General features: G+C 39.6%; 3 protein-coding genes, 1 long non-coding RNA gene and 1 pseudogene across 10 annotated transcripts; 4 read left to right on the top strand and 1 right to left on the bottom strand.

Moving 5' to 3' along the window:
- Positions 1–647: 647 nt before the first annotated feature.
- Positions 648–1,819, top strand: LOC125315461. The gene is made up of 2 exons (XR_007198733.1): positions 648–1,100; positions 1,248–1,819. It is a non-coding gene; the product is annotated as an uncharacterized LOC125315461 (long non-coding RNA).
- A 6,284-nt stretch (positions 1,820–8,103) lies between these two features.
- Positions 8,104–13,583, top strand: LOC115749378 (protein LAX PANICLE 2-like). Of its 2 annotated transcripts, none has more exons than XM_030686169.2 (4): positions 8,104–9,021; positions 9,170–9,220; positions 9,342–9,414; positions 13,210–13,583. In XM_030686169.2, exons 1-4 carry the CDS (start codon positions 8,321–8,323, stop codon positions 13,366–13,368), a joined length of 984 nt encoding a protein of 327 aa, XP_030542029.1. In that variant the 5' UTR covers positions 8,104–8,320; the 3' UTR covers positions 13,369–13,583. The 2 variants fall into 2 exon arrangements, with proteins under 2 accessions (XP_030542029.1, XP_030542028.1); XM_030686168.2 differs by having other exon boundaries at positions 13,207–13,583.
- A 19,127-nt stretch (positions 13,584–32,710) lies between these two features.
- On the top strand, positions 32,711–38,701 carry LOC115749340 (serine carboxypeptidase-like 45). The gene is made up of 11 exons (XM_030686103.2): positions 32,711–32,883; positions 35,605–36,146; positions 36,253–36,354; positions 36,477–36,572; positions 37,053–37,145; positions 37,245–37,324; positions 37,419–37,700; positions 37,819–37,943; positions 38,036–38,128; positions 38,213–38,330; positions 38,439–38,701. The coding sequence occupies exons 1-11, from the start codon at positions 32,711–32,713 to the stop codon at positions 38,586–38,588; spliced, it is 1,854 nt and encodes a 617-aa protein (XP_030541963.2). The 3' UTR covers positions 38,589–38,701.
- A 324-nt stretch (positions 38,702–39,025) lies between these two features.
- Positions 39,026–45,211, bottom strand: LOC115749341 (protein NEOXANTHIN-DEFICIENT 1). Of its 6 annotated transcripts, none has more exons than XM_048280606.1 (11): positions 44,797–45,211; positions 43,775–43,863; positions 43,606–43,689; positions 43,438–43,501; positions 43,187–43,233; positions 42,444–42,498; positions 41,997–42,035; positions 41,248–41,410; positions 40,148–40,211; positions 40,016–40,072; positions 39,026–39,571 (listed from the first exon to the last, which is right to left on the bottom strand). In XM_048280606.1, the coding sequence occupies exons 2-11, from the start codon at positions 43,837–43,839 to the stop codon at positions 39,340–39,342; spliced, it is 870 nt and encodes a 289-aa protein (XP_048136563.1). In that variant the 5' UTR covers positions 43,840–43,863; positions 44,797–45,211; the 3' UTR covers positions 39,026–39,339. The 6 variants fall into 6 exon arrangements, with proteins under 6 accessions (XP_048136563.1, XP_030541964.1, XP_048136566.1 ...); XM_030686104.2 differs by having other exon boundaries at positions 43,775–43,867; positions 44,797–45,210; XM_048280609.1 differs by lacking the exon at positions 44,797–45,211 and adding an exon at positions 44,716–44,740 and having other exon boundaries at positions 43,775–43,867.
- An 8,522-nt stretch (positions 45,212–53,733) lies between these two features.
- Positions 53,734–60,426, top strand: LOC125315606 (annotated as a pseudogene).
- Positions 60,427–72,089: the final 11,663 nt, after the last annotated feature.

Genomic DNA, 72,089 nt, shown 5'->3' with positions numbered 1-72,089 from the left:
CAAGTTGAGCATTTGGCTTTTTAATGTGGACATATCGTGTAGATTGCTGTGAATGGCTTTTAGTGGTTAGAAAAGGATACTGTGATGGAAACAAATAGATTTCCCCAAGAACTCTGCTAAATTTTGTGAATACGTCATGCCTTTGAAGCATGCATTACCAAAATCAGTATACTAAATGACTGAAGATAACCATTTCTTTCATGTGTGGCAATATTGGGTGCCACTTTTGACTTAAACAGGCAGAGGTCTGTACTCCCTCTCATAGGCAGTATGTTAAATACCTCTGCAATTGTGAAAGATCTGGCAAATTTTCATTGAATAAGTATTCTGAAGAGCTTAATTGTGGAAATTGGATTTACATTGTAAATGAGTAATCAAATTAATTAGTCTGTGTTGGTAAATTTATGATATCTTAAGTCAATGATAGGTGCAGTAGATGATGAAAAAGAGAATTGATTTTCTTGCCCATTATGGTCGGATTTTCCCTGACGATGTGACAAAGATGTTTGGTTTGCTTTTCTTTTCCGCTTGGTATCGTGGCTTTAGGTCAAAGCGAAGAATTATATTCTTATAATGGATATTACAAGTCTGTTTTAGGTGTGATTTTGACGTGTATGAGATAAGATGAAAAGGATGGGAATTGGAGGCTGAAAATGATATTTTCAATTTGCTTGGGATTGATGGTCTGCAGAATGTATAATCTTCAGGAGCCTGCTTTTACTTGGATTACACATCGGATATGTTCAACTCAAGACAGTTTTTATTGTTTCTTGTGCCTTTCATGTTTGTACTCATCAAATTCTCCGGAAGAATGAGCAGTGAATAAATGCTTGCGGAATAAAAAAGGAGAGATTTGAGTCCCTATCAATTGCTTAGATCATTTGGATTACACTTTTCAGTTCTGAGAAAGCTACAGTTCATCTTTCTAGTATTTTCTATTGGTAAGATTATGCCTCATGACAATGGATAACCAACTAAATTTGTGCCTCCATGGTCATCCCAACATCTCCAATGCGTTGGACCATACCAATTTTTGTCTCTCTAAGATGTAATTTTAGCTTCATCAGTCCAAATATGGAGCAACAGCTTATGGAAGATTAGTAAGCACATATTTGGAAATGTCTGTCTTGTCCTTCTAGAGACATCATGAAAGTGGGTCAAGCAACCTCGCCGGTGCTTTGAGAATGCGCAAGAATGTCCTAACATGTGCGCGGATTGTCATTTGTTACTTCAATATGCTCTTGTAGGGTTTCAGCCTCCGACTTATTCATACAAGCCAATAAGGGAAACTTGGGAGACAAAATACTCATGAAAAATGAAAAATTGTTGTTAATGTACGTCTTTCCTTGTGTGTGCATGTCTGGAGCAACCATTTTCCTTGCAATCAGGAAGGTGAACTTTTTAATAGGAACATGCCAGGGTTTCCATTCCAGTGCATGTTAGGGTTTGGTGCCTTGGAGAGACATTACTGTCATATTCTGAGACCAGAATCTGATAAAGATGCAAAGATATACTTGGCATGACGATGGAGGATTCTCTGTTGGTGTGACATAATCTGTGTTCCAGTTCACCACCAATTAAGGTATGCGATAATGGTTCAAGCTAGCCATCTGAACCAAATTAACACCACTTGCTGCATAGAATGTGTCGAGTTCCTCCCGCCAATGGTGGTGTCTTCAAGCTGAGAACTAGGGATCTTCTTACGAGTTGCTGCGATCGCAGCAGCAACAAGACACAGATCTCACTGTAAAGTGAAATACATGTGACATTTCTCAAGTGTGATCCAGAGTGTCAATGCTGCTTTCGCGGTTTTGTGTTTCAGATGAAGATAGTTTCTGATTTCCTAGCGATCCACGATCAAATTCTCCCCCCTCGAACTGATTTCCTCGACTTTTTCCTCAGTTGTAGCTACTGAGTGGTATCTTGGCCAACTTATATCTTGCAGAAGATTGAATACAGTCTGCAGTTCTCGTTAAAGGAAAGTCGTCGACTTTTTCTTGTTGGAAACTACCGCATCCGAACTTAACTTTGAAAGGACGACAAGATACCAAAAACAGGGCTGGAGACTCGATCTCCTCGGCGGAACTCATCAACATCAACGTTTGTCTGAATCTATTTTGCGATGACTTCACTTTGGAAAAATATTGAAAAGTCATAAATTATTACAATTGTGTCAATTTAGTCATAATATTTTTCAATCAATTTAATCTTAAATCTTTTGTATTTGTGTCAATTCAATTCATTTAGTCGGCCGGTGTTGACGTTATCAATTTTTAATAATATTTTAATGTTTTTTTTGAAAATTTTTTTTTTCTTCTTTCTTCCTCCCAATTGATCGTTGAGCTCGATGACCGGCAAGAGGCAGAGGCCGGCAAGGTCATGCTTCTACGACCTCTGCCTTTGGCCGATCACCTGGCTTGGCGGTTTGGTTGGAGGAATAAGGAAGGAAAAGAAAGAAAAAAAATAAAAGCAAAAAAGAAACAATAAAAAAATGAAAAAATTAAAATATTAGTATAAATTGGGCATGTGAGAGCCGATTGGTCAAATAGACTGAATTGACACAATCAAAATAGATTTAGTACTTTTTAGTAACTTTCCCCTTCAATTTAAAGGGAGGGCTCGTCGACACTCGATCTTCTCCAAGCGTTCAGGACTCTTTCGAGCCTCATTATCATCTATGTGACTTTGGGGCTTCTTAGTTCTTATGATATTTTTGGAAAGACAATTTGGTATGCACAATGTACTCCTGATTATCAAAGAAGGAAAAGTTCTTATCGAGTTAACAAGAAACTGTTCAATAATCAAGCTCTAATTGCGGTATTAAGGAGAGAATTTCATTTGAAGGACCCACAAAGTGATGCGACTGTGATTCAGGCACGCAATTAAAGCAAAACGATGGATGATGATGGCGATCAAGAAAACGAAAGATATGTGTGGAAAAAGGCAGAGTCGGCCCCCGGTAAAGTAGTGCTTCCACAAGTCTGGGCCTGCGCATCCGTGGAGCGCAGTCGAGCTCACTTCATCCCGGCCATCGTATCATGTGCATCTCATGTGAGGCCTATGCTGATCAATGGTTAAGACGAAGCGGGTTCATGCAAGGATTTTTCGCACGCGCGATAGCAAGATGTGTCCCGCAAACATTTTTCTAAACTTTTTAACGATTTGCCAATTTAGTCATTATAGCTAATTTTAGTAAGAAATTACTAATATGACGATTTAGTCAGCGTAGGCCGTCCTACGTGACACGGGACAGCTAGTGTGGACAATTTTTGCAATTTTTTTGGATTTTTTTTATTTTTTTCCTTTCGTTTTCTTTTTGCCCTTGTTCCCTCCATTGGCCATTGCTGACATGTAATTGCCAACATGTAGGACATTCGATGCTGACTAGATCTCTGCATCATAAATTTCCTGCCAAAATTAGCTAGAATGAATAAATTGGTAAAATCATCAAAAGGTTTAGAACTATATTGGCACAATTGAAAGGTTTATGATCAAATTGGCCAAATCGAAAGGTTTATGACTGAACCGGTATAAGTGCAATAGGTTCAAGACTTTTTTTGATAATTTTTACTAAATTCTTTCATAAATGTAATTACATCCATAACCAAGTTCACTATACGGATTTAGTGTATAGCTGAGGCATCACACACATCTTAGAGTCCCACAAACCCTAAGGCAAAAAAGGTTAAAAGTTTACAAAGTCAACATGGGACTGATTGCAATAGTACAGCTCGTTGCTGATAAAAGTAATTATCGACACGTAAATGTCAACAATGATATCACGAAGGAAACAAAGTGGGCGGTGGGTCTTGTAAAAGAAAACAAATCCTGATGATAATCGATGATAGCCCGTCGGCCCTTCTCCAAATAAAAGGAAAAAAGGAAAGAAAAAGCAAAGGAGGACATCGGACAACATGGAACAAAGCTAAAAAAACATGGGAGACGAGATTGGGAATGATGAGGTTTTTGTAATAATCATGGCGAGTGGGAAACAGTGAAGCATTAAAAAAAGGAGTTGAAGAATATTGAGGAGTATCTTTTTATTTTATTTTGTTTTTGGTCTAAATTTTTTTTTAATGGTTTTTATGGGGGCATGCAAGGAAAGGGTTTTCGATTCCTATGCAAGAAGCGTGCCTGTTCTTGCTGATGAGCTTTGCCAATGGATGGTGTCGTCTGTCGTGTAGGAAATAGGTAGGCAAGTCCTTTTCCTTTGTCCGAACCACGTATATAAAGGATCGTGGTAGGTAGATAGATAATAGTGTTGATTAGTGAAGAATTTATCTTAGGAAATATTGCTCAAAAAGTTCTTGGACGGCAGCCAATTTAGTTTTAAACCTTTAAATTGTATCATTTTAGCCTAACCTTTTAACGATTTGTCAATTTAGTTCGAAAGATTTTTTTGGGGAAATTTTTTAAAAAACGTCATAGACCTATTATAATTGTGCTAATTCAGTTCATCCGGAGAATTTTGGCTTGTTGTCGCCGACATGGACACCGATCGTCGGACCTCTAGCCGGTCGTCAAACTAGTCAATCCGACGATTTTTTTTTTGAATTTTTTATTTTATTTTTCCTTTTTTTCTTTGCATTCCCTCTTCTTCCTCCAGCCGGTTGTCGAACCTTGGCGACCGACAAGAGGGACGGCCGATCTAACCAGCCCAGATTCGGCGAGTTCCGGAACCACCGAGCCTTGCTCATCGACGGCGAGATCAAGCCTTACCATCGCTAGATCTGAGATAGCGAGGCTCGGCCTCACCCAATGAGCGTCGCTAGCCGTCCCTCTAGCTGTTCGCTAAGGTCTAGCGATCTGTTGGAGGAAGAAGAGGGAAGGGGAAGAAAAAAAAAAAAAAAAAGAAGGAAAAAGGAAATTAAATAATAAAATAATTTATAAAATATGAAAATATTATGTCGCCGGCTATTAAAAGTTACTGGATGAACTGAATTGGCATAATTACAAAAGGTTTAGGATCGAATTGACAAAAAAAAAGTTTATGACTGAATTAGCACAATTGCAATGAGTTTAGGACTTTTTTTTTGGTAATTTTTTCAATTTTAATGATTTGTCAATTTAGTCATTTTTGATAATTTGCCAAACCCTTTTGACAATTTATCAATTTAATTATGAACCTTTTGATGATTTATCAATTTAGGTTTTTTTATCAATTTTGATTGGAAATCGTTGACGTGATTGTTTTGTCGGCGTTAGCCAACCTACGTGGCACGACCGCATGATGTGACAAAATTTTTCTTTTTTTAGCATTTTTTCTTCGTCTTTTTCCTTCTTCCTCCGCTAGTTGCTGAGGGCGCAAATGATAACCATTCTGTTTTTGGAAGCTATTTTTGGCCAGAAATATATTTTTATATTTCTATTACCTAGAAAAGTTTCCGAGCAAAGAAATGCATTTGATAATGACACAAAATTTCTGGTCCCAGAGTAGAAATTCGTTTGTTAACAGCATGAAATTTCAATTGTTTATTGGCCATCGGGCCTTGACCGGCGATCGACGATAGTTGGCGACCAACCACAGCAAAGCGCTAGCGAGGCTCGACCTTGTAGGATCTAGTGACTTCAGGCTTTCTAGCCTCGTCGGTGATTGGCGGAGGAAGAAGGGGGGAAAATCAAATAAATCAGAGGAAAGAAAAAGAAAATTAAAATATTTCAAAAAATATTTTTAAAAAATATAAAATGTTGTCCATATCGGTATCGATCATGCCACATAAGATGGCCCACCTTTGGCACATTTTCAAAATTAGTAGTATCAGGCACGTTTCGACGTATTTCAGTATTTTTGGGCAAAAAAACAAAAAAAAAAAAAAAAAAAAACGCCCACACACTTTCCATTTTAGGAATTAATGAGATCCCATGCACATGCTAATGTTTGCCTATATAGAGGCATCATTCGACTTCCCTCTATTAATCTCTTGCACATGTAATCAAGTTGGAAACTCTAGAAAATGCCAAGCTTGCATGAGAGGTGATTTTTGCAGTGTATTTGTTTCACGAAAAATGAACGATTTTGATAATATTTTCCTGAAAATGATTGCTTATATTACTTACAAAAATGAACGAACAAAAAATATTTCCATCGTTTATGAAAATGTTTAGACATAAGTTGTTGTTGATAATAAAAACGTTTTTCACCAACTTAACTACTTCAAGTGATATAAGCTATTATTTTAAAGAAAATATTTCCCAAACTATTCATTTTTCAGATTGTTTCGCAAAAAATGAATGATTTTAGAAAATATTTTTCAAAACATGATCGTTCGAATCACTTACAAAAAACTTATGGACAAAAAATATTTTCATCATCCGCGAAATGGTTTAGATATAAATTGTTACCGATAATAAAAAAACTATTCATCGGCTGATAATTTGAAATGATACAAGCTCCAAAAATTTTAAAGATGTATATATTTTTCGCGAAACAAGCGAGTCTTTGATAGCCGAGGTGAGCAATCGTTAGCACCAATTGCCAAATCCAATGCACGTGAATGGCTCATATAGGACCACACAAGGCAATTCACCATCTGTAGAATAAACCTAACTTAGGTCATCTTCAATGACTTTGACTTCAGATTTATGGTTTTTTCCATTCTTGCTCGGACACCATTTTTAGCAGCTTGCGATTCTACCACTGATCTGCTCCAATTCCTTTTTTTTTTTCCCCAATTTGCACGCCTCCAAATTTAGTGGGCCGCATATGTCGAACGTCGTCCAATACTAATTGTTAATGATTCATCGTGATCATAAATTTGCATAATGGTTCCATCACACGTGAAGTTCCGTTCACAGATCGGTCAATCATCAGCTATCTCCGCACTGGGCACAAAAGGCCAAAGGTGTCAAAAAGCTTTTTGAGGGGTTGCTTCAATTGTAATACTAGTTGATTGCCGTTCATTGCGTGATCAGATACCGCTCGATATTCTTTCTTCTTTTTCACTGTGAACAGCAAAACTCAAGCAAACTCACGTTCGATCTGGTCAAGAAAAAACGAAAGAGATTATCATCAGTGACTCACTAGTCTGACATGTAGACTGGAACGGCGGAAAAACATTCGTGGAGGAAAGAGTTTGAATAAACTGGGGGAAAGAGAACTCGCCTAGGCGAGGGCGAAAGCCGACGATAGCTACCCTCTGGTTTGGGCAAGGGCGAGGGCTGGCCTTGTTGAGCTTCACATGGGCGAGGGTCAACCTCACCAGATTTGGCAAGGGGGGCCTCGTCGACGCTCGCCCTCACCAGCCATTGCTCTTGGCCGTCAGCCGGCGATGCGAAAAGATCGGCGTCGGCCGTGCCACATAGAATGACTGTCATCCACATTACTCATTTCATTCAAAAATTGACTGAATGGACTATATTGACATATCGTCAAAATGTATGATCCAATTGGCCAAATTAAAAGGTTTAGGACTGAATTTGCACAAATGCAATAAGTCGATCACCTTCTTGATAAATACCTTTAAGATATGTATACTGTCACTTTCATTAGAAAATCCAGCATTTCCATTAGACGCTTCTCAAAATGAAATATTGAAAATTGAGGTGCTAACATTAAGCACGTGCCAAAGTGGGTACTCACATTTGCACATTACATGTGCATCGCCCCAAATTGTCTCCTCGGGTACTAACAAACATATAAATATAGAAAATCACCGCTATAAGTTTAGATTATGGTCCTATTCCTTTAAAAGCATTATTATTCCCTGAAACAGTTTTAATAGTATACACAGTTACATAATTAAACAACGGCATTACGCTGAGGCTTTATTTGAATCAATATCATCTGCGACAATTAAAACTATCTAAGATTACTTATATATACTTCTACATATAAATTCTACGCAAAGGTGAGTAAAATGGCATGATTAAAATAATTTTCAAATCATTGAAAGCGGAAACGTAAGTTACATTTAAAAAATAACGACGTTAATAGAATAAAATGGTCACAAAAATAATAGTCAAAACTCGTTGATGCATTCTTTGAATCTCGAGAATGGAATGAATTCTGGGAAAAGCCTAAGGGGAATGATTGTTGGGGGCTCTTTAAACTATAAGGAGGAAGAGGAACATATACTATTTCATTAATCATGTGACTGCCTCTCTCTCTTTCTCCCAAAACTACTTCTCCACAAGCGTCCAAACAAAGAGAATTTGATGGAAAGGGAGATTTGCTCTTTGCAAGATTCATTCTCGTTGTTTCTTCCTTCCGTAAATTAAACCAGTCCCGCCATGAACAAGCCAGTAAGGTCTCACGGCGAATCAACACCCATCCCTCTCGTCGCCACAACGGGCAGGTCGGGTTTCGGGTTCCTGCGACGCGATGATGGTTCTTCCTCAAGATCGGCTTCCCGGAAAACGGCGTTGTAATCCGGTTGCTCCTGCGTGTGCCGCATCTGATCTAGCAGTTGGTCTTGATCTTGGTCAGATGGCTGAAGATGAATCAAGAACTAACAGTATCGATGGGGAGGCCTCGTCAAGCTCAAAGGATGTTGGAGATCAGGCAGAGAAGGATGAGGCGTGGCTACAACTAAGCATATGTAGCCATACTAGAGCGAACAACAGCGACGGAAAGTGTGATCGGATTGAGCCAACGGGTCAAGGAATTAGCCGCGGAGTATCGGTTGAGCTCGATCTATTACCGAGCGGATGTTCATGGCACTCGACACCGCCCCCAACCCCAATCTTCGACGTGCCTAATCTTAGAGCTTCTAGGCCAATTACCAATTTTGCTAGCGGTAGAAGTACTAATCATAGCTTATCGTATCTCTTTCAACACCCTACAGGTAGTTCAACTTTTCCCACTCATGGGTTCGATTGGCCCAATTTCTCGTTGTCGTCGTCGGTGCAGTGTTCTTCGCCATCTTCTTCTCTAATGCCGCCGCGGCCGAACCTTCCCCCTCCCTTTCAACTTCAACTACAAGTAGATGGAGCATCAGGGTCAAGCATGGATTTTAGGGTCATCGACGCTCCGAAGAGACCTTACCCTGGAGTTTGGTTCGTGTTACGAGCATCGCAGAATCAGTGAGTGAAAAAGAGGCAACGCATGAACGAAGATCATTAGTCCCCACTCGTTTCTTTTTCACCATCATTATTGTGCAAAGCCACTTTACATTAGACATTCATCATGCTCTCACTAATGTTTTTGCTTCTTTTTGTCTCTTGAATGCAGAGATAAAGAACCATTCTTGCCCCAAATACCCAAGATTTACCTCAGAGTCAAGTAATGCATAGTTATAAACTTTTTTTTTATTTGGGTTTTTATGCTTTCAGTGGCTTCATTGGGAGATAGTTTTCTTTCAGGTTTTCTGAGATTTTTTCCTCTTATTTTTCATGACATTCAGGGACGGAAGGATGACGGTCCTACTTGTGATGAAGTACTTGGTTAAGAAGTTGAGACTGGATAGCGAATCAGAGGTACGTACAACGGCCTTTGCGTTTTGCATTTAGCCCGCGATTTAACGAGGATAGAGAGAGTAGCTAGCTAATCAACTTCGCTAATTTCCTCACGGTATGATAGAATACTAAGCTAATTTGCCTTCGACCAAGATTAGGCGGCTTCATAAGCGAACAACCTATTTCGTCGATGATCGGTTATGTCCACGCATGGACACTGTTGGCATTTGGAAGCATGATAGAAACAGCAGATCTGGAAGTTGTTTTCTCGTCTAGCTTATTCCTTGTGAAATCATCATATTTAGGTAGAGAGTACATGTCAGCTGCAGTTGTCTGTCTCTTTAGATGGAGCTTGCCTTCAGTTCAGTTTATGTCCCATCTTTTTCCTTAGGGAAATGAGACAAGATCTTTGTCTTATCAGGTAAGAACTTGTCCTAATTTGATCAGTTTGGTTTTCTATTGCTATAGGTCTTTCTAAGTTAAAAAGATTGCAGCGAAGTGCTTGAGGAGAGATGTTAGATCATAATGTATACCTCCTACCTACCACCTCTCTCATGACTCGAAAAGAAAAAAAAATTTACACACAAGAAAAGGGAAATGAATCAAGGAAAAATGAAGAAATTGATTCTGCCATTTAAAGCAATAATTAAAACCCTCACATTGTTTAGTACTAAAAGCAGAAATTAAAACCATGTTCTATCGATGTAATTGGAGAAAAAACATAAACAGAATACACAGGAACACCCTGTAGATATGATGTCCCCTTAGTATAGGAGAATAGAAAGCAGTATTTAAGAGGTCCACTGGGTTAATGAGAAGGATTAAGCTTAATCATATTCAAAAGATAGAATGGAGATATCGACTACATTACATGCTGCGTTCCCTCTAGATTTAGAAACATCGAGTCGATGCACAAAAGAACATCCGAACTGTATAGGAGTGCGTGTGCTGCATGCTCGCCAGGACATGCAAAAAAAAAAGTAAATATATTTCTTCGGGGATCAAAAGGGCACTGTTCTAGGGTTTTCACTCTTCCAATTAGCATGAATCGAAATAATTAGTACCAAAAATACTTGTTCATCTATATCTCTTCTCAATTGATGATAGTACATGCATCGACGAGAATTTCATGAAGAGATTTTAGCTCGATCGCCAAGCAATAAAAGGGTGTGGATCATGAACTTGATGGAGGTAAGGCGATAACCAAGCCTCCTTGATAAGTATCAGATCCAAGAATTCACAAAAAAACAATACAAAAATCTTGGTCAACTACAGATATCCTTAGCTTTGTGTTGCTTGTTTCTTCTGTGACAAGAAGATGACTTAATTTAGCTTGTTGATATGAACTATATCCAGTTCTCGTTGGCTCTACAAAAACTTGCGTACGTCAACGCCCTATTGCTGTCTTTTTTTTTCTCTCTCTTCTCTCTCTTATGCTTTCGTTCCGAGAAGTTAGGACATTACGCCATCAACAATCCAAATGTATTTCGCCAACCATTGTCTAAGCCAAACAGCTGTATTAAACTGCCAAAACCTACTACACGTCGTACTTTATTGATTGATTATTCATGCGAAAGTAGTGTTGGAGTACATTGCACTTAAAGTTCTCTTTGCCTTTTGATTCCTTATAAAGTTTTCATGTTCTTTATTGGATTGGGTCAACCACGAACCGGCATTGGTTTGGCAATTTCAGAATGGTTTGCATGTCCTTCATGTACTCTATCTAGAGACTATGCTATCTATTGATTCTTAAGCTTCCACACTAGTTTCCTGAATGATTTGGTGTTTGATTCGACTATATACATTAGGTACCATATTTAACCATAAATTTTCTCACTTAAAACAACTTTGAGTGCCACACCCATCACCTTGCAGGTCAAATCTTAGCAGATGTACGTGGATGGAGCAATTTGTGTGTATCACTAATTATAACTATTTAGTCGAAAGATTAGGGTATCTCTCATTATCAAAAAAGACACTTCATCTAGCCCGTAGATTGAATTTCCATATGTCCATCTGCATATCTAGAAATAGCTTATTAATGACTTGAAAGACCTGAATATATCATGTTATAGTTTTTAGACTTGGCACATATAAACACGCCTCAGACTTATCTCCTTGTCTTAGGGAAAGATTATGCTTCTTCCTGGTTAACTAGAACACGAAAAAATTCCACCTTAACCCGACTCTATTACTCTCCCAGTGCCTTAGTTGCAATAGCCCCAGTCTTTCGTTGCTGCCCCACTGCCCCACCAGTCGCCACTGCTTATAGCCCCGCCAAATGTCGCTGAAACCACGCTGCCATCGTGCCACCACCTCCACTGCCTAGACTGTGGCTAAGATGACGTGGGGCGATTCATAGATTCGTAAATGCTCTTCACTTGTCCAGCAGTAGCGTAGCGTAAACTTATATCTGCTTTCTCTATCCTTGGAGCCATCGCTGGAAACCCTAGAAGTATTTCTTTTTTCTTAACTTTGCCCTAAATCTTTGTTTCCCAATCCTCTCGTAATGCCATTCGCCTCCCAATGATTTACGTCGAAGAAAAGCATTTCCTAGGAAACGAATCGCACAACAGGATCATTCGACTACCAAGTTGCTGAAAGGGACTTCTATAGGTAAAGCATGTACAAGTACAAGACACACCCCATAGTTGAACCATTGATTTTGATACCCTATGCTTACCTTGTTCATTTTTTTTCCCCTTCTTCTTTTTCTTTTTTCTTTTAGCATGTAGTAGGTAGGTGAAATAGGCTCGAACATTAGACGATCCATCAATGATTGCTATGAAGTACCACCTTTCCAGCTTCTTAAGGATTACATTATACTCCAATAGAAAAATATAGATTTATGGTGGGGTGGTTAGTTCGTGGAGGAGCATATATGACCCTTCAAGCTAGGAGATAGAGTTTTGATGGCAACGTGAAGGAAGACGTGCATGAAACGAGGCTGACATGTAGAACTAGAATGGCTTTGATTTTAGAGAAATGATTATGTAACCGTCCTTAATTCATTGTTAAATTAGCAGTCTGTCTTAGGCCACAAAAAAATAAATAACAAATAATTAGAAATTATTGTAGGGTTCACTTTTTCAAGAATTTGTGGTGCACAATATGTTGCTACTCTCACGATCACCCTAAAGCAAAGCCCATGATCTTATTGCTCTTTTTCTGGGATAAGCTTGAAATTCCAACGACTTTTGGGAAGCTACCTAATAATAATATATCGCGCGTATGTTTTTTATCGTGTTCTTAAATCATTCAAATTACCCTTTTTTTTTTCCAAGTTGTTAATGTGATGTGCTTGTTTATATTATTTGCTTGTGGAGACGAGGGAATGCATTGACTCTAATGGAATACAAGTCTAAAGGGTGGTGATTGCATACCTTACGAGCTAGAGAATTGGTGGACCTAATGAAAAGATTCATCTAACATGTTGCTTGAATGTGCATACTAAAACTATGGTGTATGTGTCCATATATGAATTCCAGTCGCGGGGCACATTTTGATTTTTTATTTAATTTTAATTTGTTAAGTTCACCCCGCTCGTGTAAAAAGAGAAAATATTTACACATAATAGGTTGGATGAGTGGCGTGTATTTTGGGTTAGGTTTTCAAATTTTAACTGAACTCTTGCGCTTGTCACCAATCCATTGGTAAGCATATAATCTATTTCTTACATCGAAGTGGATGAGAATAAGTTTTAGTTTTTAATATTTAGATTATGATAGCTGCCTCTGTGATAATATGCACGTGTTATATTAAGTCTATGCGCAATTAACCCTAGTTTATCTTGTTTTGCTTGATGAAAACCAGCAGATTGAGATAACATGCAGAGGCCAAAAGCTGCTGCCTTTCTTAACGTTGCAGCAAGTGAGAGATAACATCTGGAGTCCAAATGAGGTGGTGACTTTGCTTCGTGAGTCCGCAACGACGTCGGATCACATCATGGTACTTCACTACGGTAGGGTCGCCTGAGAAATTTGTATCTTAGTACTTCACAAATCGCGACACTGTATTTATTCTCAAGCAATGCTATCTAATTTATTAACTGGACCCTATTTTTTTTATATTAGGGTTATTTAGTTTCCTGATCATACATATACTTTCTTCTGTGATACTATTGGTGTTTGCTTTTCATTTTCAGGTTATGTGTAAAGGAATTAGCTAGGTATTTTCATATGCTTTTTGAACGTATTTTTTGCGCTTTTTCCCCTCGTCAATTTCAACTAGATCTGCTTGGTTAAAGAGTGGATGTCATTCACTAGAACAGTGGGAAAGAATTATCTGCTTTCCAATGTCAAGAGTCCAAAAGATGAACCAACAGATATTTTGAAAAGAGAAGACTAAAATTTTGTTGGCTGCTTGGAAAAACTTGGGCAGAATTATATAATTTCATATATAAAAGTACGCCAACAAGCATTCGGCCTTGTTGGTAAAGGGATTGGGCGGATGGGGCTGGCGAGTACTAGGTTAGGGGTTCAATTTCTAGGTAAATTTCGATAAGTATTGGTAAATATAGAAAAAAATGTCGATAAAAGAAATAGCCGTGATCTTTTTTGTCCAGATATATTGGTGGACCAACACGTTTATGAAATTACCAATTTTTTCATTGTTTGCAAATTAGGAATTTGCACTAACTAAGCATAACTTGCTAAATTTACTAACTCTTCTGTTTATCTACAAACCTAATTTAAAGTGACTGACCAACTTTCGTCAGATTAATCTATCGGCTCTCATCATTTCAATTACTTACCCACATTTAATTCTTCTTCTTATATTTTACCAACTTCTCCATTGAGTTATCAACCTTTGCTTACCTTGGTTAATAATTTAGTAACTCTTTCCAGAGATTACAAACCTATATTAATATGACTCATCAATTTTTCTTCCATTAAACAAGCACGTATTATTGGGTGATTGTTGGGAGCACGCAACGTAAGTCCGATATCTTCACCGAGGAGATCGCCAAGATGAAACCTAAGTCCGAGCCCGTTAACATATCCAGTTGGATCCACCTTCACTCAAAAGCTCAAGCCAATGAATTATGGGCCAACTAAGATATATTAACCGCTCAACACCACATTAATTATCTGATGTGGGACTTCTCTAACACAACTCAATGTGAGTTTCAGTGTTAAGTTTGCTCCTCATTAATTCAAGTATCCTTCTGTATCAATATATCTCAACTTGAATCTCCATCGGTGCTCATCAGGCTTGCATTGCTATACCATGATGCCCGCCAGCCCGAAAAACCGCGTTGGCTCTGATACCATTTGTTAGGAGCACGCAAGAGAAGTTCGATATCTTTACCGGGGAGATCGCCAAGAGGGAGCCTAAGTCCGAGCCCATTAACATATCCAGTTGGACCCATCTTCACTAAAAAAGCTTAAGTCAATGAGTTATGGGCCAACTAGGATATATTAACCGCTCTACACTACATCAATTATTCGATGTTGGACTTCTCTAACATAACTTACATGTGTATCCTAACAGTGATTAGTCATCATTTGAGTTACTTACCAACGTTTAGTTATTTTTTAATTTGTGAAATTTTCTTATCGTTTACAACCATTTTGATGCATTACTTTTTTGTACTAACATTTTGATTAAGTTATCAGCTAATGATGTGTTATAAACCTCTCTTAGTATAAGCTAACTTGATTAAAGCATATATACTTTCCATGATATGTGTCAAGCTATTTGGTAAATCGTTAATCAAGCATAAGGACAACCATACATATGAGATTATGGCACATGGGAATTATCTTTCACGAGTCCCTTGCCATTATTACTTTATTTGTCGATTGTTTGATAAGCTTAACTGTTGAGTTGCGTAGCGTGTTTCGATACCACTTATTGAGTGAGACTTGTAATGTTATTTTCCAAAATAGAAAAATTCATTCACTATTTATAAAAGGGCAGTGCTTTTTCCACTCCCACTATAGTTAAAACACTCCCACTTACAGTATTTTGACTATATTAACCCTTATGGGTCCATCCTTTTTTAAGCATCTTTTTGTTTGGTTATGACATCTCATTTGTTTTCTTCTATCTTTTCTCGTTTGTCCCATTTTTCTCCTTTCTTTTTATTTCTCTCTATCCCTCCTAATCCGATCATGGTTCAAACCTTAGTGGTTCTGTCCAAAAAAAAAAAAAAAAAAAGAACACTCTCCTTTGTGATCTGCCTCTATCACTTGTCATCCAGGTTACGTCTCACTCATTGGTTTTTCAATCTTTAATTGGAGTTTGATACCTAGGAACACAATTGACGTAATGGGTATTGCATTGAACTTCTTAATGGCGATCAGAGCATGGAGATTCAAACAATTGACGGACAACGAAGCCTCCTCAAGGGCTTGGACATGAGGATCGAGTTAGCAATCACCTCGTCAGCCCTCTTGATTGCTTGCGATGGTTGCTCGATGACCAAGATTGGCGTATAAGAAGGAGAGACCGCAGGGGCGAGGATGGCCAAATCCTTGCCGGTCTAGAGGATTATTGTTCTTGAAGGTGGCATTTATAGTTTGCGTAAACAACTTAGTGAGAGTCGGGGCGAATTCCAGCCATGAATTTGGAGGTGGGTAGGTAATGGCAAATCGACGATGACGGTGACTAATGAGCTTGATGAGGAATTGGGTGAGCAGTTCAACTCCTGGATTCGAATCTTCAATGGAGTTTTTTTTTTTCCTTTTCTTTTCTATTGTCGAATCCGACATCGAACGTTGGGGAGTCAAGAACTTGTCTATTATTGGCATCATAGGGGTGTTTTAGAGAGAGAGAGAGAGAGAGCAAAGAAATAAATGATAAGAAAGAAAGTGGCATAAAAAAGAAAAAGAAGAAAAGCAAATGAAGAATGCTCAAAAAGCGTGAAACCCACAAAGATTAATAGTGTCAAAATAATGTGCTAAGGAGTGTTTTAGCCATAGTGGGAGTGGAAAAAGCGCCACCTTTTATAAACTACATATTACAAGGACACACTTACTCCACACTCAGCTCTCTCATGAGTTGCTGAGACCACTCCCACACACACCTCACTTTTTTCACCATTGGAAACTCACTTTCGTTCACTCTTTCTTTTCTCACTCTCCTCTCTCCAACTCTGCACACACTTTTTGGTCAGGGCTGGGCTACTTATAGCCTTCACCATCAATTCTCCAAGAAGATCTTCTACGTGGACTCCTCTAAAAATTGCATGCTGGCCATTTCGTTGACCTCAGTTTTTAAAATTTATTAAAACAGTTGTAAATGTATTACAATTGTGCTAATTCAATCATAAATATTTTGTATTTGTACCAATTCAGTCCATCCAGCCCACTTTACTCAGCCTGCGCTAACGTGGACGTCGGTCTGTGATGACGTGACAATTTTAAAGAATATTTTAACATTTTTTCAAATTGTTTGTTTATTTTTTTCCTTTTCTTTATTTTTTTCTTTTCCTTTTTCCTCAAGCCGGCTACCAAATCGGCAACCGGCTAGAGACGAGAGCCGGCTAGGGCAACCTTGCTGGCCACCGCCGAGGCTCGACCTCACTGTTACGGGACGAGGTCGGCCTCACCCAGATTTGGCCAAGCCAAGCCAAGCCTCGCCCAGCCATGGCCGGGTCGAGCCTCTTCGTTGCTAGGCAAGGCTGACCTTGCCCTCGCCGGATCGGTTATTTACTAGAGGAAGAAAGAGAAAGAAAAGAAAGGAATAAAATAAATAAATAAATAAATTGAAAATTATTTAAATATTATTAAAAAATTACCATGTTAGCGCTTGCCGAAAGAAGTTGGCCGGATGGACTGAATTGGTACAAATGCAAAAATTTTAGGACTGAATTAATATAATTGCAATAGATTTGTAACTTTTTTGGTAATTTTCCCTAGTTTTTACCTACCACCTACTAAGCTAGAATCACATACTTTACCTACGCGCTATAGGTTAAGAAACTTGCGGGCTCTAAACTTTTCTACATAAATTGATCACAACCTCAACACTCCCCCTTATCAATTTTCACGGTTCTCCCAGAATGATTCGCTCGCTTCCAGCGCTTGTTGCTATACTGCAAGATGAGGACCTAACTTGACACTATTTGCTTTAACTTCAGCTGGCTCTATAGCTGTGACGTTCAACCGGGTTTTATGAAGCTCAGATTTTAGCAATGCCTCTTTTTACTTTATGCTAGTCTCCATTCTCTGTGGTCATGTTTCTCATTCGTGATTTTCATTTCATGTTTAAGTCGATTTAACTCCATCCGCAACATTTTGATGCCAACAGCTTGGTCCTTACATTCCATCTTCACCTTCTCAACTCTCAGCTTCTTCATCATCTCGTGCATTCCTTACAGTTCCTTCTCACAATTGCTTGTTGTTGTCGTTGCTTGCTTCTTCGAATTCTTCCTTGACTTGCTCTTCTTTGAGGACGTGACAGGATCTATCGAATGATCTGACTTACCTATACAGGCTATGGCTAGCTCTTCTCATTCCTTCACTGCAACAGGCGCTTGGAAGTCTCATTCTTCTGCGCTTCTAATCTCCTTGTTGATAAAAGTTGCAACATTTCCTTCTTCCCGCCTAAACCAACAAACTTTGTCAATGTATCCTACCTTGCCGCAAATGTAGCACCGTCTCCTATGCCTTTTGTTACTCTCATCTTCATTGTCATCCTTGTCGCGATTTCGACGAGCTCCCCCTAATTGAGCGCTTCTCCTTTCTTGTCGCACCTTCCAACTTCTACAACTTTTCTTCTGTTCGCCATCTTCAGTGCCAGAAGCATTTCTCACGTGGGCTATTTATAACCTTCATCACCAGCATTCTCCAAGAAAATATTCCATGTGGACTCTGCTAGACATTGCGTGCCAGCCATTTTGTTGACCACAATTTTTACCTATCACCCACAAAGCAAGAAGCACATACTTTACCTACTCACTATATGTCTAGAAACTTGTGAGCCCAAGAATTGATCACAACTTCAATATTTACTTCATTGCATACCTCAATTCCTTATGTCAAGGGATTTAGCATATCTCCCTAGATGCGTTTATTGTAGACAAAGTGGAGGAAAAAGATATAGCTCTATTCTCTCTTTTTTTTTGGGGGGGTCGAAATATAGCTCTATTCTTTACATGGTGGGAAAACATTGTTAAGCTTTCATTGCGAAAGGTTTGATGAGAGGTGAGCATGGTCCGGGTGGGTAGGTTTCAAACCTAGAACCTGAAACATACCGTGTTATATTTATAACCGGTTTCCAGTTTTTGGAACTTGGAACCTACCCTTTTTGTCTTGGAACCTGCTTTGGAACTTATCCTATTTTTTCGATGAGGTTCTAGGGTCGACCCGAGAACTTTTTTTTCTTTTGTTTCTTTTTCTGATTTCATTTTTTGTAGCAAAATAATATGAGTAGCAATGAAAAGATTCAAAGTAAAAAATAAATAATAAAACTCACTCCCTGTCAAAAGCAACAATCCCTTATATAAGCAATAGAAATTAAAACCACCAAAAACAGAGGAGGTGAAGCGAGCGAGACTAGTTTTTTTTATATTTATTTTACAATAGCTAAAAATCGGTTCTAAAGCCGGTCCGGTTCCCGGGTGGGTCTTCACTTAGAACTACGAACCGGGCCGATTCTAACTAGTTCCCAAAAATTAGAACCTGTTCTCAAATTGGTTTGAATAGCAACCGGTTCCCCGACCTATTTTTCGGGTGATTGTATCCGATTTTTAGGTAAACCCAATATGGTTGCATACTCCTAGGTTCGATAACCTTCACAATCCATCAATTGTGGCAACCCTTGTCGCGGCTACAACTACTCCTAATTTTGATACTAAAAATGGGGATAACACTTTTTTCTTTTGCTACTCAAACAATCCAAGGACAACCTTAGTCTTTAGACCCTTAGTTGAGAAAAGTTATATAACCTGGTGGGGGCAAATTGTCCAAAAGTTAAACTTATTGTACTTTTGTCAATTCAATTTTAAACCTTTTAATTGTGCCGATTGAGTTATAAACATTTTCATGTTTTTCCAGTTGAGTCCATCCAGTCAATTTTGACCGAATATCGATGACATGGGCAAATTTTTAAAAAAAATTTGAAATTTTCATTTTTTATTTTCTTTTTCATTTTCTTTTCTTCTTTCTTTTTTATTTCTTCCTTCGGCGGTCGCTAGGCCTCGGCCATGGCTAGTGACCGACCATAGGCTACGACCTGGTGAGGTCGAGCCTCCCCAAAGCCATGCCACCTTCGAGTGAGAATCAGCCCATCTAGCCTTTGGCGAGGCCGACTCCCACCGGCCTTTGGCAAATGCGACTCTTTCCGGTAGTTGTTGCCTTGGGTCGGTCACCGACTATTGCCGATGCTTAGAGACTAGCGCAGGAAGAAGGAAAAACACAAAAGAAAAGTTCAAAATAATAAAAATATTAAAATATTATCAAAAATTTCCACAACAGCGACGAGCCACATAGGATGGTTGGCATCTATGTTAGCGATTTCTGACCAAATTTGACCAGATAGACTTAATTGAAAAAAATGAATTTTTATGACTTAATTGACACAATTAAAAGGTTTAGGAATAAATTAACAAAAGTATAATGGGTTTATGACTTTTTGGACAATTTTTTCACCTGGGATCTTGTCATGATTATGTCTCTTTTGGCCAAGAATGAACTTGGCTTCATCGATGGAACTATTTCTAGCCAACATCTAATGTAATGTCGGTCTTTTTCGTATTTGACATAGTGTGAATCACCTAGCTCCCTTTACTCAGGTACCTCGAGCTTGTAGAAACCTCTTTTAGGCTTATTCATTTTCTACTCGGGTACCTCCAGCTTGTATGTACCTGTACGCCTAATGCCTTGTGCACCATTGATAGAGCAATGCACTCCTTGTCTTTAGATGATCTTGTTAGAACACCATCTACATAAAGGCTTACGCATTTCTCATCTTGTTCCACTCAACCAATACACACGTTAGTTACCTTTAATTATTTTGTCATCTCCAAAACATCATAAGTGATGTTCCCGACAATATATTCAGGCAAAATGCGAGTTGAATACTGCCTTGTAAATAGGAACTCTTTAATTGGCAAGGTGTAAATAAGAATTCGACATCCATGTCTAGCCGACCATTTAGCATTTCCGACACAAACCCTCCTCAATTATCATCTGGTCAGTCAATTGATGCTTGATAGGAAAAACATTACTTTTCCAGAGATATTAAAATAAAAAAACCAAGCGTAAACCTAATGTAAATCTTCTACTAGTTGCAATATGATCATTGAACTTTCGATTATAATCATCCAGTGTATTCCATATCTTTGCCACGTGACTAATATGTTAGCGCTTCATCAACAGAGATTAGTTGAGTACCAGTCAAAGATTAGTCCAACAGTTTAAAAGAAAAGTTGAATATATCAAGTAATTTAAATTAAAGTTCAATGACCCTATCAAAAACGCAATACGAAACTTACGTTCTTGAGATAAACGAGAGTTCTTGGAATACAGAGACTGATTTATGAGGTCAATCCTCGTCTCTCTTTCGATCTTACCGTCCACTCGTCCCTTCTTCCTCCGGCAAAAAGCTTCTTTTCCCGTTCGCCGTACGCAAGTCCTGAAGTTGCAGAAGAAGAAACGCTCACGAGTCAGGACGGTCGCGCCGTTGAATATCACCATGAAAAAGCTTTCTCGTTCAAAACTCTAATCCGGAATTCACTCCTTTTCGCTAAAACGAAATCAAGGGCACTCAATCGCAAGACAACAAAAAGCCCGCAACAGAAACAATGAATGCACTCCTTCCTGAGGCGTCATATCGGTCTCTGCATATCGGTCTCTGCCTTCCCTTCATCTCATTTGCTTCCCTAATCTTCCCGCCGAGCAAATATGTGGTCCTTACTTTGAGGTTCAGTCACGATCATCAATTACAAATTAAACAGATACTAGGACCTGCAAAATATGGAAATACTATGTATAAACTGATTTTATGGGTAATATGTCAGACAAATAGTCACGAGCTATACGTGAACTTGTCTCTTTTTTTTAGTGGGATCTAGTGTGGATTTTACGAGTTCCTGAAGGATATATTAAAATGAGTACTCGCTCCTCAAATACACGGTTGATAATTAAACCTATTGAGGAAAATTATTGCATGATCCTAATCCATATGAAGCGCAATTCATGCGAACCGTTTGATCGCATAGGCCTCACCTAGAGTCAACCCGATCGAATAGCTTCACCGACATTATGTTGAAACTAGAATGATCTAGCTAGAAAAAGGCACTTACATTCATACAGTCTCTTCCTACCTAGCGGTTTAGGCTCGTGGTTGAATGACCTATTCTTAAATCCGTGGATTTGTGATTCAAGGCAACTTCTCAAAACATTTCGTCGGTTATGGCGCCGTTCCTTGGTCTCTTCTAATACGATAGGTTATGTCAATATGAGATAGATATATATATATATATATTAAGACTTGCCTACTAACTCTTGATTAATAGAGTAACACGCGGCAAATTTTTGTTAAGTGCTGAAACGGGCCTGCTAAAATACTTAATCGCTGCATCACATTACTTAGTAAAAATCGATTTAGGAAACGAGTATTAGTATTCTCCGTTTGTTGCAACAACACGATATCAAGACAACGGTTTCCGCAACCTTTTTGGCCCGTTGTCACTCACCCGAGACCACCTGCTGCCACAACGAGACACCGAGGTTTCCGTTCTCTCTCTTTTTCTTTTTTTGCCTCTTTCTTGACGAACTTTGCGAGTATATGTACGAAGCAAGAGTCCTCAAGGTTTCTCTGGTCTCGCGAAAATGGTACGAACCGCAACGAATCGTCCAAATAGCGTTCAGTTCCTCTTGAACAGCGTGAGCGACCGAGAACCCGACTACTACTCCAAGGCTGAGAGGAGGTTCCGTCGGAGAATCCTTAGGTACTCGAATGCCATTCAGAGCGTGATGGCTCACTGCACTGCCCCGCCGAGGCCGGGCCGCCCAGCCATTCATCCCCCGCCGCCTCCACCTCCCCGCGTAAGCTTCGACATGCCCTTTTTTCTCTTTGAAAAGAAGAATCTTTCTTCCACCTTGAGGGCGTTCATGTCATGGTTACTCTTTCTTGTTGAGAAAAAAAATGGCTTTTAGCGTTTCTTCCTCTGCTAAGCGAAGAGAGAGCTTTCTAGTGTCAGATCTCAAAATGGTTTTTTTCTTCACAACACCTGTAAGGTTTTCTGGGGTCCGATCATGTTGTCTAGTAGACATATCAAGTTGATCTCTCTCTCTCTCGAAAACGAAGAAGAAGAAGATGGAGATCGTAGGATTTGATAGATTCTTCAGTCTGCTAAAGTTTTGTGCACGATGAAGTGAAGAGAAGTTCATAAAATTCTGCAAGTAAAATGGCGATACTCTCTACTTTTTAGATGTTGACGGTGATGCTTTTTGAATAACAGTATTAAAATTGCTTGACACTATTGCCAATCTGTTCACCTGCATTCTGGCCGTTACAAGCTTTTGCCTTCTCTTCTTCTTTGCTGAATCTGTGTTTAACTTGTTATGTCATTAAACACGAGACTAGGACTAGTTAGAACACCACACCCCCCACCCCCCCACCCCCCCCCCCCCCCCCACACACACACACACACACACAAAAGTGCCCTAAAAAGAAAAAAGATAAACCCGAGCATATAGACAAAAAAAATTAAAAAGCTTTAATAGATTTCTATGTCATCACTATTCAATTAAGGGTTTTGGAAGGTCATTATGTGTCTTCACTTAGGGATTGATCGAAGTTTTCCATAAATGAATATAGATGGTATTTCACGGTGGGATCTTTAAGTAAGGCTAGGGTTAGAACAATAATCAAGGGTTTTCCATTTTAAACTCTTCAGCAAACCTTCTTTTAAGCACGAAATTTTACACCCTGCAATTTATTCTTCACTATGGATTCGCCATATTTACACATTGTTTTTCTGAGTAAGCATTTTGCTGGTCAAATTATTTAGTGACACGCGACAATCGAAACAATGATTTCGAGTCGCTATTATGAAAGCTAGCGCTCCTCGCTTGTCAGAACAAACATCCGTAATTAATATGAGATCGTTCGTGTTGTCGCTTTCTGATAGGGTTTCGGGATTGTCAAATAACGCAGCGGAATATAAATCTAAACCGAAACCCTAGACAGGATCCATGCGTATATTGAAGTTCATAGAAGTTCAAGACGTACCTTTTGAGGATCGAAGTTGAATTGACGATCGGTTGTGTCTGGATTAGCGCCCTAAGTGTTGCGCCTCTACCGGTATCCACACACACGAACCGAAGTCTCCAACGATCCAAGTGCTAGCTTACGGATCTTGGAGCTCCTCTTGCTTGATTGCCTTTTGATCTTCGAGACTTTCTCAAAAGATCTCAAAAACAGAGAACGACTCTCTGCGTTTTCTTTTTATTCTCATAGACGTCTCTAGGTTTTTTTTCCACGTCTATATATATCTTCAATATTTACGCATAATAAAAGAAGTGGGGACGGGCGATTCGGGCTCGCCAAACCGTCTATTTCCAATCGTGCGTTTCATCATTATCTCATAACATGCACGATCGTGTAAATATTTAGAATAGGAGAATAAATCAAAATCTACTTCTTAAGTAGATCAAGGCATAGAGAAAATATAAATTCAATTTGCTATTGTGTGCAACCCCGTAAGTTCTCTAAACATTAGCAGTGTGCTCAAAATCTTTTTTGGCCCACAAGTCATAAGCGGTCTCTAGCAACACATTATGACTATTTAAGTATAGTGAATATCGTTTTTTGACACAACCTAATCCACAACTGATGTTAGAGCATCAACCTTGATTAGTTCCTAGGGTAGACCGCTAACACTTTCTTCTTCACAATCTTTATAACACTTCATCCGGAAATACTTTATCCAAAGATCAGGCGAGACTTAAAAGTTCTATTTTGTCGTCGCTCGCGCTTCTATTTCTTTCACTTCTTTTGAGAAAAACTTCGTCCGCTTGGAAAGGGTATGTACAGTAAACGAGTTGTGGAGACAGTACGAGTTGAAACGTGTTTGGCATAGCTCTTGTATTAATGCTCTCTTTTCAGGTTATTAATCTTCTCAATATGGATTTCCTCTTTGAGAAGAGGCTTCAGTACAGCGACGTAACCTCGCTGGGTCGCATTGTGATACCAAAGGTCTGTATCTTTCATTGCGTTTGTGAATACATTATCTCTGTTAGAACACAAACCATCCTACCCATCCATTCCATAAGTGCATTGAGATTTTTGTTTCAATTCTATGCATTCAGATTTTTTTCTAGTAGAAAGAACAATGTATATCATCCATAGTCAAAGAACAATTTAGTACAAGTAGAATGCGGATGTGCCGGTTTCAGGATGGACAGATTGCAGGGAATGAATCTATTGGTATGAGCCCGTATGGAACTTATGATCTGTAGAGCACTTTCAAGTCAAAATGCTGACTTAAATTTACCTTAAATCTGACAGTAAGGTCATGTGCTCCCGTCTATATTGTGCTAATAATTAAGTTGAGTAACTGATCTAGTTTATACGGATTAAATCAACCAACTACATCAAGCTGAAGTTTAGCTTTTTCTTAAAAGTGTTAGAAACTCTGTGCTTTTGCAAAAATTGATTTGAAAGCACTTATCTGGTGGGAGAACTTATTCCTGCCAAATGATCCTAGGACCTATTTAAATTAGAGGAAGAAGATTAGTTTCCTCATGTCATCATCATCATCTTTCAACCTCTAAAAATATAAAATGAACCCAATTGAAACAATGGGAAAACATAAAGATTCGATGGAAGATGAACACAAGTATCATCAAAGAGAGGGAGGGGGAAAAAGGAGAGGATAAAATGTATCGAATTTAGGGTGCGTTTGGTTGAGGGAAAACTCTGTGAAAAAAGTAAATGCTTTTTGGGAAATAATTTTTCAGGAAAATTGTTAGTTTTTCTATATTTAGTGATATATGACCTAAAACGTTTTCTAGTAATTGGATCTCATTTAGAAAATAATTTCAATTTCATGACTTTATCTCATGCTAAAAAAAATCAAAATTTTTAATTATTTTTTTCTTTCTTTTTCTTTCTCCCTCTACCGCGACAAGCCGGCTAAGGCCACAGGCAAGCTCGAGCTAGCCGGCCCACGTCCGTAGCTTGTTGTCGAGACCGGCGGAGTAAGAAGAAAAATACATAAATAAAAAAAATTAAAGAATAGAAAAACATATAATATAAAAAAGTAATACATAAATATATATTTATATACTAAAAAGTTTGAGTGGCAATTTCGAGAAGTATTTTCACTTTTTTAGATTTAGGAATTCATTTTCCTAATTTTGTACATAAATTCTTTGAACGGTCCGGAAAGTGTTTTGCGTTGATTAAGTCGTTTTCGGGGAGCCAAATGAGTGAAAGTCCGGAAAATCAATCCCCAAAAAACACTTTTACTGAAACAAACGCACGCTTAAACTTTTCCTCCTCTGTTCTGCGAATTTTAAAATTCATCGGAATTTTCCGCTCGAATATTTTATCCCCCATTTTCCCTCATTGCTCAATCGAGGCATTAATGCACTTATTCCCCCCCAAAAAAAAACGCCTTATAATAACACTTATCTTGTGCGAATATAATACGTGCAATAAATAATATATAGTGCTTGTATACTGAATAATTTTTACTTCCTAATTCTTTTGTCCAGTTTGTAGCTGAACTGTGCTTCCCTCCCGTTGCTGAAAAAGAAGGCACGTGGATGTTTTTGGATGACATGTACTGCGAGATGGTGTGGACTTTCAGGTTCAGGTTTGTCTCGCACTTAACACCCGGTTTAAACGACTACTTTGGTTTCCTAAAACGACACGTGGAAAATCCTTATTGGACGTTCGAATAAGGGGGCCCCATGCTTAAGCTGATTGGCTGAAATTAACACCCAAATCAGATCTGGTCAAATCACTATGGTAAAACCAGATTCTGTAATTAGTTTTAGGACGCATCGGATCTCGCTTTTCATAATCACTTGCGCGATCAGATTTGACTGAGAAGTGCAAAAAAATTAGCATTTATTACTGGAGGAAGTTTTGGTAAACTTTGTTTAGCACATGACTTTTTCCTCTTGTTCGTTCTACAGGTTCTGGCATAATACTGGCAGTAGAATGTACCTTTTTGATAATGCCAGTAAGCCCAAATCTAAATTCTCTCTTTTCTTTTTCATTAATCCGGTCTTCATTTCCTGATTAACTGCTAATCAATTGATTAAGTCGGTAAGAAAGTTCACAATTAACTTGAAATTTGGCAGGAGACTTCATTCTGGAAAAGAACTTAGACTGGGGAGACAGTGTCAAGTGGTACAAAGATCGCGTGACTGGAACTTACGTAAGCATCGCATCTCATCATCTGCTGTAGTATTGCTTTTTGCTTCTCGAGAATGCGACATTCTACGGCAATTCATCGGTTCAAATCTCTGTTGTTAATTCTCCACCAACTTTCATTAATATAGTGTGTGGATAATCACAAGGATATGATTGATTAACTTGCATCGCAAAGCTTTCTTGATAATCAATCTATTGTGTTGTAGTAGATTAAAGAAGATCATGTTTATATGATTTCTCTCATTTTAATTAATACTTTTGTGGACAGGCTATTAGTGCGACGAAGATTGATAAGATAACAAAAAGCCAGTTCGGTTCTGACAGTAGCCGGAACATCATTGTCAATCCTGCTTTGCTTTCACCACCACAATGTCTCTCCCTGAACACATGCCAAAGTACAGAGAAGGACTCTGAGATGGCACAAGACTCTACAATGGAACAAGACTCCGCGATGGAACAGCTCGTAGTCATCGGAGAAGTTGAGGCCGTTGAGACGTACCCATCTAAGACCAAACCCCCACCGAGCTTCATTGAGACGAATCCGCCGCAGACCGAACCCTCGCTTAGCTTCATTGATCTTGATGACAGTGCCGTAGCACCGGCCACGATGGCTTATGATGAATTGTTCGCCATCGACACAAATTTGCCGCAGACAGAACCCTCCTTCAGCTTCATCGATCTTGATGACAATGCCGTAGCGCTGGCCATGACGGCTTATGATGAAATGTTTGTCGTCGAAACGAATCCGCTGCGAACAGAACCGTCGTTCAGCTTTATCGATACGAATCCACCGCCGATAGAACCCTCATTTAGCTTTATCGATCTTGATGACAATGCCGCAGCAGCGGCCACGACGGCTTACGATGAACTGTTCGCCGTCGATGCGAGTCCGTTGCGAATAGAACCGTCGTTCAACTTTATCGATACGAATCCACTGCCGACGGAACTCTCATTTAGCTTTATCGATCTTGATGACAATGTCGCAACACAGGCCACGGCGGTTTACGATGAATTGTTCGCTAATCCCGCAGGAGGGCACTCGTTTTGGAACTTTGGGGACGATCTCAACGATTTTGGGATGGGGCTGTCGATCACGCCGGTGCTCGAAAATGGCAAGAAGCTTGAAGATGTGCCGGAGCCTGGCTCCAATCCCATCAACCCTTTCTTTATGTCCATGTGAAGAAAGTGGGTGGGGAAACAAAGAGTTTTGCATCTGGTCATTGTGTTTAATTTAGTCAGTTCTTGTCTTTCGGATGTTGATGATATAAAAGCTAAGGAAGTGTTGTTGTGCTTTTTATCGTAGCAGATGTATCCTGAGTGTCATCTTCATGAGGTGAACACTCTTAGATGCTTCGTGTGTTATGCAACTTGTTTAGGACTAATTGGATAAAAGACCTTTTTAATTTTTTATGGCGTGTTTTCTTTCGGTTACATTAAATTTTTCTATTTCTTTTTCTGTGATTGGACAATTTTTTTTTTATGATGGAAGAAGGAAATCTTATTGATATTTTTTACGATTAAGGGAATAATTAATGCCAACCTATTAATTTAGTAATCCTCTCAAAATATCACCCCGTTAAGAATTGCTGAAAAGTAAAATAAAAAAAGAACTAGATGGTGATGGAGCAATACACTTAGAATGATCTTATGTTGGTTGACTTCTATTGATTAGGTGTATCCTAGAATGCTCAATTGTTCCTTAACTCGTCGTTTTTATTTTTTAGTACTGTAGAATTTGAGCCGTAGATGGGCCTGAACTGAAATTAAATTCAAAGACTGGCCCAAAATGGTCCGGTATTGCACAACTCAGGCCCAAATCAAATTTTTTTGGCAGATTCCTTACATTAACTTCTCCTCCTTCGGTCTCTCTTCCTCGCAAGACAACTCGCTTCTGGATCTCGATTCGACATGTTAACTAGATCCAGATCATAAGCCGACTCGTTTAAGCCACTTTGGCTCAGACCTGCGAACATCGGCTCGGTAGTTGTTTTTCTTCAACAGGTACTTATCAATCCATCGTAAGAGTTCGCAAGCTATGTCGCGCGAGGCGAATCTGTATGGCGATAAACTTTACAAATTACTCCTATATATAACGATTGGGATTAGTCAGCTGAAATTCATCTTTCATGCTAAAAATTCGGCGTTGATCACTCAATCGGTAAAAGATAGTGAAAATTTATTAGTATGTACAGTATATTCATTCATCTTTAGGTTTGAGTCGAGCAGTAAATGATGTCTAGGTTCTCAAAATGCCACCACCACATTGAGCATTGACAATTTTTTTTTTTTCCAGCTGTAAACGTGAATAGGACATAGCACTACAGTACAGAGAGTTAGCTGCACCGAATTTTATATAGAGGCCAAAAAACAAAAAAGAGGGGGTAACATTTTTTAGGAAAACAAAATAGGGTTTGTCATTTTCCTCAGTGGAAGCTTGTAAACTGGCCATGAAAAGGCCAGGAATCCTGTAAGTGGGCCTATCTGTCTGAGGTCTCCCTCCTTCGCTCGCTAGCACGCGCTGCAGGTTCCTTTGTTCTCTCTCTGTCCGTCTCTGTTCATCCAACCAAGCATTAATCAATGTTTATGCATAAACTAACATGCTAATGTGCATTAGTTTATGTTTACGGTGTTATCTAACGGCAGAACTCGCCCAAAAAAAGCACAGGAACAGAAAGGCTATAACTCGTGCCCTGTTGTTGGGGCATGCATTTGGTCCGAAAGAAACATTATTATAGTGAGTGGCATGGGACCTCCTCGGGTTCGCCACCGGGAACAAAAATGGCGAAATGATTTCTCTCTTCTGGTAGAAAAAAGGTGTGGGCACGAAGGCAAAGAATAAGGGAGGGAGCGAGGGAGTGGGGACACTCCTCATGTTCTAACCATTTCTAAAAGTTGATTTTGACCTAATCCTCATCCAGGCCAACGGTTCTTGATGCTTCCTGTCTTGTGTAAATCACCACGCAAACACTATGCAGCTATGCCGCAACTATGTTGATCTGAAATCCATCTGAGTTAGCTTAGCGCTTGTGGGTTTAGTCAAGAAGAGGCCATCAACTTGTAGATTCACGGTAAGGACAAGCGGTTTCAAGTTCCACCAGGAATCTCTAAACCTACTAGTCGAATTCGATTCCCTATTTTTTGGAACGTAAAACCTATAATGCATACCCTATAACCTGAAACCTACTCCATTACAGCTTTCACCTCTATTCTCAATTGGACGATTGTAGTGAATTATCAATTCTAATTATTACCATTTGCTGTTAACATTCCACTGACCACAACTCATATTTAGATAGGCGAAGAATGTGAACTATTAACAACGTAAAAGTCTCCGTCATGAATATCGCTGGAAGTAGAAGCTCGGACTAATAATTTCATATTATACACTTATCATCGAATGCTGTGAAATAGCGTAGAATCGCACGAAGATATAGAACAAAAAAATACAAAAAATTATTTCAAGTTCTAGACTCTAGATTTTAGGTTCCACCTCCTGGAATGTGAAATCTAACTGGCATAATAGGTTCTCTAATTTTTGAAATCTGGAACCCACCTTGTTTCCACTAATTCGGTTCTTCAATTCTAGGTTCTAACTTAGAACCATACTCATCCCTAATTTATGGAATCATATGTTACTTCCAACTTGCAAGAGAGTTTCGTGCTTCTTGACGTGAATCACGGGATTTGTTTTCTAACTAATCAGCACTGATTAAATTGCGAAGCAATGGAAGAGGCACGTTACCCTTAAAGAGGGGAAGAAGAAGAAGATGCATTTGAGTTTTTCTTCTTTCGTTTTTTTTTTGTGGCTAAGGTTGCCCTAATAATTAGTGCAAAAGATCATGATTAGTGTGTATTATGTTTGCTTGAGTGACGGCCACTCCTGCCAATCAAATGTCTCCCTGATCTTTTTTTTTTTTTTTTTTCAGAAAGAGAACCCTGTGGAGACCTTCTCATCATCATTCACCCTCACACCGTTGTGAAAGTTTGTATGGGAGTTAGAGGAGGTGGGCCTCCATTAGAAGGGAAAAAAGGGAAAGGGAATGATTTGAATCATCTTTGCGAACTCCAAAGTTAGAGAGGGAAAAACAAAAAAAATTTGCAGTGTGCCTCTTGTTGGAGAGAGGTCTACGCTTCTTTTGTTTGTGCTGTCGCCTTTTGTCTCCGTCAACACAAAATAATGTCGCTATTGAGCATGTCTGAACAGGCCTGACGTTTAAAGAAAAAACTTCTTGTTTTCCCAACATTCTCGAGTGGATATCATTGCCCTCTTGACCCCATCGTCACCTTTAAACTCACACTCAGCGAGAGAGAGAGAGAGAGAGCTATTGGACTCTCGGGAAGTTTTGGAATTTGCACATAGCTTTAGTAGTTTCTATCATGTGAGCTTCCATTGCAGGTCTTTATCTTTCGTGTTATCCCAGGGATTACACGATTGACGCAATATGTTCAGTCGAATTCATCGTTCCCTTGATATACATCCGAATCAGTTATGTGTTAGGATTTCGAGAACCCTAATCTTTTTACACAATTAAGCGGCTTCTTCATGTATCGCCGTGCGTATCCGAAATACCTTCTTGTAACATCGCTTTCGTTTATGTATTCCCTTCCACATTGCCTCCCTCAATCCTCCAAGCACAAAAATTCCCGAGCTGATAAATCCTTGAGACTCCCTCTGTGTCTGCCTCATTCAGCAACACGCGTGGTAGGGTTGAACAATGGGAACCGCGCAAATCGGGAAACACATGGACCGAACGGACTGATTTTGAGCAGTTCCCTAGGACACCGGTCCAGTTTCCGGTTCCATAAAATCGGAACCGGTATTTTTTTTTTTAATCTAGTTCTTGGTTCCAAGGGTGGAACCGCCCACCCAAACAGCCCAGACCGAACCAATTCTAAATTTGGATAGAAATGAGAAAAGAATGGTCATTCTGCAAAGGCAAATATTGAACAAATACGAACTCAAGGCAGCAACAATTAACAACTTGAATAAAGCTTACATATGAATGGTGCTGGTAGGTAGTTCAATGTTTATGTTGCAGGAAGTTGTGGATATGAACTCCATGTCCGTCGGCGATGAATCTAATTGTTTAATTACTTAAGATGCTTAGTATGACTTGAAGCTTAACTTATTCCGACTTGCACCACTAATGTGGCGGTGGCGGTCCAATGATATTTTAAACTTAAAAAGTGCTGCAATTATTGTGAATCCACCGGTTTCATTGGACCTTCCTGTGGCCAGATCAAACCATCCAGGATTAGGTGGTCCGGTTCCCAATTCTAGAAACTGGGAACTGGTCCTTCTAGTCAATTTCCCAGTTTCATGGTGGGAACCGGACCTCTCGGGAACCAATCACCCCTTCAAATATCTTGTATAACGTGCCACATCCCGTGGCTCCTCCATTTTCTTTAGTCAAAGTCCTTATGATTCGCTTGTGCCCTTTGTCAAAGAATAACTATCTTGTGGCGAGAGATATCAGAGATTGGTTTGGCTTCAACCACCAGTTTGGTCAATTACCAACCCTAAAATACTCTCGCAAGAGTGAGCAAACATTTCTAGATGCTCGTCTTTGCACATTCTCTGTGCCTTCTTCGCTTTGAACGACAGAGCAAGACTCTATCGCATTTCGACGTCATTCTCATCTCATCAGATTAATTACAGTGGGAAAGTGACATTAGTGGACTGATAATTGAGAGTCAAACAAAGGCATGTTGTGGCCTTGTGGGGTATAAATGGGCATTAGCACTTTCCGGGGAAGACAAAGTGCAATGAGAAATAATGGCATTATCAGCAAAGGAAAGTTGTCTTGCTTTCGAATTGTGCACAATTAAAGTATGATAAAGAAGTGGTTTGGTCAAATTTTGATTTCTTTCGCGGAAAATGAAAAGACAAGCTTTACTTCCATGTCAAGATTCTAGAGAAAGCTTCACATGAACTTCATGCCCTTTCATTGCCTTGGTCAATGGGATCCTAGAGATGAGCACTCGTACAGTGGTAGAACCTCACAGTGAAATGATTCAGCAAGATCAGAAGCGTGAACCGGATGAATATCGAAATCAAATTGCTAAGGCGTGGATTAGATCCGGAGCTTTGAGGACGCCTGTTGAAGACTGGTCTTTCGGACTCTCGCCATGCGAGATCACGATACGGTACCAAAAGAAGAGTTAAGTGGCTCGCAAACCGGCCGTAGAAATAAACAATCTTTATCGTGAAAACAAACAGTAGATGAGAAACTCGTGCATAACTCAATGCGCCGGTCGCTTTACATGCTTACGTAAATATTCCCGCTTATCACAATCTATAAGAGAACCATAGCAAGCAAGGATAACTCTGATTGAATTACTCATACCGGGTTGACATAAACCAAATACATGTCGTGCGATATTTGCTTTGGGAATGCAATAAGCAATCTAAACCCTAATCGGGATGCCTCACTTCATACATCTCATGCGATATCTAGAGATATGATGAGCAATCTAAATCCTAATCGGGATGCTTCACTTCATCCAATTACGATGGAATATCATGGCATACAATCACATAGTCAACTATCAAACAAAACCAACATAACAAAAACCCCTGCAGAGATTACTGGAGAATGGAATAATGGGATGTGGGTTTGTACTGGGTCTGAAACATTTTTATGGGAAAACCCAAAAAGAGAGCGGGTAACATATTTTTATTCTATTCTTGAAGCTGACATATGCCCGCAGGGATCATCATTCCACCATGACTTTTTTCACTGTTTTGTTCTCAGGTTGGGAATTTTTTTTTATCTTGGTGCAGCATAATGTCATCTGTTCTGAACTTTTTTTTCCCGTATTTCACCAGACCAATGGTGTAATAGGAAAAAAACAAAAAACAAAGTTAAAAATTCTGTAAAGTCCCTTTCTTTTCCCATCGAAATTTGAGACTTTGGCTTCACATTGGTCTTCTATCCTTTCGAACACTTGCCCCGAAAGCACCTGGGCTCTTCTTCTTTTTTCACCCTTTTTTTTTCTTTTTTCTTTTGGGTTTTTGGCCCGCATGCTTTTTTCTAAAACAAACAAAAGAGTAATAAGAGGTCTGCAACTTCCGTGACCAAGTCAGAATTTTGATTCTCGTCCTCTCTTTTCGCTTTTCTTGCACTGTTCTTCTTCTTCCCTCTCGGCTAGGAACAATCTTTAGTAGGCCGGACTGCTCCGATATTTGAATTGAAAATGTCAGACACTTAAAAAGAAAGTTATCCAAAAAGTTTTAAATTTATTATATTTTTATCAACATAGACTTTTTAATTATGTCCATCCGGTCAATTTTGGTCGAAACAGCTAATGTGGATGACGATAGTTCTATGTGACATGACCGGGTCTTGGCATGAAGGATGTTTTATAATATTTAAGTACTTTTTTAAAAAAATTAATTAATTTTTTTATTTTCCCTTCTTTTTTTTTTTAATTGTGGCTAGCGAGTCGAGGCCACTCTCGCCTAGATTTGGGCAAGGCAGCCTTGCCAAGATCTGGGCAAGGCCAAGCGAGGGCCACGACCCACTCCAGCCATAGTAAAAAAAAAAAAGGAAAAGAGAAGGGAAAAAAGGAAAAATAAATAAATAATTCATAAAAGATATTAAAAAATTAAAATAATTGCCAATGTTACCGCTAGCCATGCTACGTAAAACGTAGGGGTGAGCATGGTTCTAGGGTAGAACATAGAACCTAGAACTAGACTGGTGAGAAACATGTTGAGTTCTAGGTTCCAAAGTATGCATGGTAAGTCCTAGATTCTAAAAATTGAAAAACATGTTTCGACGAGTAGGTTCCAAGTAGGTGAACCTTAGAACGTGGAACCCGTAATGTGACTTGTAATCACTTCTTGTGTTTTTCTTAGTATATCTCTTCACACGATTTTGAGGTATTCCATGGCATCGCTTAATGAGTATGCAACTTGGAACCACTAGTATGAGCTTTCATTTTCGGTAATATTTATTAGTGGGACTTTTACTTTGTTAATATTTCATATTTATGTACGTGTCTAATATGAGTAGTGGTCGGTGAATTGTAGCAACAAACGTTGGTCATTAAATGTGATGATTCTTTGCAATCGTTCAATTAAGGATACATGTGGAACCTATATAGACCTTATGATAGGGTAAGTTCCAGATTCCAAAAACTAAGAAACATGTTCCGACAGGTAAGTTCCACGTAAAATATGTACAGAATCCGAAACCGCTCACCCATAATCAAATGGTTGGCGTTCACATCAGCAATTTTCAATCAAAATTGACCAAATGAACTCAATTGGCACAATAAAAAAGTTTATAATATGTTTGGACTTTTTGACCCACTTGTATTGTTGAAATGTATGCATGTTATTTCCTCTTGCTAATAAACTCAGTCGGAACCAATTCGCGGGAACTATTCCACTAGCAATGACGGTGTCTCAGAAGAGATACAAAGGATGAAGTAACGTGCACTAGATTAGTAACTTGCACGCAGTATTCGCTAGTTTGCTATCCATTTCGAATCTACCATGTTATAAAAGAATAGATATATGTTCATTGAAAGTAATAAAACTTATCACGAAAGTACAATTGAGTATTGAAACTTATCAAATCGGTGCAATCGGGTCCTTCCATTAACTCCATTCAATTCAGTTCATGGCAAATATTGACGTGGTAATTTTTTATTACATTCTCTCACCTACGTGGTGCTGGTGTGGCTAAAACAAGAAAAATAAATCTAAAATTGACGCCGTTATGATCCAAATTTGTTTTTTAATGTGGATTTGATTAGCCAATTGATTTATAAAGCTATATGAGGAGCCGGGAGAGCGATCACTCCTCGTTTTAATAAGAGTAAAAATATATTTCTTGTGAATTAATATTTCCTGAGAAGGAAAACCCAAGCATGGTCCACTGGTCACGTGGGCCGCCCGCATCGCTTTCAGCTCCAACCCTCTCCTGCTCTCTGTTTGCAACAAACAAAAGCTCAATTTATCTTTTGGTTTTCTCTTCTTCCCCCATCAAAAAGTTATGTTCTTTTTGACAGCAAAAAAACAGACACCATCTTTATATACCGCCTCTCTCTACTTGGTCTCTCCTCTCTCTCTCTCTCTCTCTCTCTCCCTCTCTCTCTCTATAGAGTCAGTGAAGTGCTCGAGCAAGAACATTACACAACAATGCCTTCATCGTCCAAATGGGTCGCCGTATCGATGGCCATTTCGTTGCTTCGCCTCCTATCTCATGCCCCGGCAGTGGAATCGTCTCTCGCCTTGTTGGACAGCATCGCCTGGTTACCGGGCCAGCCACCTGTCGGGTTCCGGCAGTACTCGGGCTATGTGACCGTTGACGAGCAGAAACAGAGGGCTCTGTTCTACTACTTCGCAGAAGCGGAGCTGGACCCGGCTTCGAAGCCTCTTGTTCTCTGGCTCAACGGAGGTCCTCGAACTCGTTCCCGACCAGTTAGTACACAGTTTATGATGTAGCAAAGTCACACCCACGTTCTCTGATCTGGATTAGCGTTTGTTCTCTGTGCTATTCCCAGGGCCCGGTTGTTCATCCCTTGGAGTGGGAGCGTTTTCTGAGAATGGACCGTTTAGGCCCAGTGGAGATGTGCTCGTCAGGAATGAGTATAGCTGGAACAGAGGTACTAAAAAAAAAAAAAAAACTTCATGCAAAAATGCAAAGATGAACATTTTTCTCAGCTTTCCTTTTAGCCTTGCGGGGAGCTCAAAAAAATTCTTACTTTCGCTTGTTCTTGAAATGCAGAAGCGAACATGTTGTACTTGGAAGCGCCGATTGGAGTTGGGTTCTCTTACTCAACCGATACCTCCTCTTATGAAGCTGTCAATGACAAGATCACTGGCATGTTCACTTGCCTTTATACCTCTATCCCTTTGTCATAGAAAAGAGAGAAAGGAAAACCAAACAAAAGACTAGAATTTGTCTTCTTTCTCGATCTGCAAGAACGTTTAAACCTCATCGAATTCCACATAGGTTGAGAAAATTCAACATTTTGAAGAGACAAGTTGATGATGGTCTGGGAAAAGAGAGAGAGAGAGAAAAGTGAACTTCTCTCTGATCCTTTCCCACTTTTTCATCTTCCAATTCACTGGGTTTTTATTCTTCGTGTGAAATCCTTCTTTGGGTTCTTTTTGCACCCGAGAGTTCTAAAGAATCTCTCTTGATGGCGCAGGGCTATGTATAGTCTCGCACCTTTCCCTTCATACGATGTTTACAGTTCCACTGTTCTCTTTTTGTCTGTTCTTTTTGAGTTGACGCAAGCTTGAAACTTTTTCATAGACTTTCTTTCTTTTCTGAAACTTCTTCAATCTTTGTCTATAGCGAGGGACAATCTGGTGTTCTTGCAAAGATGGTTTGTCAAATTCCCACAATACAAAAACAGTAACCTGTTCATTACTGGGGAGAGCTACGCAGGTAGAATGTTTTTTCCACCGCCACTGTTTTAAGGTCATTCAGACGTGACTCAATGAGTTCACACTGAGCCTAAGCATCTGTTTTCTGTGTAAAATTCAGGTCACTATGTTCCCCAACTGGCAGAACTCATGCTTCAAATCAACAGGAATGAGAAGATGTTCAATCTGAAAGGCATTGCCGTGAGTATTTCTCATCATGTACTTTTCAGATGCTTGATGGTTGAGGCAACACTGATCTCAGCGAAAATTCTTCGATCTCGAACTTCTATTACAGCTGGGTAATCCGGTTCTTGAATTCGCTACTGACTTCAACTCGAGGGCCGAGTTTTTCTGGTCACACGGATTGATTTCAGATACGACGTACAAGATGTTCACTTCCATCTGCAATTACTCGAGGTACGTGAGTGAATACGCCCGTGGTTCCGTTTCACCTATCTGCTCGCTGGTGATGAGCCAAGTTAACAAAGAAACAAGCAAGTTCGTCGACAACTACGATGTCACGCTCGATGTTTGTATAGCATCTGTAATGTCGCAATCTAGACGTCTTAGTCCTCAGGTGAGTCAGTATATCAAACACAGATTTGCCCCATTAAAAAGCTCTCTGTATCACTGCATCCTAGCTTCAATTTGTCCTACACTCTATCAACTTGAGTTATAACATTGACATTTCGCAGGGTGTTACTGAAACTATAGACGTGTGCGTGGAAGATGAGACGGTTAATTATCTTAACAGACAAGATGTGCAGAGAGCCCTCCATGCACGGCTTGTAGGAGTTCGCAAATGGGCTGTTTGCAGCGAGTAATGTTCTCCTCAGATGCTAAATATAGTTCTCGCAACTTTTTAACTTCTCTCTGTTAACTCTTGCTTTTGTCTAATTTTCCAAACGGCAGTGTTCTTGATTATGATTTGACGAACTTGGAAATACCAACAATTACTATCCTAGGCAAACTAATAAAGGCCGGAATTCCGGTTCTGGTTTACAGGTAAAATTTCTTCTTAATTGGCGAAATTCCTGGCCAACACGATTGAATCAAGCAACTCTAATGATTTTCATGCTCACGATACAGTGGAGACCAAGATTCTGTAATTCCGCTAACCGGAAGTCGAAGACTTGTCCATGGGTTGGCAGAGGAATTAGGTCTGAACGCCACTATTCCTTACAGAGTGTGGTTTCAGGGCCAGCAGGTGAATTTGCTTTTCATTTCTGTGGTTTAGGTACTTACGGAAACCTCTTGTTTCGCCTGAAGAATCAGAAAGTGATCGATGGCTATTTGATCATCTGATGACCTTCAGGTTGGTGGGTGGACTCAAGTTTATGGCAATGTCCTTTCATTCGCCACCATCAGAGGAGCATCGCACGAAGCACCGTTCTCGCAGCCTGAGAGATCTCTCGTCCTCTTCAAATCCTTCTTGGAAGGGCAGCCTCTGCCACAAGCGTTCTGATCTAGTGATCAGATTTAGGAAATGAACCTGAGAGTGTGAACAAAGTCTGAATGTAAAAAGTTGCTGCTGTTTGCCTCATAAGAATGGAAAATTTAATTGGTTTTTTGCTTGTTGCTCTGGTTTGTCCACCCCATGAATTGTAGAAGTTTGTAAATCTCTTGGGAAGGAAAGAAATAGAAATTTTATTCAAGGCGGCACTTATGTTATTGATGATAAGATCACCGAAGTTCCAACTGAGATGTACTTTGGTGTGGAAGTTGTAATGATCAGATTAGACGCGATGAAATCTCAGAATGGATGCGCAACTTGATTTGAATGGAAAGTCTAGATGAGTGTTCAAATGACCTGTATACGAGTCCAACGAAGTCTCGAAATTTCACACGCAAATGCCTTTCTCTTTCATCCTTCAACTCGGCAAATGTAGTTCCGAAATGGGCGAAGACAACTCCAGTGATGAGATCTCTCCGATTGAATGGCCAACTTGCCTCGAATGAAAATGTCTAGATGAGTGTTCATATGACCTATATACAGAGTCAGATGAGGTCTGGAAGTCTCACACGGAAATAGCTTTCATATTTTCATTTCTAAAATGCAGGTCCAAAACGGGTGAACACAATTCGAGTGCTATAACTCTCATCAGCAACAGGATGAAAATTATGAGCAAAACGCTGTACAAGACATTTGAGCCGAATTATATATGAACTGTCTACAGAGAACAAAACTCAAGCATAGCCTAAACAATCTTCTCAGCTCACCAGGTCACTAGAATGGGAGCTTCCACATGCATTTTCAGGCTTCTGAACTCCAAAGCTAGTATGGGCTTCGATAACATGACCAATACACTGGGATCTTGCACATTAGCCATGAACTCCTCACTCATCAAGTCCAGTGGATCAGAACCTCGGGATCGTGAAGTTTGGTCATTGTCGTCTCTTAAAGCATGAGACAGCATTGACACTTTAGCTGGACGTACCAGTCGCACCCTAAAACCAGAATATATGAATCAGAGACCATATCTGAAAATGGCATGCCATTGTTAGAAGTAAAGCAGCAAGTCCTTCAATCACACTAACTTTTTCCCAAACAGGGATTTATTAGTAAAATTTTCAGGTTTGAAGGGAAAGGGGAGGGTAAAAAACGACTTTCTGATGTTTTGGGACAGCCGAAGACTTGCATTCCCACAAAAAGTAAGTAGGAAAAGATTTTTTTTCATAAATCTTTCTCGCCCTCTGATACAATAGGATAGTGAAGAGAAACCTAAAAGCATGGCTCTGTTTCTAAACCTCAGGAAGTAATTTAGTAGCAGACGCAAACTATCACAATCTCAAGTTTTAAGCCCTTCTGAAATTTCCAGCCCTCATGTAATTTCCCTTATGTTGAAGCTATAGTGAGTAGACAAAACACACTAAAGCGATGACAGGAACAACCTGCATTCGATCTGGCAGGAATATTTGAGAAGGTTGGGATTGTACTCTGTGCGACCACTGCAATTCACAAGACAACCTGATGATCAGCAGCATGAAGTTGGATTACAGATCAATTTCGTTAAAAGGCGTCACCTGAAACTAGGAAGCGACATTCTGATTACTGGGCTGCTCCACTTGTCCACCTTCAATGCAGGCACTTCATTACAAATCTCACAGATCAGATGGCATTCAAACGAGATAGCATAATATATACAGGCAATGCCACACAGAATACATAATTTCTTGAGGTACCAAATCATGAACCAATTCTCTAAATGGGACCGAGTTCAATGCTGAGAGGCAGAGCAAGTTTACCCTAGTATCGACAGAACATGGAGGGCTCAAACCCCTTGCGTATGAAAGCATAAATTTAACGAGAATAGGACCCAGTAGTCTGTGTTGGAAAAGGTTATGCAGAGCAAGATATGCATGTCAGTTATTAGGATGATGGAAAGAGGAACTATCTTTACCTCATATTTAAAACAGAATCCAAGCAAGTTCACTCAGCTCACTATCTCATGGACTAGGAATGAACTATCGTCAAATATAAGACAAGTCCTGAAAATCGGATCAAGATTATCCTCAATAAACCCATGTAATTAGACTAGAGTGATGATTCAATATAACCGTTTAGCATAGCAGCTGTTCCATTCCGGAGCATGGCAACTAAGCTAAGTCATTACAGAAACATCCCTCCAAGAGTAGAGAAGCTGCAAACAGTTGATATGCAATATGCTATTACTGGGTGGAAAGAGCGCATGCACCCCATATACATTCAAACCATTCGACCAGTGGGGTCCACCCGCATCTTCACATGTGAATGCACTGACTCATTGATTCAGATCATATGGATCCATCCAAGGTGCACGCACTTGCTCCACCCAATAATTTTCCAAGCTAGAAGTACTATGTGAAAGATTTTGCAATAATCATTAGAGAAACAAAGGTAAATGGTTAGGTTTCCACGATTTGTTTCCACTAAGATGTCTGACTACGGCTTATTTAAATCAGTAGGAGTGTCCATTCAATGCAAGATGAGAAAAGCTAGAGTTGAAATAAGTCATTAAAGTGAACGAACAAAGTTGGTCGAATCAACTACTTGACACTGATATATTAGGGTACCAAATGGCAGGAAAATCCCCAAGATTCAATGGTATCAAAGAGAATTAAAGAATTCACACGCCAAAATGTACCTATAGTTGTGAGATTGATCCTACAAACATCCAATGCTGAATGATCGTTGATTTCAGACACTTGAAGATCCATCTGGTCCTTCGGGCTATAAGCACCTACACTGAGCACGTTTAGTAACCCATTCCTTTGGTTCTCTGGTCGCCTTGAGACTGGAGTAATCCTCTGAAAAACTTCACGGACATCAGACATGTTCATAGTTTCTCAAGCACATAATAACACTTAAAGGAGCACAACAATCAAGCCAACAAGGGATATGGATGAGAAAACTCATGAAGTGAATAGAGACGGAAAAGAAAAAGGGGACATTAAGTACTAAACAGTCATGACAAAACATAATCTTGGACATTATTGGGGTTTATAGGATACTCCTAGGGCTACACAATCTTAATCTTGTTTCACACCTTCAAAGCAAATAGGTCACTTACAATGCTCACATTCCATAATAATATTTCCACATTTGGAGTGTTTCGTTAATGAACAGCAGCCAGCCACTATGGCCGTGTGGTGAAATATGTCAATCTCAATGGCTTAATAAATCTGGAATACATTGTTTTTCTTAACATGAATACATGGCATACATGGCAAACAACAGGATCTGTATAAAATATAGCATTTATGTGCATCGAATACAGCATTTAAAGAAAAAGATCTTGAAGAGTTTGAAATTCTATATACATGATAATGCAACACATGCTAATCATATGTTGATAATAAACAGTGGCAAACAAAAAATATAGACTGAGCTTACTTTTGAAAACCTGGCAACCTGACTTGGAAGCCCAACATCCTGACAAAGGGAAGGTAAGCTTGATATCAACATCTCCATAGAGTTAAAGTAGTGTTACTAGTTCACAATCACAAAAACCACTTCAGCAACATTTCCACAATAAGGTGCAACAGCTCTTCAAAGTCAATATCATCCACAAGTGTGGCTTTCTGCTACTGGTGCGCTGGAAACTCAGGAAAAGTCACTATAGTAGAGCTACGGCAAATTTTGACTATAACTTTTTCTAATTTGGCTATCGGCAAACAAGATATGATTATCTGAAAGCTTTCATCATTAAAAACTCCTACTCAGATAAAGGAAAGCAACTTTAATTAAACATCTATAGAGTGGAAAGCTATCCCAAAAAAGATTTACAGGTCAAAACATAAATAATTCCACATTAGTAGGCAGTACAGCTCAAGTTTCCACCTTCCGTCCATGATCACAAGCCTCATAACTGTTAACAAGCACCTTAGCAGCCCACCTGTTCAAGAATTTTAGACCTCCATTACATTATTGACAACCTACATGCTAAAAGAAAACCTTGAATTATGAAGGCAGTTAACAAAACAAGAGCAAATAACAAAATGATGCGGCAATTTTTTAGAAGAGTTCATCGTCACAAAACAGTCACGAACTCGCTAACAGTCACCAACATGATGGAACAAATAAAACCACACTAAAAATTGCAGTTTCTTTTGGCTAATTGGCAGACTGGTTTTTCTCATGACATGAACTCCAAGCAAGATGTTGAAAATTGACATGTTGGTTAGTCCACTTGCAGAAAAATATAGAGTAGCCCATTGTTTATTCTCATAACATGAACTGAAAACAAAATGTTAAAAATTGCATGTTGTCTAGTCCACTTGCAGAAAAATATGGAGTAGCTCATGTGATTTTGTGCAGTTAGTAAGTGATTCTTTCTGATTATACTAAAAACAAGTGACAATTTGATACCGACTATCATACAAATTCCTGGCTTCTAATGAACATAGTTCGAGTGCTTAGTTGCTACTGTATACTTCTACTGTGCAAACCAAGCCGGCTCCCAGCTTTTAAAGCGTTTCCAAATGGTGTGTTCCCGACTATTGCACGAGAAAAGCATTGGACGGTCTCATGGAGAAATCAACAGCCTGAAGCATGCAGCGCAAAAGAAATAGGAGGAAACTTACGCGCAAGATGTTGGTGGGTTCCATACAATTCCTGCAATCACCACAAGCTGGGAGAATAAACAGTTTAAATGTTAATGGAACATCAAAACCTCTGAAAATATCACTTTATCTTCAGAACTTTTTTTCCTTTTTTCCCTTTAAATTTTTGCAGTTTGAGCTTCAAGATGGTAGGTTCTCGGCAGGAAGTCACCGCTTGCATTGATGAAAGGCACAATATTAAGACTTGACAAAGCAATTATCAACTATGCAACCTCATCAAAGACCCCAGCTGGACTGTCGTCATAACTGGCCAAGAAGAATCCACCGAGTGTATATCTACAAAAGTAACAAACTCACATTAACATGCAAAGAAGAAAATGGTGCTATAAGCGCACAGTTGTCGCTTCTTGATTCAGAAAAGTAGAGTAACTGATGAATACCCAAAAGCTTCAACTAATCTGAACTCCTTCGGAATGAACGCTCGAGCTGTTTCTGCTTTCACAAGATGAAGCTGATACAGGGCACTGATTGGAAAAAGATATGTGCCTTAAGAAGATCACATTGAACGTCAAATAACAACAAACCACAAAGAAAGTGCACTGAACTTGCCTGCCTGTGAATTTCCACGGGGGCTTGCCATAGCCTCGTGATCTTCTTGTATCACTAAGTTCCATGTGTTTGTTACAGGCTTGATGAAACTAGCTTCAAGAAAGATAACAAGGGGCTAGTTTCAATATGACAAGAAAATATGAAGAAGGACCTCTTTTAAAAAGACAGTCCCAAAATTTAAATGACTGGAACTATCTGATTCATATAGTATCCTTCCCAGAAAAAGGGAGAACCCATTCTCTACAAAGATGCTAGTGAGATCGTCTAGCAAATACAAAAGGACAAATCATGGAGGACGAAATACTGGAGCTATAAATGGACTGAAGGATGAAGATAGCAAGTTAGCAATTTGACATGTAACATGGTAGCATTCCATGAACATGTACGTGACCACCACCATGAAAGTGATTTCTGCTGTTCTAAAAGCAAAATAAGATATTTCAACTATACGGGCACACATGCGCAAGTTGGCATAAAAAAAAAAAAAATCCCCAAACAGCTCCATGTGCAGAAATACTTCTTCTGAATCATTAGGCACAAGATAATGCCAGTACTTGCCATTTCTCTTCACGCTGTGCCAATCAACAAACGCAGTTTAACAACTTAACAGAAGAAAATTTTCAACACAAAAAAAAGGAACAATTTGGCCGAAATTGAGCTATCAAGAAGTCATCTTTAGGGGCTATTTAAAAGCTGCATGGGCTCAGGCCACCAGTTCCTGCCCAAATCCCAACATTTCCTCAACGATTCGGTTTCCACATTGCATAAAAAGCAAGGAAATACAGCAAGAAGCTCACACAGGAACTCGAGCAGAAGCATTCAAACAGAAGAGGCGCCACAAGGAAGAACACGCCCGAAACGAGAAAGACGCGAATGATTGCGCAGCGCATTAAAGAAACAACAAATCAAGTGTCAAACGACACAAACATTAAAAGAATCACCGAATTGACGAAACCCCAGGTCTGAGCGATGAAGACCCAAGTTGTTGCCTTCGAAGAAGAAGAAGAGTACTGAGGTCATACCTTCAAATGACGAAAGCCCAGAAGGGTATTTAAGTAGAAATTGTGCCTTTGAGGCTAAAGGCGAGAGCTTTAAGGGCGAGAGCGAGTTGGCGAAGAAGATGTCAAAACTGAGAGAAGGCAGAGGAGAGGTGAATGGAAAGTGTTCATCTCTTATCCGGGTGGCATACCATGGGTTATTTTGGCGCCAACCGAAAAATTAGCGTAAGAACCAAAAACCATCGACAGAGAAAGCAAAACCACTAGAGGGAAAGGGCCAAAAAGAGAAGAAGCTTGTCCCAGAAAAACAAAAGGCCACTTGTTAGTTCTGTCTCCATGGTTTATACTTGTTTATATCCCGCAACTTCTCGTTCAGGACCCCAGTGGGCGAACTTCAGACTAACGACGCAAACATCGACAGGATTGGAGATTTTGATCAGGCTCTCTCTCTCTCTCTCTCTCTCTCTCTCTCTCTCTCTCTCTTTAATAGTACTTGGAGACTTGCTTCCCCTTGAACTTGAAGGCAAACTGATTTTATTCAAAAGAACTCCAATTATTAGTTAATTCAAAAGTACGAAGGATAACCTTTTTGGCCAACGAGTTAACTGCTTAGTGTAATTACTGTAAATCGAGTTTTCAATCATAGGAGACCATTACTAAAAGGACGCCGAGTTTACTTCCGCCCCTAAAACCTGACGGAGTTAACGAAAGGACTAAAGTAGGCAGCTATCACAAGTTGAGTTTTAGAATTCCAGTATGGATTTTATGATTCCTACTCTAATTGTTCGGTTCGAATCTCTATGTCTTTCGTGCAGAGTAATTTGAGTCTAAACTCCCCGTCATGTGGGTTAATGTGAGCCCAGGAGAAAAAATAAAAATATCTGGCACAGGGGAAAAAACACTAAAGTATGGAGCAACACCAACAATAGATTCACTCCAGGTCACGGTAACAGTAAAGAAGCTTCCATCAATGGCCCTCATCAAGATATGCCCAAAAAGGTTAAATAGCAAACGCTAATTTCAATGCATCAGCGACTAGCCGATTCCTTTCGCCTCTGGCTTTGAACTCCGTTATTAAGCGGCACCACCTTCACACCATGGGCAACTTTTGCCCCAAGTTTCAAGACTTGCATTAAAAAAGGTCTAATATCCTAAAAATCTTTAATTTTAACTCTTTTTCTAATTTTATTTTTTATCTCATGAGAAACCTTCAACTTTAGATCTGTTGTAGACTAGTGAATTCACCTAGAGGGGGGTGAATAAGTGATAACGTGCGATTTTAAGATTTTATTGCGGAATTCAAGTCACACGGTGTAAAACAGAAATCTCATATGCTCAAGTAATTCAATTGATGCTAGAAATGTAATAGGATCAATGTGTATTGTCCGTGTGCGGTTTAGCTATCACAAAGTATTTAGAATGATCAGAGCAAGAGATAAGGAAAACCGCACAGAGAGATTATAGTAGTTCGGCTTTGGTTAAGCTTACGTCCACTTTTTCGGCTGACGACCAATCGGCCGGATTCCACTATTAATCTGCTCGGAGGTTACGGATCGGTGATTTCATTGACACGCAGGCCTTCACACCTAGCGTTCAACACTCTTGTGTACACCTCCTCACAATTACAATGGATGGATCAAGAAGTGTGTTTAAAATGGAGTACACTCTATCTAGGAATTATGAACATTTTTCCCTCTTTACGCCGATCTCTAATCCCTTCATCTTCGAGATGTCTTTTATACTCTTCCGCCTCCAAACTAGCCGTTGCAAGGCATCCAGAAGAGATCTCTCCAAATCTACCCTTTTGGACGAGATGTTTGCAAAAAGAAGATCTCTTAACCGTTGGAGATCGCCAAAGGAAAGTCTTCCCCGTTTGGATCAAATCGCCCATACAATTATGATCCCGAGTTTCCATAGATGGTTTCTTCCATTTAGAAAGTCTTGGTTTGTCTCCTTGATTCCGCATCCTTGATTGATCTTAGTCACTGAAAATCTACAAGAATGATCCAGCTCGATGGCGTCCGTTGATATACATCAATTAAGCTCAATTTGTATTTCTCTTGAAATTCTGATTACTGCCAGTGAAGTACTTCTCTCGGAGCTTGAGGGTCATTCCAACATCCGAGCTATCCCACTCAACGTATGAGCTCGAACCAGCATTTAAGACTCTCAGAAATAGCATCCGAGTCAAATCCTTTTGGTAGATTCAATCATGTGCATCCCCGCACCAAAGGATAATCTACAAAACAAGTAAATCACAGCATTATCTCAAAATACAAGAGTACTAGGATTGTTTTGTCAACTTCAAAACCGTCTAGGGATTTTTTCTCAACAAGATCTAGTCTCAATTCTATCTTAAACATTTTTTATCCCATAAAAATCCATCAACTTTAAGTCATGTCTTAATTCTACCATAATTTTTTTGGTCATGTGAAAAACTCCAAACTTTTTTGTCCCCGGTTTACGCTAAGTTTTATATTATCATATAAAATCACATAATTATATTTGAGTCACAAATATTCCCTAATTAACCCTTCTCCGCCCAAAATTTCTTGTTGACAATCGAGAAATGGGAAACTTCCAAACACAAGCTATTCGAGCATCCCGATTGCGATAGATGGAACATTCTCAAGCAAAAGAGATTGAATACCGAGTGTAAATCACTAATGAAGATTTTGGAGGAGGGTTAATGGATAAAGATTCAGGACTCAAGTAAAAGTTTGTGATATATTATAAGATAAATAAATAGAGTAAAATTGAAACTTGACCTAAAATCCAAGATTTTTTTATGAGACAAAAAACAGTTTAGGGTGAAATTGGTACTGAATCTAAAGTTGAATATTTTTCATGAGACATAAAAAAAAAATTAGGATAGAATAAGGACCTAACCTAAATGATGAGGTTTTTTTTTTTATACGGGGCAAAAAAAATTTAGGATTGAATTGGGATTGCACCTAAAGTTGAATGTTTTTAATAAGATAAAAGACAGAATTAGGACAAGAATTAAAGTTGGAGATTTCTTAAAATATTAAACCCATTAAAGAGTATCAATTTTAACATGCGAGACAACTTTGCCCGTCATTGGTACCTCCGTCAAAACGCACGAAATGACAAAAAGGCAATGACATAGAAAATGATTAGTGTCATGTCAACCGATGCGACATTCATAAACAATTAAAACAATGTCACATTTGAGCCAAATATTAAGTGCTAAATCAGATTAAGAATGAAGGCCACACAAATCGGAGCTTGGGATTCTTCACAAAATCACGGCACATTCACCAAATCTCCCCCAAGGGCTACTCTTCTCCACCCACATTGAAACTCCATTAATTGGCTCAAAAGCGAGATCGTATGCTTATTCAGTGGAAATGATGTTGTCCGACGGAACTTCAAATTATACTTGGAAACCACGCTGATATTTTTAGGAAATATAGCACAAACAATCCATGAACTTTGACCCGATATGTAATGCCATCGTTCAACTTTTAACTTGTTTAAGATGATCCCTTAATTTTAGTCCAATGTACGGTATCATCCCTGAAATTTTAATTTGTTCGATATTGTCCCCGACATTTTGATATATGTTCAATTTTAGTCGGTGAATTCTATGAATACAAGTTTATGGATAATAGTGAATATTTTCATATAACCCAATGACTAGATTCAACATATACGAAAATTTCGGGGATCACGTGAAACAAATTAAAAATCCATAGAAGACATTGCACAATTGGTTAAAGTTTAGGTGGCCACGTTGAATAAGTTAAAAGTTCAAGGACGGGTATCGCAAATCAGATCAAAGTTCAGAAATCATCCGTGTGATTACTCCTCTTCATTGTTACGTGTGGCGGGGAATAACGTCTTTGATTGCTTATGAAAGTCACATGTAATCGACATGGCATTTGCATTGATCATGTCGGCGTCCTTTCGCCACTTTAGGCACCGGATATGCACATTCATTTGGATGGAAATTCTAACAAAACTATATATAGAGTGTGAAAATTGATGGCTCACAACAACTACGAACCACGAAATTCAAAAAGTGGACGGGCTAAGCATTGTTTAAAGTATGATCATCATTCAAAAGAGGATGACTTCTCGACCCGACGCGTTGAGTGCTTTATCCGCTACAAGACGAATGGAAAGGTTGTCTCTTTCTCGGCAAAAGTGAAATCAAACCTAAAGTCTTCTATTGGACAGCCAGGACAAAATTACCAAAAAAATCTTAATTGTATCACAATAATATCAATTGTGTTATAATTACGGATTAAGTCATAGATCTTTTGTAATTTTGTCAAACGGTCCATTTGACCGATAGATGCTGACATGGTGAATTTTTAATAGTATCTTAATATTTTTTTGAATTTTTTGAATTACTTTTTTAATAATTTTTATTTGTCTTTTTTTGTTAGGGTCGGCAGGAAGCAACTAGCGACCCTTGTCGCCGCTGGGCAAGGGTTGTGAGCCCGCCTAAGGGCCGGTGGCCTCCCGCCGAAAAAAATAAAGAAAAGAAAAAAAGATTGAAAAAACTACTGAAAATTAAAAAAATTAAGAATATTATCAAAAATTTACCACATAAACGCTGATCGGCCAAATGAATGACACAATTACAATAAATTTAGGACTTTTTTGGTAATTTTTCCAGACAACCAGTGGGTTTCATGAGCACTACCGTAATTGCAACTCTTCTCTTAATCCTTTTTCTTCTTTCCTTAATCCCGGTTTGAGAGTGATGTGACTTGCTAATATAAGCCAAGCCACTCACGCATCAAGAAATTGATGCATTCTTATCAAGCGAGCAATATAGTTTGCTCTGCAAAATTGTGTTCTATGTATTTGTTGGCCTTCTTGTGATCGATTATGTTCGTCGTAAGAGCTCACAAAAAGTAAAGTTGGCTCAGAGCATAAAGTAGGAGGCGTGGCTTTTTATGCTGCAATTCTATTTCAGATCCTTTATTTGAAATTCCCACTTGAATTTTACACTCCAATTTTGAGCAGAACCCAAATAAACATGGAGAAATTTCATAGATTTTTCTTCCCTTAGGTGGACTCTCTCTTCTCCCAAATGAAGCAAAGCGATGACGTATATGCATATTTAAATTATGAATTACATTTTTCTTTTCAAAGTTATCCCACGGCAACTACATTTTTTTTTTCTCGGCATAACCATCTTTTCGTCCCAATTTTCCACTACGCCAATATTTTCCCAACACTTGACAGTGCAAACTACCACGGATGCCCTGGTTGTTGTCACAAGTGTTTTTCATTTTCAACCTGTATAGTATCCGCACCGATTCTCATTTTTATCCTCAGGATGTCGATCGTGCGCGTGCGTGAAACTAGCTCAGAGTTGTCAACCAAATTGAGAGGGCTTACTTTAAAAAAAAAATCGTTCAGCATGCATGCCCCATTCTCTCACCTAAAAAACTTTCCCCACACGAGCAAACTTTAATTGAGAAGAGCGAAGGAAAAAGGAGCTCTATAGCTCTGGCCATTAAACTAAGATTGTCCAATGGAGTCTTGTCTGCCGAGGAAGCTTCCTCTTCCAATACCGTGGAGAGAGAGAGAGAAAGCCATGAAAGTTGACACGCTGGCACTGAACCTAAGCCTGTCTTCATCGTCATCTTCACCAGCAACGCAATCCCTCAGATTCTCAGCTATCCACAAGCGTCCCGCAACGTGTCAGCTCACCAACACAACGAGTTTTGTCGCATTGCGAGTACCACTTCGAACTCTGTACCTTTCTGTCCAATCCACACTCACTTTCTCTCTCTTATAATGACGGTAAAAAGATACAAAGATAAGCCAGTATCCACTAAATATAATCAGGTCCTTTCTCATTGGACTTCTGGTTTTTTATTAAACAAAGGAAGTGTAGCACGATGGAGCTTGTCGGTGCATGATTGGGGAGGAGGAGTGGGGTCTCTTTTTGGTTCATCTACAGGTGAGCTCATTAGGGTTTTTTGCAAATTCGAAAAGGGCGCGAAACATGTGATGGCTAGCTCACGAGGGAGCCTCAGAACAATTTGGTGGCGCCGCCACACGAGGCAGTGGCAAGCACAGCCGGTCAACCCCACCACCTTGGCGGCTTTGGTTTGGTACAACCTCACTTGAGCTACCCCCTTCCCCCATTTTGGGATGGGTTTTTAGGTGAGATTTTGGCATCTGTCGGCAATCTACTGCGAACTGTTTAGCAGGAAGTCTTATGTTTGTGTTACCACAATTATGATTTGTTCGAAGGAGACGGGGAAATGATTACCTTCTTATGTCGGAAATAAGGTTTGTTTTTTATGTCGTAGATGATTCTATCATCCTGAGTTGCGAGTGACTCATCCCACGAAATGCAATCATTCATTGGTTAATTGTCGAAGTGAATCACCGTATCACGAAAGTGGCAAAAATAATCTGATCGAATGCAAACTAATTTGTCAACCGATTTTACTAACAACTCATTTGAGTACGTAGAACTTTTAAGGAATAACCAGTGACAAGCAATTTAATAAATCAATAGCATATGAAAAATTGCCAAAAAGAAGGTTAAGTAAGATCACCAATAAATCTTCATGTGTTATTATTGTGACACACCTCGAAATCTCAACGTGATTGTCCATGTGCGACCACTCAAAGCGATGACCATTTCAAAGGTGAATCGTTAATTATGAATGGCACGACCAACTCTCCCTTATTGGGTGTGGCGCTCGGAGTGTCACAAACTCCCTTGCTCAAACCAACGTTCTTATCGACGTGGATCCTACCACACAATGCTATTGGCCTCTATTCACTTGGACAATTCATCCATTGATGCCCCTCTTTATATCCTTGAAGTTTGAGCCGCAACCTAGTTCAAGTCTTTTCCCCAATGATCACTCCATGCCTTCATCAGCTGGCTTGGACCCTAATCTGTCCTCGAATCGCCCATTCATTGGAAATGATCATGCTTTGACACCATTTGTAATGACATTGCCCGATTCACATGGTCAAGCTGCAAATTACAGCCTTACACAAGCGTTACTCCCAAACGTGCTTCTGCTCAAGCTGTGATTTGCAGTGGAATGTGCAAGCGAAGTAGGGTAAACAAAGCATGGGAGTCATGCTCATTATCACATCGATGGAGTCTTACCCGGTACATGTGGACTGGATCAGTTACATGTATTAACCGGGACTAGTTGTGCTGAAAGATACGGATACGTATGATGTTAAGTGTTAATAAACAAACGACTCTCAAAGGGAATTCTTTTTGGGTGACACCTTGGATGGTCTTGTTTGGAGTCCATACTAGATTAGTGAAGAATGAAATTCTTCCGAATTTGGATTTTACCGACCTTGAAGTATGTATTGATTGTATTAAAGGTAAACAAACAAAACAAGCTAAGAAAAATGCCACAAGAAGTACAGAGCTTCTTGAAATTATACACGCTGTTATATATGGTCCTTTTAGCGCAATACCCATATCAATGTGGCTCACGTCTTCTCGGTTTCAAAATAGTTCATCTCCGAGGCGATTGAATTTTTGCTAAGGTAATAGATGGCCTGCTCTCTTTCGTCTTTAGGACCGATTTGGGCTAGCATTGCCTCCAAGGACTCACTATTGATCGTGAGGTACGGGGTTAACGGTTGCCCTGGCATCAAATGGGACAAGGACTAGAGGGTTACAATGTAATCTTAGTCAATGAACCGGATGTCTGTAACCTTAGGCCTTTGTGGAGCCTCCATACATGACATCTAATGTTGAGAATTGTAACAACGTTTGGTAATGGGAACTTTTTCCGTCTCTGGTTGCATATGGAAAATCAATGTTGGACCCAAAATCATGATTATCGGTTCCGTAAGAGATGCACATCTTTTTTCACCCACTCAACAATCGCAATTCATGGGATCCTCCACGTTGTCCGGTGAAGAGTGTTTGATAATTTTTAGGCCTTGATTGCAAACTTGCGATCATGCAACATTTGATTGCATAGACACGGTTCGATAGTAAGAATCTAGCATGTTTGAGTAATGATTTCATACAATGTGCTCTAATAAGTTGGCTGTCTGTCAAGTCTTGTTAGTGCTTATATGTCTGTATGTGTTGTTATGTGTAAACCTAGCAGCTCAAATTTGAAGTGATCAATCCAACTAACCACAGTTAGGACACAATAGTTAAGTGTTTTCTTCCATATCGACATCGTGTTCTTCCCGAGAGGAGTTAGGTCTTTAAGGACATTATGACATCAAACAATAACTCAGTGAATTAGCTAATGATACAAAGTGATCCTCTTGAGAATTAACCCCTAAATCAGACTATAGAAGCCGTTATCGCTTTTGGGAGAGCTCTAAGAAGTCATACATAGCTCAGTTTTTCTAAAGTAAAACTTTTGACAAGTAAACACTAGGCAAACCTAGAGAGAGTATTCCGAGACAATAAGAAGAAGAATTGTAGCAAGAATATTTTCTGTTGGACAGTGCATATTGAAGCAAATGTCAAATTACTTATTAGAACATACTCATTTTCCTTCACATGATCATGTTCATCCAGTTGTGCTAGATTTTTTACACATAAACTTAGTCTTCTGCTACAATTGCACCCGTGAGACACACACATACATACATACATACATACATACATACATACATACATACATACGTACGTACATACATGTAGATAGAGAAGAGAGAGAGAGAGAGAGAGAGAGAGTATAGACTTCATAAGATCAGACACTATGTGTAGAGCGAGAGAGAGAGAGAGAGAGAGAGAGAGAGAGGAGATAGTTTGCTTCATTAGCTTCCATCCATATATCTTTGAAGGGAAAATAACATTATGAACCTACAGCAAAAGCGCGACATTGTCAAGGCTTTATATCTCTCTAGCAGCCTTTTCAAACCTTAGACCGCATGCACTTTCCCACAACAATCTCTCCATCCTATCGCTATTTAAACCCTAGAACTCCACCTTCTTTTCCATGGTTAACATAAAACATGGAAGAACATGATCATGCCCATGATCATCTCCGTTCTTTCTAGAGCCTATTGCTCTTGCTTTCCTTCCTTTTCATTTACTCAGCATGGTTGTCCGAACCAGATGTAAACACCATTGCCAAGAAAAGACATCTCCTTAGACATAATTTTAGCTTCATTCGTCGAGCTAGCTATGTTTTCCCATTAGTAATGGATCCCACTCTTTTCCGTTCGAATGACAGGTTCATATAGTCTACTTAGTGCACAACCCACAACAAGATCATCAACTCACCTTAGACTTGCATCAGCAACCCCTTCTTAACTTTTTCGAAAGGTGCATGACCTTTCTTCTTTCTTTCCTTTTTCCCTTGCCCCACTCAAATAGAGCTAACCCTAGTCGGTAGTCATCTTCTTGCGGTAGTGTGCTGTTAGGAAACAAGGCTAATTATCAAAAGCCCTACTAATCTTTAACCTTTATTTATCATATTTTTTTGGTCCCGGGTTTAGTTATTCTGGCAAAGAAGACGCCACACAGTCCATGATATATTCCCACATGCACGGGTTCTCCGATTTTGCGATGAAACTCACGTCGGACCAAGCTACCGCCATAGCTAGTAAGCATATGGATGAACCAAGTTCTCTTCAAGAGACAGCATAATCGAGAGAAATGAAATGAGAATGTAATGCGGGAAAGGAAGGAGTAGTGTCGGTGTTTTGGAGCAAGATTCCGGAGTTGCACACGACGATGAGCTAGGACTTCATGGGCCTTCCATTACAAGAGACCCCCGATGATGACGAAGCACCTCATGGTCCATTCTCATCCACCTTCGGCCATGATGTCATTGTGGGGATCTTTGACTCATGTCTCCCCCTCTCTATCTCTAGATTTTACATACCATCTCTAGCATGAGATTGCGAGAGCTATGATTTGTTTTGGGCCGACATTAGCCAATAACTCATGGATGATGTGATTCACATGAGGAGATATGGTCTGAATCCGTAAGTTTTCGGGAAGAGCACATAATGGGCCCGATCCCGCAGACTTGGAAGGGAGAATGTATGTCGAGCCAGAGCTTCAACCCATTAATCGCATGCAACCGTAAGCTCATTGGAGCTCGGTACTACTTAATCGATCTAGAGCAGCAGCTCAATTCGCTCGATACCGCCACCAACACCGAGTACCACTCGCCTCGGGATTGGTTTGGCCACAGCACTCACACAGCCTCCACCGCCGTCGGCTCCATCATCTACAATGCCAACTTCTTTGGGCTTGGCTCGGGCACTACTCGGGGGGGCCCCGATGGCCCGGCTCGCGATGTACAAGGTCCGTTGGAATAAGTTGGATGATAGCACTGGTAAGTGTAGTGAGACCGACACTATGGCAGCCTTCAATGGCCCCCTAAGGGATGACATCCACATAATATCCATGTCGTTTGGCACGTCGATCGAGCAATTGCTCCAGTTCTTCGTCCCGAGCACGGACATCGGGAGCGTCCATGCCATGTAGAAGGGTATGATGGTGGTGTTCTCGGTAGTGAACTATGAGTACTCGCTGAACTCGTCGACGGTTAAAAACGTGGCCCCATGGTCGATCTCCGTCACGGCTTCGACGATCGACCGTTCGTTCCCGAGGCGGATGGTCTTCGACAACACGGTTACCAACTTGACTGTCATGGTAGGATGATATATACCAATCTTTGTTTCAAGCACCTTTTGTTGAATTAGGTACATGAAATCTTGTTTATTACGGGAACAAAGCTTGATCACCACCCAAATAAATACAAACTTGGTAGATGCCCGCTCGCATTTTTGCAGCGGGTGAAGCATTATGTTCTTGTTTCACAAAGCGTTCCAAACAAACTAGCTCAAATTCATTACGCGATTTTACTTTTGTTCTCCTCTCTTTCTCTTCTTGAATTTCAGTTCTTATTCCCAAGGAAGATGGAACAATATATCGGCTTCCCGCGGAGCCATCCTATGCTTTTCAACGGTGGGATTGATAACAAGTGTCGAGGCGATGGATGGGGTCAAGAAGGCCAATGGATCGGGGCTGATCTTCGTCGACCTCTAGTTAGGCAAGTCCCTTATATCGACATGGTCCCAATGGTTTACATCGACATTTACCAAGGCACGAAGATCCTACACTACCTCGGTTCGTCCGAATGGTATGATCGTGCACCTTGTTATAAACTTATAACACCTCTTCTTCTATTCCATTAGTCACTATTGAGATTAAACCGACGAGCCCTCAAGTGATCACTTCAAATTCTTAAGTATATGCGTAGTAATTTTTGTTCCGAAGTACCAAATTTTCCAAAGGAAAAGCCAAGATGATCGTTCATTTTGAATTGCGGTATCGTTGGTCCAAGAGATTGTCCTAGAGTCCGCAATTGCTTAAGTCAAGACTAATTCTGATGAATGCTTGACTTCTTGTTAATTTGTTGAATAGTGAGACATTTAAGGCGATCAATAGTGCAAATAATGCTAACCGGATCAGCAGTCGGGAAGGTGCCGGCCCCGGTAGTGGCATACTTTTCATGCTGAGGACCTAGTGCTCTATCGCCCGATATTCTCAAGGTATGTTGATTCGTGGGTCAAATCGATCAAGTGAGTCTGTGATTCATATATTCAGCACAAAGATACATAGGAATCGTTCCAATTATCTTATGTAAGATATGGCAAACAACTAGATTTAAGCACTCCATGAGTCAACATTCTAGCGGCATGGCCTCCGAATACACCGCCGGCTCGCCTTTCTTCAGACACACGCTAGGTGAATTGGAATTTCCAGTTGGGAACGTCCATGTCGTGCCCTCACGTGTAAGGCACAGTTGCATTTGTCAAATCAGCTCACCCAGATTGGTCTCCGGCGGCCATAAGATCGGTGCTGATGACAATTGGTAATTAACTCAAGGCGCTTTTCAGCAAGCAGTCCTCATCTAATTTGATTTGTGTGGTTCTGATGTTACAGCCGACTCCCGACAAAGATGTCGTCAGCTCAAGTGCAGGATTAGCCTAGGATTTTGTTGTGTGAATTAATATATATGACGATATAGTGAAATTGTCTTCCTCATACAATATTTCTTATCCTAGGTCTTCATAATGCCAAAATAGACTTCATGTATTTCTGTCGTGATCTAAAATTAGGCTAACGGATTATCATATTAATTAAATCAACTAACCTCTCCCAAGTCATACCGAATTGCAACTTAGGTTCAATTCATAAAAAATTATTTAATTGGAGCCGCCACTAATCGTTTACGATAGGTCGATTATAAACCTATATAAAATAGCAGGAGGACTATTTTATTTCTACGAATCAGAGAAAATTAGTCCAGGGACTTGGTTACATTAATTTGGAAAATTAATGCCCTTTCGGTACTAATTTCATGAAAAAATTTCTTTCGATTAATTGATGTGAATTGAGTGATTAACTTAGGAAAAATATGATATGAAAGACCATATGATATACGAAAAAATGATTTGATTTCTTGTGTTTTCTCGGCAAAATAAAATAACCAAAAGCTTGAACAAAAATAAACAAAATTGCCCATAATATACTTTTTAATTTCAAATTTTTCGATAAATTCACTTATTCCTAAAGATTTGAGCTAGAGCAGAATTTTATCCACTATATCCTCAAAGATTTGAGTCAATATGTGGATAAGTATATAGAATAACATCATCCATTTTCCCAAAGGACATAACACGGAAATTCTATACTAAATTATAATCTCATTCCATAAGATAATGGCCAAAGCATATAATTTATTTTTCGACGGGACAAGGCACATGGGAGCATATACTATGGGCAAGTTTGTTTATAAATGTGCAAACTTTATAACAATCAAATAATCAAACAAACATGACAAAATAAAATAAAAATGAACCAATTAATTGGAATTTCGAAAATAATAAAGCGGTGGCCGAAAATATGAAATTAGGGATCCACCTTTCCCCATCCAAAATCCAAATTTTAATTTGAGAAAATTATCTTTAAGACTTGAAAATTTAATTTCAGATAATTCTCAAAAATAAGATAAACATCCAATCCAATCAGACCTTATCCTCAACTTGAATATATTCAGAAAATTTGCAAGAGATAAGATAAGATATATATCAAATAATCCTTCCAACCAACTCAAATGTTATTAAATAATCATCGGAATCAAAAATTCATCCACAACAAAGCAAAAATTTATCCACAACATGAGATAATGTCAAATAACTACAGGATAGGATAATCCAACCAACAATGATAAGATTGAAGGCAATGTTCATCCATGACATGCATAATTTGGCCAAGTGTGCATGAATGCCGAAAATTAACTTCTTTTTCCACAAAAATTCTCGAGTCTTCCAATCAATCTAATTCGATCTTGAAAATGTGTCGGATATGGAGAAAAGATATCTTTTAATTCAAATCCATCAATTCTCGTATTACGCATGGAATTCAACAAATCTCATGATCAAATTAGTCTTGTTCCAAAAAATCAGAATTTTATGCCAATAACATACAATTTTCGGTTCTCATCAAAAATTGATAGAAAAGTCCAATTTTCCAACTTCAGTCACAAATCAGCATGCATTCATCAATTTATATTAACATATATGCATGTTACCAATCAAACAAGCATATATTAGCAATCAAAAGTTGAGAAAAAATTATCTTTTCGAGCTAAATTTCCAGAACCCGCATAAACTGATTTTTCACCCAAAACAGCCCCTTTGAGCCAAATTTGAAGCCTAAACAGCGAGGAACTCTAGCACCAAACATTAGATAAGTTAGTCGTTGAATTCCATGCAAAAACGAAGCCAACTCAGGCCCGAACAGAGCTGAACAGTGGTTCAAAAACTTGCTGGACAATGAGCGGGTTTGGGCGACCGAGCGGATTGGATCATGGACGGGATGCGGCGGCAGAAACGGCGGCTGACCAGGGACACCGGAGCACGACCAAGTTGCTGGAACAACGTCTGGGCAGTGGACGTAGGTAGTGCACGGTGGTGGACGCCCGATTGGAGGATCTCGGTCAGATCAAGGAGGATTATCTCGACCACGGGGAAGACAATCGAACTCCTTTGATCTTCTCGAACAACTCTGAATTTTCTTTCACAATGGGTGCTGAGAGTTCTATGTATGATGAAAATTTTATAGTCGCCGAATGAATTGGCTCTAGAGCTAGTTGCGTATATATAGAACTTTGATTTACTAATCCTAGTTGGTGTAGGAATTAATTGGGACCATAGAATAAGCAATTCTAGCCTAGGTAGGATTTAATAATGGCCGTTAGATTATGAGTTCCCGCATCTACCAAAACTTTAGCTAGATAGGACTCCCAAATTAATCAAACTCTTTATTAATTTGAAGAGTCCTACCATTACTAGGACTATCAATTTTCGGCCAAAGGGAAAGTGAAGATGATTGTGGCTGAAAATGGCCTCTCTTGTTGGGTTTAGAATGCAATTCTTGGCCTAATTGGGTTCTAGTTAATTAAATAGGTAATTAACTAGGGGCTTTACTCAATTAAATGACCAGAATGGGCTAATTTGAAGTCGAAACTAGGTCCACATCACCACATATGTTCAGCACACTCCATGTCCTGCCATAGCCGAATTTTTCAATCACATTCTGGGTTCATCTTGCATTCTCGGGCTCAATTAAGGCTTTTTCTAAATAATAGATATTTTATTAAAAGCCTTAATTGTAAAATTAAGCTTGAATGGACTGAAATGAGCTTGAAAATAGGTCCAATTAGCTTAGTAAATTCGGCACACCCTCTTTGCCTTAGTCGAAATTTTCAGACTAAGTCAAGTTCAATCGCCCGTCAAATTAAGCTTAATTGACTCACCTCCAGCTCGAATGCAAATGCATGACTGACAAAAAATAGACATGCAATGCATGAAAAAATTATTTTTTGTGAGAATTATAGCTAATTCTCATTTTATGTAAAAATGAATGATTTAATAAAAATCAAAATTTAGGTGTCAACAATTTCTCAACTCATATGTTGTTTTTTTGCCAACTCTTACTACTTATACCAAGGATACCAATTCTGAATATTTCCTGTCCGGCGGATCCACGAAACCCTCCGACCCAATTGACATTGGCCCCGGCCACATAAACCAAACGAAGGCCATCGATCTAGGGCTAGTTTGTGACTTGAAAACCGGCGAATACGTCATCTTCCACTGCAACCTCGGTTATATCCAAGAAGAGATAGTCCTTTTGGGGACCGACAAAACCTGCCCACGTGTTCCCACCAGCAACTCTAACCTCAACTACCCCTCGATCATGGTCTCGGATCTCCGGAACACAATGACAATCGGGCGGACTGTGCGAAACGTGGGCTGAAACAAGAACGCAGTCTATACTCCCCGCGTCCTCGGTCCTAGTGGAGTGGAGAAAGCTATTTGGCTCCGATTGCTGGTTTTCTCGCGCTATAGGGATGATAACACATATTACGTGACACTGAACCCTCGGAAAAAATCTGAGGGGAGGTACAACTTCGGCAAGATCGCATGGTCCGATGGGTTTCACATGGTTAGAAGTCCACCGACCGTTTGTGTGAACAACGGGGGTGATGATACTGAGTCCATCTCCTACACATAACATCTAGGCTCAAGTGGGTCATTTCTAGTTCATCTCGCAGTCTACTTTTCAAGATTCAATAATCATTAGGCTGTTGTTTCAGCCTAATCTCGAAGCGAGCTGTCGCTCTACTTGCAAGAAAGACATCGCCATGCTTCGAGAAGACAGCATCTTGTTGATAATGAGTGATTCCCCGCCAAAGTTGAATAACTATTGGAAAAAATTATATACATAAAAATAACGATTGTAGGAAATATATTGGAAAAGACAAGAAAAGAAAGAACAATTGACTAAAGCGTGCAAGCACTGTCCTTAAGAATAATTCTACCCCTCAGAGTATGAAACTCGGTGCATAAAGCTTTTAGCGGCTATCCTTCAAAGATATAATAGACCTTCTTCTACATTCCATACTGAATATTAGAAGGAACATGAATAACGTTATGTGTATAACCTACAATAGAATGAAAGATATGTGGGGGAAATGAAATTCTCCATCTCAATCGAAGACATAAGAATTGAAGTTTGATGTTCAATTTTATAGGCAAAACAAGAGAGAGAGTTGTGTGAAGTTGTTACAAAATAGTCATAAATCAATTGGTAACTATTAAAGAAAATGATCGTTGGAGGTTTTATGAAGACAAAATCAAATGTTACAAAACCGTTATATGGCCGTTAGAAGACCGTTATGATACCGTTAAAAAATTGACCGTTGGAAATAATGATGACTAATCATAGTGGTCACAATTTTTATCAATCAATTGAAGAGAATATTTCAAAACTACTAAAATATCCTATGACATTCTGAATTTCCTACCATTTTGAGACTATTGAATGAAGAATATCTATCAATGTAATTCAATTTTATTTCACTTGGATCCGATCAATCCCGAGTACACCGACCAAAAGGGAAAGGCTAACGCATGACAATGTACGTGGACCTAGGAAACTAGAATAAGAATTGGCATTTTGATCATAAGGATTGCTGAGGGAATATTTAGAACCAATAAAGGCCGATCTAAGGGCGATTGTGGAATTCATTGCTAGCGTTATACAATTGGAGGGCGAGTGATTCCGCTTAACCAATGTGTAATTTGCGAAATTTTCCTAAATCGAACTCTAATGATCGAGACCTAAGGAACTAGTGATAAACCTTCGCAATTACATGACAACCAAAATGGTCATAACTTGAGTAAGCCTAAGAGTGATGAAATTCACTAAGTCGATACGCGCAACGTCGTAGCAAAAGCCGCTCGTCGGTTTGAGATAAACCGAATTTACGTTCGAAAGAAAATGAATCAGGAAATGGAATCTCGAAATCGGGAAAATAGAAATGAAGAATTCCAACATTGGATAGGAATTTGGATGTCGCCTCGTCGATGGTAATTCGATTTGGAAAAACCGAAATTTTGGACGACAAGTGCGAAATTGCCATTTTGTCCCTCGACCCTTACCCTTGCCTTGAGAGTTAATGGAGGACATTTTAGTCATTTGGAACCCCAAGGCTGCTGAAGATTTTGGTCAATGGAAGTCAAATGAAGTTTGGATATTTATTTACAAAAGGACAAGTGTCAAGTTGGGGTGGTTAACCTTCTATTATTGGAGCTTGACCAAAGTCAATATTGGAAGAAGATAATCATCTCCTTTTCAGCCGTGCAACCCCTCTCTCCTCTCTCTCTCTCTGTTTTTTTTTTTTCCTTCTATTTTCTCTTGACAGAACCTGCTCGCTGCTCTGTCCGAACTGCCTCACGGAATCAGCCATAACTTCTTCGTCTGACTTTGGATTAAGGTGAAACCACTTTCATTAGAAAGCTTATTGTGTTATCTTTCTAAGGACATATTATGAACTCCTATTGGCCAAGTATTTTTCCCTGTGGAAGTGTTTCTTTAAGCAAAAGGTCAGGCGGGTCAGTTTAGAAATCCGGTTTTAGGAAAAGCTCAATTTTGCTGGCTTAAAGAGCTCTTTTTGCTTCGAATTTTCGGTGGCATACTATTAAGATATATTATAAGGGTTTGATGAGCTGTGGTTACAATTTTGGTAGGGTTAAGATGGGTTTTCATGGCTGAAATGAGGTAGATTTTACTGGACAGATTCTGGGGGTTTGCTGACTGTGAGGAACCGGGCTGTTCGAAGATCGTGAGGGCGTCGATTTGCTTCGGAATCTTCAGTGAGCTTCTTAGACATGTAGAAAAAAGTTTTAGCGAGTTGGTTTTGTGATGGATTGGAGTTTAGAGTGGTTTCATGGCTGACTTGCGCAATTGAACTCAAACCGTATACTGCCCTGTTTTTGGACAGAATTAAAGTTGGATCTTGAGGCTCCACTTGGTGGATTAAGCTAGTCCCATTTTTCTTGGTAAGTTATCCCTAAACCTCTATTAGGATGTTAGGTTACTAATGGATGGTGTAAAGTTGGATTGATAGAGTTTCAATGGTTGTTTTGTGTGAAAAACGTTGATGACCCGAGAGCCGTATAATCCCGTTTTCAGCGCGCACCGATTTTGAAATGCGTCGTTCTAAGTCGTCCGATATCCAAATGGAACTCCGTTTTCATCCACATGTCCGCAAGACCTAGAAGTACAAGATTTTGAAATTTTTTTTCTAAAAAGGCTAGAAGATCAATGCCAGTTTTCTTGTGAGTGGAACTGTTCGTGGAGGTCAAGAGTGGGCTGTTTTGGTGGATTGAGGTTATTGATGACTTGCTTTGATTGAATGACTTTTACCATGCTTAGAAAATGTTGAATTGAAGCTGTGGCTTCTTGATCATGAGGTGTCATGCGTGAAATATGAATTGTGATGATGAATTTGATTTAATCGTATGCTTTGAGCATGAATATTTTTGGGTGACTGAACAATGTGAGTTTACCTTAGGGTGAAATTTGTTTTTGAGGCCATACGAAATTTGATTTCCATAATGTGTGAACTGGCCAGTGGATGGAAACGAGATATGAGTTTACCTTGGGACTTGTACCATGCAGGGAGAAGTTATACCCTAGGTCTTGGTCATGCGAGGTAAGTTGATATGTGTCAACACAGGCCATCGAGATGGCATTGGGGAACCTGATGCGTTGGAACGCGGGTTCCGAAAATTGTTACAACGTGAGGCGTAGTTTACGTAGGTTTAACCATGGATTGAGAATGATGGCTTGAGGCGTATTGACGCGGGCCTAATCACTAAGTTGAGAGATTATGGAAAAATGAGAATTTAACCATGGCATATGATATGGTTATCATGCTAGTACATAAAGTTGGTCATCTAATGAGCTATGCTTTGAAACTGTGATTGTTATGCCATGCATGTTGACATGCGTTATTGTTTTATGCTACATGCCTTGCTTTGTGACTTTTTCTTTTTTTAAATGTCTCTGGAGGTACTAATAGCCTGGTTTAGGTTTAGGGTTAGCTTACCGAGATGTAAATCTCACCCCGTCGTGGGATCTCTTTTTTTTTTTTTTTTTTTTTACCCGGACCTTGAAGATGCTACCCGTACGCATGGGCGACCCCAAAGAAATGACTGCTACTTTTGATGAATTCCCCGATGGTCGGGGAATCGTGTACATTAGAAAGTGTATTTCTGTTTGGGTTGATGAGGGTAAAGAGCATTGGACGCCTCATCATTTTGAGGCTTGGTTCCGTCGTATTAGAGATAGTACATTAGGTCCGTTGAAGCCAACGGAAGTCCCTAGGGAAGTCGTACCTAGTTGGTGTCACCCAATCCGTGAGGGCGTCGAGGTAGAAGTCTCCGTAGTAGGGTCGAGAAATGTACCCGGGAAGACCCCGACTGTCGAGGAGGATATAGAGGTGATCGAGATCTCCACGACCGAAGACACCGACCATAATACTACCTCTGTTTACGACCCCGACGAAGATGAGGACGAAGATGAAGAGGAGACTAGTAGTACCAACTAGTGGTATGAGTTCGGGTTGGACCTTATTGGAAAAGTCCTCGTATGTGAAAGGCACTTTAGTAAGAACCCTAGTTGTACCTTTTGGTTGTCCTCCGACCCTCACGACTCTTAGGTTCCACGTGTATGTTTTAAACCCCGATCTTCCGTAAACTCCTCCGGCTTTATGGTATGTACATATTATTATCCCGAGTTGCCCTTTTTATTATTTGTGTATGGAGTTGGGAATGCTTCCGCATACATGTTCATTTTTTTTTTGTCGCGAGTGTTCGGATCTTGGGATTGGCGATGAGCGAATTATAAAGAAAAAGCAGAATGGGATGCAGCGCTTGCAGAAGGACGTGGGCGGTGATAACCTTGTTTGTTTGGTATCAAAGCAAGGCTAGCCCGACCCAAGTAAGTTGAGGATTGGAGTGATAAGGAGTGATAACTTTGAAGTGACTGGGTAGCGAGACCTTAGGGGTGTGCTAGAAGTTAGGTGCGAAATGCATGTCATATGAATTGGCGCATGTGAATGGCCTTTGTGAAATGACATTTTGTGTGGTGATTGTGCGATGACTAAGCTTCGTATTAGCACCGTAGATTGGTTGTTGGATTTCTTCTATTTATATTAAGTCGCAGGAGTGCCTGGACCAGAGGTACGAATGAAATTTCCTTGTTGTGAAATCTCTGGTTGCTTGAATGGTGATGATAGGAATAGTTGTGTATGTTGAATTGGTAAGTAACTTGGAATCACTAGGCTAAGTAAGTAATTGAAGTTCCTAATTCCTTGGTTGGAATTCGGGGTATCCGAGAATCAGAAAGAATGAGTCAACGTGGTAGAGGTACTAAAGAAGCATCTAGCTCGGGGGCAGGTAGAGGTGCTAGAGGAGCATCTAGCTCAAGGGCAAGAGTAGTACAGGATCCACGAGTTGATGGAATTTTGAGGGCGCTGGAACAGATTGGGGAGTTATTGGGAAGACAAGCTCACGAAAGAGCTACTACCGTTGCCCAACAAGCTAAGGAAAGGGCTGCAACCGTTGCCTAGGCTGTTGAAGCTGCGGTCGCTGCTGTCAATGTGGCCCAAGGGAATAATGCTCTGGGAATTGGAGGTGCAAATGTACATGGTCGGGAGAATCGAATGTTGGGTCAGTTGGTAGAACAATTTATGAAACTAAAGCCACCAAAGTTTGAGGGTAGAGGAGATCCCGAGAATGCTCCTAGATGGATTGAAGAATTAGAAAAAGTTTTTGCGGTTTTAGGATGTACTGAAGCCGAGAAGGTGACCTTGGCGACTTACCAACTTCAAGGAACGGCAAATGATTGGTGGAAGGCTAATAAGGGAACGGTTTTTACTAAAGAGGTTGAGCCGACTTGGAGGATCTTTACCGAGGTCTTCAATGCAAAGTATTTTTCCGAGGCTGCCCAGGAACAGAAACCGAATGAGTTCCAGAGCTTGCGTCAAAATCATATGACGGTTGATCAATATGAGGCTGAATTTTCAAGGTTGTCGAAATATGCACCTAGGTACATTCCCCGACCCTACTCCGGAATTGTGTCTAGCTCAACATACTCTGGTTCTACTGCGGTCTCATGCTCTGTCCGACAATCTTTATACATCTTTTCTTCATGGAATCCCACATTTCGACTGCGAATGACTTTGTTATTCTCATAGTCTCAAAGCCTATATATGTATTCATCATCGCCATATCCAATAAAGACGCACTTTTGGGACTTAGCATCAAACTTCTTCCCGTCTTCTTTGTCAATTAAAGTATATGCAATACAACCAAAAACTTTAAGATATGAATAATTGACCTTTTTACCTAGCCACTGCTCTTTACGTATTCCTCCATCCAACGCACTAAATGGACTCCTATTAATCAAATATGCAACTGCATCACCTGTAGCAGCCCATAAGTATAATGGGAGACCCGTATGTAGTCTCATGCATCTTGCATGCTCCAAAATAGTCATGTTCATCCTTACAACTGCACCATTCTCTTGAGGAGTTCTAGGAACAGTCTTCAACCCGTGTATGTCTTGTCGGCTCAAATATTCTACAAATTCTTTACTTGTGTATTCACCACCGTTATTAGATTTCAGAGCTTTAATCTAATGACCTATCTCTTTTTCTACCATGGTATTCCATATTTTGAACATCTCGAATATTTCTGATTTTTCTCCGAGAGCATAGACCCAAGTCTTTTTTGTCACATCATCAATGAAGGTGACAAAATGTCTCACCACCATAAGAGAGATCCCGAGCCGATACCCACACATCAGTATGAACCAACTCTAGCCTTTGTCCTTTATTATGTCGCCCATTCAATTGAAAACAAACCGCCTTTTGTTTTTCATAAATGAAACTCTCACAGAAATCTAACTCAACTTTTTTCAAACCTAGAAGCAACTTTCTTGAGTGTAACCGCTTTACACCCCTTCACCAAGATGTCCCAAACGATAATGCCAAAGAGTAGACAAATTACATATAGCTACCGTAGTTACAACCATACATTGATATTGACTGCCTAGAGAAGATAAAGTGTACATGTATGTTTTCCCTTTGCTATTACTCTTGCCCATGAGGTTATCTTTCACTCTCCGCATCCAAAAGTTGTTACCATGCCTTCTTGGTCAAGTTTACTAGTTAAAATCAATTTTTTCTTCAATTCTGAAATATTTATGGTCTCACACAAAATTAGATGTCCCCGATCTGAGATGTTCACAATCACAGTTCTTTGTCCTACAATCGAACACATGTAGCCATTTCCCACAATCACTAGCCCAACATCGCCACTGGCATAATTAGCAAATATATCTCTTTGCGAGGTGCAATGAAAAGAAGCACTAGAGTCAAGAAACCATTTATCTATTGTCAAATCAAACCCCGTAAATAAACACAAGTTATCTAGCAAAGGTTCATCACTTACCACATTAGCTCCTTGACTCTCATGTCTCTGCTTCTTTTTGTAGGCTTCACACCGAAATCTACGATGTCCCGTCCGATGATAAAACCAGCACCGATCTTTTGCAACCACTCTCTTCTCCCCGGATTGCAATCTCTCACGCCCGTTAAATTTTTCTCTATTTTTACTTCTCCCATGGTTCTCCACTACTAGTGCTGTCGAAGATGTGGATGATGAAAACTTATCTCCACTTGAGAGTTTCCTTCATATCTCTTCATCCTTAATACTAATCACAGCATCATTCGGAGTCAAATCGTCCGGTGCTCGAAATTCCTTGCACGGCTATGTTGTAGCTTTCCAGCATGGAACATAAAAAACAATAAAGCTTGAAGCTTCATATCCAAATTTATGCATACGGATTCCAACTGACATGTGACTTGCGTAAAACTATTGATATACTCTACAATAGAACCTCTGTCAGATAACTTCATATTAATCAATTTCTTTAATAAAAATACCTGATTTGATGTGGATAGTTTCTCATAAATATTCATCCGAATATCCATGGCTTCTTTTGCGGTTTTCGCTTTCGCAATGTGGTACCATGTCTTTTCATCAGCCTAGACGAATCGCACCCGATGCTTTTCGATCAAGAATTTTCCATCTCGATTCCGTTGTGGGATCCACTTCTGTAAGTTCGGGTTTCCAACCCTCAAGTGGCGCATAGAGATCTTTTTGATAAAGATAGTCCTCTATTTGGAGTTTCCACCGTTCAAAATCCTACCCATTGAACTTATCGATTCTGATTTTATCTTCTGCCATACAATTGCTTTCAATCAAACTTCACCGAAAAATCTCGATGTTCTCAATTAGCCAACCCAAGCTCCGATACCAGTTGTTAGGAATCGCGCCCCAATTCCAGAAAAATAACCCAAGCAAACAATCCACACTAGCAGAATATAATAATAAAAAGAACATAATAGAAAGAACACATCAGAGAATTTGTTATCGAAGTTCACCCAAACTTGGGCTACGTCTCCGCGCAGAGATGGTCTGCGAATCCACTAGTTTTTGAGAAAAGTAAGAATACAACAGATGATCTTCTCACAAGATCGGAGCAAAAAGAAATCAAGAACACTCAAGAATGCCGTCACGGCCTCTTTTTTTTCTTTTTCTCTCTATTCGCTACTTTGTACTTCTCTCTTTTTTTGGCTCTTATGACGGCTACTACCTTTTCATCGCTAATATAAGAGGTATAGCTTTCAACCTAGGAGCAAAAAAGGACAAAAGATAAACAAGCTCTTAATGAAATATTTTGGCTTCACACGCCAACGGGGTTAGGCCACTTGCAGAAAAATATAGAGTAGCCCATTGTTTATTCTCATTACACTAACTCAAAAAAAAAAAATGATAAAAATTGCATGTTGTCTAGTCCACTAAGAGAAAAATATGGAGTAGCTCATGTGATTTTGTGCAGTTAGTAAGTGATTCTTCCTGATTATACTGAAAATAAGTGACAATTGGATGCTGACTATTGTACAAATTCCTGGTTTCTAATGAACATAGTTTCGAGTACTTAGTTGCTATTGTAGACTTTTATTGTGCAAACCGAGACGGCTCCCAGTTTTAAAGCATTTCCAAATGGCGTGTTCCCAACTATTGCATGAGAAAAGCATTGGACAATATGATGGAGAAATCAACAGCCTGAAGCACGCAGCGCAAAAGAAAAAGGAGGAAACTTACCCGCAAGATGTTAGTAGGTCCCATACAATTCCTAAAATCATGACAAGCTGGGAGAATATATAGTTTAAATGTTAATGGAACATCAAAAACCTCCGAATATGTCACTTTATCTTCGAAACTTTTTTTCCATTTTTTTCCCTTTAAATTTTTAAGGCAAACTTTTCCACTTTGAGCTTCAAGATGGTACATTCTCAGCAGGAAGTTGCCGCTTGCATTGATGAAAGGCACAATATTAAGACTTCACAATCGAATCTTGGGGATTTTCCTGCCATTTGGTACCCTAATCTATCAATGTCAAGTAGTTGATTCGACCAACTTTCTTCATGCACTTCAGTGACATATTTCAACTCTAGATTTCTCATCTTACATTGAATTGACAATCCTGTTGATTTATAAGCCTTAGTCAGACATCTTGGTGGAAACAAATAGTGGAAACCTAACCATCTACATTTGTTTCTCTAATGATTATTGCAAAATCTTTCACATAGTAATTCTAGCTTGGAAAATTATTAGGTGGAGCAGGTGCGTGCACCTTGGATCCATATGATCTAAATCAATGAGTCGATGCATTCACATGTGAAGATGCAGCAGGGCCCCACTGGTCGAATGGTTCGAATGTATATGGGGTGCATGGACTCTGTCCTACCCAGTAATAGCATATTGCATATCAACAATTTGTAGCTTCTCTACTGTTGGAGCGATGTTTCTGTAATGACTTAGCTTAGTAACCATGTAATGCTCCAGAATAGAACAGCTGACATGCTAAAAGGTTATATTGAATCATCACTCTAGTCTTATCACATGGGTTTATTAAGGAATTTAATCTTGATCCAATCTTCCGCACTTGTCTTATATTTGACGATAGTTCCTTCCTAGTCCATGAGATAGTGAGCTAAGGGAACTTGCTTGGTTTCTGTTTTAAATATAAGGTAGTGATAGATCCCCTTTCCCTCATCCTCATAAGTAACATGCATATCTTGCTCTACAAAACCTTTTCCAACAAAGACTACCGAATCATATTCTTGTTAAATTTAAGCTTTCATGTAGCAATACGAAAGAGGTTTGAGCCCTTCATGTTCTTTCGGTACTAGAGTAAACTTGCTCTGCCTCTCGGTATTGAACTAGGTCCCATTTAGAGAATAGGTTCATGATTTAGTACCTCAAGAAATTTTCTATTGTGTGTGGCATTGCCTGCATATATTATATCTTTTTTCTATCTCGTTTGAATGCCATCTAAACTGTGAGATTTGTAATGAAGTGCCTACATTGAAGGTGGACAAGTGGAGCAGCCCAGTAATCAGAATGTCGCTTCCTAGTTTTAGGTGACGTCTTTTAATGAGATTGATCTGTAATCCAACTTCATGCTAATCATCATCATATTTTCTTGCGCGATCCCATGAATTAGGTTCATATGAGTAATAACAAGTCACTTGTTGATCTATTAATGTACTATTAAAAATTTTGTCCTTCCTAGGGTGAGAATAGTGCGAGACTACAAAGAAAAAGAGGCCAAGCTAAGCTCTTAATGAATTCCATAGCCGTTATTGATGGTGTATTAAGCTAGAGGATACACTTGATGGAATCACCTATATAAGTGAGGAGTGAGGCCGCTCCTATGAGAATTGTGGCGAAACTCTCTAGAGCACTTATGAATAACCAAGCACGCGCATGATTTATTAGCATAAAATGGCATTGAACAACAAACCTTGTGGGAATGTAATGTGATTGGTGAAAATCACAATTCACAAAAAGGAATTTTTGGTTCATAGAAGTTTCAAACTTCATCAATGATTTCGTGAATTATATTTCATTCTTACTATGGTTGGTTCATAGCCTAATTAGCATCGGTTCCGATGCATTATGCTCTAATAACGCAGCATTATTTCTTTTTTAATTTTTAGAACTTTTTGAAATATGTAGGTGATTGTTGTATACTTCAGTAGTTTCGAAATGTTCTCTTAAAATGATTGATAGAAATTATGACCGCTATGATTAGCTATCATTATTTTCAACGGTCAATTTTTTAACGGTGTCATAACAGTTTTCTAACGGCCATATAACGATTTTGTTACGTTTGATTTTATCTTTATAAAATCTCTAATGGTCATTTTCTTTAATAGTTACAAATTGATTTATGACTTGTTTTGCCTATAAAATTGAACATCAAACCTCAATTCTTATATCTTCGATTGAGATGGAGAATTTCATTTCCTCCACATATCTTTCATTCTGTTGTGGGTTATACATAAAACGTTGTTTATGTTCCTTCTAATATTTAGTGTGGAATATAGAATAGGTCTTTTGTATCTTGGGGGATAGCCGTGTAACACCCCCTTTAAATAGTTCTAAATTAACAAGAAATAAACAAAATGGATTGGAAAGCTCACTCGTACGAAATGAAGTGATAAACGATCGAAGTGGACAAGAATTCGAGTGTGGGACCTATTGACCACGCCCTAAGCCCAAGTAACGCGGGCCGAGCTGGCCCATACTAACCATCAAGGGCAAGCCGGACATAGGCCAGCCCGTGTCACGATAACCTTAGGCCGAAGGTGAGGCCAAGCCCTCCCAAAATAACAACAATAACCCAAAATTTTTTAAGGTAGCCCAATTGAAGGAAATTGTTTCAGCCCAAGGGATTGATGGGCTTCGGTTATGCAGCCTTTGGAAACCGGTCTGCCTGGGGACAAGACCCATTTCTCGAGCCTAAACCGTATGATTTAAGTCCCGGCCCGCCCGCACACCCAAGGCCAGGAAAAACATAAACCCTCTCTCTCTCTCTCTCTCTCTCTCTCTCTCTCTCTCTCTCTCTCTCTCTCTCTCTCTCTCTCTCTCTCTGTGGCATATTTGCTTCTCAACTGTATCACCAGTGGGACTTCCTCTCGGTTTCACTTCTCTCGCTCAAACCAACGTTCGGCGACCCCCGGACAACCGATAATTCATACACAAATGCGACGAAGACCAGGTGAGTCAACTTTCTAACTAGTTTACAAGTTTTTTTTCCAATGTGTGTCGAGAATGGGAGGTTCGGCGGTGGCCGAGTTGCTGATGGGGCTTGATCGGGAGTCCGGAGGTAGTGCCGACTAAAATTTTCCTCCGCAGATGTCAAGGCGGTTTAATGAGCATCATAGTTTAGGTATTGAATCGAGAAATTGAGTCGGCTTAGTTGTGTGTTGTGTCTCGGCCGTTCCGTGAGTCCCGCCCGAGGTTTTGGCAAACGTTGGCTGCAATTACTTGCTACATGTATCGGGTTATCG

The sequence above is a fragment of the Rhodamnia argentea genome, chromosome 6 (assembly GCF_020921035.1).
Source record: "Rhodamnia argentea isolate NSW1041297 chromosome 6, ASM2092103v1, whole genome shotgun sequence".
In the NCBI taxonomy this organism is placed as follows: Eukaryota; Viridiplantae; Streptophyta; class Magnoliopsida; order Myrtales; family Myrtaceae; genus Rhodamnia; species Rhodamnia argentea.
This window is presented reverse-complemented; position numbering and strand designations above follow the sequence as displayed.

Coding starts and splice junctions, on each gene's coding strand:
- LOC115749378 (XM_030686168.2), top strand. CDS start 8,321: ATGATGGTTCTTCCTCAAGATCGGCTTCCCGGAAAACGGCGTTGTAAT. Junction 9,022..9,169: donor TTACGAGCATCGCAGAATCA/GTGAGTGAAAAA, acceptor TCTTGAATGCAG/AGATAAAGAACCATTCTTGC. Junction 9,221..9,341: donor AAGATTTACCTCAGAGTCAA/GTAATGCATAGT, acceptor CATGACATTCAG/GGACGGAAGGATGACGGTCC.
- LOC115749341 (XM_048280606.1), bottom strand. CDS start 43,839: ATGGAACTTAGTGATACAAGAAGATCACGAGGCTATGGCAAGCCCCCG. Junction 41,411..41,996: donor AGGTTGCCAGGTTTTCAAAA/GTAAGCTCAGTC, acceptor GAAGTTTTTCAG/AGGATTACTCCAGTCTCAAG. Junction 40,073..40,147: donor ATGTCGCTTCCTAGTTTCAG/GTGACGCCTTTT, acceptor TGTGAATTGCAG/TGGTCGCACAGAGTACAATC.
- LOC115749340 (XM_030686103.2), top strand. CDS start 32,711: ATGAGCACTCGTACAGTGGTAGAACCTCACAGTGAAATGATTCAGCAA. Junction 36,147..36,252: donor TGTTCTCTGGCTCAACGGAG/GTCCTCGAACTC, acceptor TGCTATTCCCAG/GGCCCGGTTGTTCATCCCTT. Junction 38,129..38,212: donor ATTCCGGTTCTGGTTTACAG/GTAAAATTTCTT, acceptor CTCACGATACAG/TGGAGACCAAGATTCTGTAA.